Source organism: Lactuca virosa, chromosome 5 (genome assembly GCF_052849685.1).
Source record: "Lactuca virosa cultivar CGN04683 chromosome 5, Lactuca_virosa_CGN04683_v6, whole genome shotgun sequence".
Taxonomy (NCBI): Eukaryota; Viridiplantae; Streptophyta; class Magnoliopsida; order Asterales; family Asteraceae; genus Lactuca; species Lactuca virosa.
In genome coordinates this window covers 372,476,529-372,548,617 of record NC_136430.1, presented here as the reverse complement: position 1 = coordinate 372,548,617, position 72,089 = coordinate 372,476,529, and the positions used below count along the sequence as shown (strand labels likewise).

Genomic DNA, 72,089 nt, shown 5'->3' with positions numbered 1-72,089 from the left:
CAATGTTGTAGGTGTTGGAGCTTGTATTGTGCTTGTTGGGTTCAGAAGAGGATTGTTGGCCTTGATTTGGCCCATCTGGTTGCAGTGGAAACAGATGCGCACTCCCTATGCCCTTTGATTATAGTATCGACTGTAATATCCCTCCTTACCATACTTGTAGCATTTCAAGGCACGGCAGTATCCTTCGTGTGTTTTCCACACTTTCCACACTGAGGACCTCTCTGTCCTCCAAGCCTTGAATCGGTATCCTTGAACTTCTTAGTTGTTGGATGGGACAGAGCTGGAGTCTGCCTCTTTTCCTTTGCTTGAGTTTCCAACTCAATCTCCTGCCTCCTGGCATGGTCTTACATCTCTTCCAGGGTCTTGTATCGATTGCTCGATGCAAACTCTCGAATATCAGTCTTGAGTATGCTTAGGTACCGAGACATCTGCACCGCTTTTGAGGACGAATATTATGGGCAGAATAAGGCCCTTTCTATGAATATCTTGGTGATATCGGTCACCGACTCCATTGTTTGCTTAAGCGACAAGTATTCCTGAGCTAGTTGCTCCCTATATACAAGTGGAACATACTCTTCCTTAAACTTTTCCACAAATTATTCCCACAGTACTGCGATCTTCTCAGCATGTGAATAGTCCTTCGTGAAAAAATTCCACCAGTCTTTCGCCCCATGGCAGAGAAGATTCTGCGTATACCTGAACTTCAGGTTGGCTGAGCAGGCACAAGTAAAGAAGCATCCTTCTACGTCGGAGATCCACCTCTTTATAACGATTGGATCCCTGAAACCTTCAAACTCTGGGGGTTTGGTGTTATTGAACTCCCTATAGGGCATCTCCTTCTCCCTAGGTGAGGTTGCGGCAGCAACGGCTACAGTGGTTGATGCCGTAGCGGTGCTAGCTACGGTGGCATACCATTCGTCAAACATGGCGATTAGTTCGGTCTTGATTGATCTGAACATCTCTGGAATTATTTCTCTTACGGCGGCTGATACGGTTGCTTCTATCCGGTCATGAATGTCAGTGTCACTTGGTCCTTCTGATACGGTTGCTTCTATCCTTCTGATCCAGAACTCGAACCGCTTCACCTCATGATCATTACCATTTTAGAGATATAGACGGGGCTAGAATAATACAAATCTATAAATTATTTCGGGTTGATGATCGATGCTCCCCAACTTCTTAGTAACCTTGTGACTCTTCTTGATTCAAGTATGAACCCTGTACTTCCGGTAGTATGGGCCCTTATACTACTTTCCAAACCTATTTATACTTATTCCAAGAATTATCCCAATGTTTCTAAGTTACTACGCTCTCCAATAGACATGCCTTATCACACAGTGTTCAAGGGTCTAACTACTCTCTTTCCTTAACTTCACTCGGATCTTGCGTCTCTATTGACACCCTATATTACGAATATATGCCCTATCAAGCGTACATTAAACTTCTTAGACTATTCTTCTAGGATTCCTTTCCACTTATCTCTTATGTTAGCCAATGAAGAACTTATGCCAATATTAACTAATTATTGGAAAAATACAGTCGCATGCCTCTAAAATCAAACAGTCTATTGACTAAAAGTTCTGACACTACAACGGTTAGACTCATATGAGAGCTGTGAAATAACGCCAAATCAAGCAATCTAAAACTATTTAATTTTAGGAGCATGCCACCTAATGTAATTATCAAATAATTAATTAATATTAATATAGGTTCTAAGAAACAATTAACAAGCAAATCCCAAGGCGATAAAACATTTAATTTATCAAGCAATTCTAATCTACAATTCCTGAAAAGATCCCTAACCTACATACTAGCATGCATTTCTAACATTTCACATATAAGTAAACATAACCAATATGGATACTGTGGGAATTACTTTCCTTTGTCAGCTTTGGCTGACTGTACACATCACATTCTTTTCTTTTGAATATAGTTCTTTTTCTTAAAAAGATTTGTTAAGATATTTAGATCCGCGGTTTGAGTATGGAATCACGCGAGTGTTCTTCCATTTCTCTCAAACCAGGGATCTGTTTCCAACTTGTAACGTCCCATTTTGCATAGCAAAATTTTCATTTTTATTTATTCAAAATATTCATTTACATCAGATTATTTATTACATTATGTGGAAACATGATAGCGAATGTGCATATGTATAGTCAAACCTTGCCGTTATTATGAACCAATGAAGCCCCTGTGGAACAACCCCAAAACCAGATAAAAATTTTCATTTTTGAAAATAAAATACAACCATAATTTGTTCCCAAAAATTCATTATATCATATTGTTTCAAATATCAGAGTATCAAAATAGATCAATGCGGAAAATGATGGAGAGTGAATGTTGCGTCATCAAGTCGGGACCTTCCCCTTAGTACCGGAAGTACCTGAAATCAGCCAAATAAACTGTAAGAAAAAGTTTAGTGAGTTCCCAAATTATCACATAACATACAACCACCTAATATCATGCAACATACATAAGCTGGCATGGGCTACCCCCATGGTCTTTACCAGGAATGCCATGGGCTAACCCCATGGTCTGATATCCATGTATTGAGGGCTACCCCCATGGTCTTTACCAGAAAAGTCATGTGCTACCCCCATAGTCTGATATCCAGATGCCATGGGCTACCCCCATGGTCTTCACATAAGTGCCACACGCTACCCCCGAGGTCTTCATATAGTCAATGCATAACAATTAACAATCCACATATCAAATAATGGGCCAACGTTGGTGCCTTCGACCCATTAACATAGTGAGAAGACTCGCCTCAGACTGCTGATAAAATACTACTTGAATACTGGTCCGGAAATCTCACACTGAATAAACACGATTTATCCTAATTAGAATTAAATCACATCCCAAGACTTAGGCCCAACTCCTATGTCCAAACTCCTCAAATAAGGCCCAAAAGTCTTTCATCTACGACCTGTAGGTGAACTGAACATCACGGTGTGAGACCACAGATACCGGCACTCCGTGCCTGACTACCACTTCTTTCACATAGATATCCGCTAATTTCTCCGCAGATATAGTCTCAACAATCAGAATAAAATGAGAACTCTTGGTCAGCCTGTCCACAATAACCCAATTAGCATCAACACCCCGCGCCGCATGGGTAAATTTGTGATAAAATCCATGGTGATATCCTTACATTTCCACATGGGGATGGATAACGGCTGAACCTTTTCGTGAGGCCGCTGATGCTCGGCTTTGACCTTCCTGTAGGTCAAACACTGCTCAACAAACCAAGCAACTTCCTGCTTCATGCAGGGACACCAGTAGCTCAATCTCAAGTCTCGATACATCTTTGTGGCCCCCAGATGGATAGAAAACTTGGACTTATGTGCCTCCTCCAAAATATTCTGCCTTACCCCTCCATATGCCGAAACCCAAACCCTACCACACTAAGTCAATAATCCCCGGCTGTCTCTGACAAACAATGAGATATGCCCCCCTAATCTGCTCAGTCTTCCAATTTTCCTTTTTCAATCCTTTTACCTATGCCCATTTGATCATATCCATCAATGGTGAGGTAACCATCATCCACAAGAAAATATATCGGATCGGAGCACTCACCGCCTTATGGCTCAAAGAATCGGCCACCACATCGGCCTTCCCGAGGTGGTACAAAATTTAGCAATCATAATCTTTTACCATGTCTAACCATCTCCTCTGCCGCATATTCAAGTTCGGATGATCCATCAAATACTTCAAACTCTTATGATCAGTGAAAATAGTGCGTCGTACCCCGTACAAGTAATGCCTCTATATCTTGAGGGAAAACACCACCGCCCCCAATTCAAAATCATGATTGGGGTAATTTGCCTCATGAGGCTTCAACTGCCTCGAGGCGTAATCAATCACAAGCCCCCTTTGCATAAGGACAGCTCCCAAACCCGAAATAGAAGTGCCGCAATAAGACACAAAATCATCCAAGCCCTCGGGTAACGCAAGAATCGGGGCCTCGAACAATTTCTGTCTCAAAGTATCGAATGCCAACTGCTGATCAGGACCCCACTGAAAGGTCACATTCTTCTTGGTCAGACGAGTCAATGGCATCGCAATCTTGGAGAAGTCCTGATTAAACCTCCGATAATACTCTGCGAGACCGAAGAAACTTCGGATCCCTGATGCGTTCTTCGGAACCTCCCAACGTATCACAACCTTAATTATTGTCGGGTCCACCACGATACCACCTTGGTTGATGATGTGCCCCAAAAACTACACCTCACGCAACCAAAACTCGCATTTGGAGAACTTGGCAAAAAGCCTCTCCCTCCTCAAGGTCTCCAATACCTCCCGCAAATGCTGCTCATGATGTTCCTTGGTCTTGGAGTAGACCAGGATGTCATCAATAAAAACAATCACAGACCGATCTAGCATCGGTCTGCACACCCGATTCATGAGATCCATGAACGCTGCTGGAGCGTTGGAGAGTCCGGATAGCATCACCACAAACTCGTAATGACCATAATGAGTTCTGAAAGCCGTCTTCTGAATATCCTATTCCCTGATCCTCATCTGGTGATATCCTGACCGAAGATTGATCATGGAAAACCAATATGCACCCTGAAGTTCGTCAAATAAGTCATCGATCCTCGAAAGTGGGTAACGGTTCTTCACCATCAACCTATTCAATTCCCGATAATCAATACACATCATGTGTGACCCATCCTCCTTTTTAACGAACAAGATCGGTGTTCCCCACGGGGAACTAGTCGGACGAATAAAACCACTATCTAGCAGCTTCTGCAGCTACATAGACAATGCCTACATCTCAGGAGGAGCTAGACGATACGACGCCTTGGCTATCGGAGCCGCACAAGGCATCAAATCAATCCGAAACTCAACTTGCCTCTCGGGAGGCACTCCAGACAACTCTTCTGGAAAGACATCGGGAAAATGTCGCACAATCAATACCCTACTCAACTCTGACGTGGTCCCCGCCCTCGACTCCGGAACATAAGTGTTAGGGCGTGTCAAACCCAACAAATAAAGGGGTACAATTGACTCCAAAAACACTGTTACTTTGCACTAAAAACGTAATACAAGGTAAGCAGGGTCGATCCACAGAGACACGGGACAAATGCTTATACCTTTTTGCGCAAGGTACAATATGATCACAAAAGAGGGGGATTTAAATGCAATGATTCAAATAAGAGCTAATTTAATGAGTAAGCAATTGATTAAGTGAAATAAGTTCAAGATTTGTAAGTACTCCAACTCTATGTAAGACAAATTAGCAATGTGATTCCATGGATGACAAGATATTTGTTAAATTCTATCTAAGTTGGTACTTGAAAGTGTTAACAAGCTCTAACACTTCCCATTCACCACAATAATTAACCAAAACAAGCTCTTTGATTAATCCTAACCTTACTAACCTAATCTAAACAAGCTCTTAGAATTAGATTGAAAGGTTGCTTTAAACTTTATGTGAATGTTCCCAACAACACTCAATACTCCTCACAAGCTCGGGAGTGTAAAAGTGTGTGAAAAGATTTACACTAAATTCATTCAATAGAAATCAAATTAGTGCTTGTTACCTAGTCCAATTTACAAAACAATTACGGATTTTGCAATTAGATAACTTGAATGATCTAACCCTAATTCAAATGGCCAATAAGAATCACAATTAGAATCAAACATTCGATTGAGACAAAATCAAATTCACTAGATAGAAAATTGAAAGCAAACATCAAGTCATATGATTGAAATCACAACTAAGAAGTCAAGACATGAAGTTGGAGAAGCTAGGGTTCTAGCCAATCATGGCTAGAACAAGATCACAAATCTAGAAAATGAAATTAAAGTTCTTACAAAATGAAATCAAATGTTCCCAAGTGTTAATCGACTTCAAAATCCTCAAGAAAATCGATTTCTCTGCTCCAAAAGTCGACCCCCTCTTAAAAAAATTGGTTCCCCCCTTTAAAAATGGTGAAAAACTGCTTTAAAACCCGCATTTACGTTTACACGGCCCGCGTAAATTAACACTGTCATTTACACGGCCCGCGTAAACGCAAAAATATACTGTGCAGAAATCTACGTTTACACGGCCCGCGTAAACGCAAGGCTTGCATTTACACGGCCGTGTAAATCTCTGTAAAGCCAAAATCTTCATTTCTTTGATATCTTGCTCCTCGGTGCTCCGCAAGTCCTGAAATTTTGTCCGTAACTTTTATTTACCTCCTCCAACAATATCCTACCTCCAAAAGTCCCTGAAATATCACAAAAGTATTTGAATGAAATTGCCTCATGAAAAATCCCGAAAAACATGCAAAATGCATGAGTTTAAGCCTATATGCAATGTACTTTTATGAAATAAAGCTACAAAATGGGTACATGAAATGCACCTAACAAATCTCCCCAAGCTTAAACCTTTCTTGTCCTTAAGAAAGAACAAGAAAATTTAAACCGGAGAAAATAAAATAAAAGAGAAGAAAAGAAAATCAAAGTTAAATTTTTTTTTTTTTGAAACTTGATGCAAGAAATCAAAACAAACACGAAAAAATATATCCAACCCAATTAACCCTGTTTTGTACCATAGTTGAGAATGTACCTGTCATGCCTTGAGTCAACTTGGATTTAGTCTCAAAATATTATATGATAATAGAAATAAGACTTTGGCCACTCCCTAATACAACTCAACATAATCAAAGATCACAACACTAATTCCCTTTCAATATCATCAAGTTAATTCTTGGAACAAATTATGGTCTTACTCTCGTGAAATTATATGTGACAAAACATGCTCAACCATCTTTGTTTCATAAAATATAACAATGCCCGATTCCAGCTATTTGTTGATCAACAACAATCTTTTTCTGAAAAATCTTTTCTAAAAATTCCCTAATATTTATCCAGATTGGTTACAAACTTCAAACCACTTACACCAGTCAAAGTAATTAACATTCAGTCCAATGTCATAAGTTCAAATCCAAGTCCAAGGGAATCTTTTGACAGCCAAGTATTTTTCCTAAACACAATATTCAATTAAACTATAAACACAATTATATACAAACTTCTTAATTATATTTTTTACAAATAAAGCTCATGGCTTTCTTTGAAATCCGTGTAACGGGCTTCCAACCAACACATCCAAATCAAATGACCTTAGTGTGCTAGATTTAAAGAGATCCCTCGGGTTTACTTGCCCGAACCTCAAAGGCCACAGATTAGCTTTATTTGCTATTATTAAGTTCATGACTTTCTATGGAACCCATGTAACGAATTTTCAACTCAATCAGTCCCAAACAATTTAGCTTTAGGCGATTAGATGTAAAACACCCCTTAGAGTTTACTTGTTCGAATCCCAAAGGTCACAGATTAACTTAATAATAGTTTTTTTTTTTTTTTTAAGTAACACAAATACAAATAACTAAGTTAACACATAACACTCTTATTAATTTATTTATTTATTTGGCCAATTTCTTTATATTTTCGTCCTTGACTTTTCTATTGTGGGACATCTCACGGTCTATTACCGTGAGGACTTCTAAGACATTTTTCAGGAGACTAAAGGTTAACATGCAAAGACCCGTAAGTATAGTTGAAAGCTATGTCCTCAAGCAGGGTATATAAAAGGGAATGAGTATAAAGGACTTTTTAGAGCGCTGGAAGGATAGAGACATTGAAATTTTGCATTTTTTTTTATTTGGCATTAAAGTTCAATTGAGCACTTACTACTCATAAGACCAGTCATATGTCCCAAAGAATTGACTCATACCTGCTGTTATGCTCAAATGTTGACAATCTTCTCACTTTCTGTTTTGCACAAGTAGCTTCGGGAGGTGTGTTCGTGTGCGATTAACTTGCTTTTAGATTTTCAATAAAAAGAGCAAGTCTAATCTCAAGGCACATGACTCATTTACCAGCTCAACTGTTTCGAAAAGATTCGGTTGCTTGGGATTGGATCAATTGTTTTTTTTTTCAAAGAATGCAATGCAAAAATTTGGATGCAAACAAAATGCAAAGAAAATAATAAAAATTAGAATAGAAAGAAAATCTTTTTGGTTTTTGAAAAATTTTCTATGCAGAAAAATGAACAAGAAAATAAAAATTAATGCAATATGTACAAAATTAAGGCAACCTACATGCAACGGAATTTATGCATGGATGGATGCCCCTCCCCAAGCTTAAAATATAGCATCGTCCTCGATGCTTGGAGAGAGGCATAGTCGGCCTATTAAGAGTCGGATGGTGGAGGATGGTAGCTGGGTTGGGAATGGGTCCAAAACAGTCACAGATGCATACCAATTGAATTTTTAAGCAAAATATGAATGACTAAAGATATGGAAAGAATTTACCAAATCGTTCTTGGAGCCTTACAATTATGGTGAGAACCTCCTCTTCATCCTCCCCAAGCTATCCGTGAAGTATTTTTGGAGCCGGAGATTCATTTTCTAGGCATAAAAAATAAGTTTAAAACCATTTGGGACATTAAAAAAAATTGAAATTTACCAAAGACTAAAAAGTTTTAAAAGAAAGGAAACAAATAACCCCGGGTTGCCTCCTGGTTAGCTGCCCTTGTTTTAAGTCGTTGGCTCGACTTGGCCCCTGAATGTGCTTTGTTCTAAGTAGGTGGGCCTTTACAACACATTAACCTTCTCGCCACTTCCTTCAATTGAAAACTTATCTTCTACCTGACTTTTTTTTTAAAGCACCTGCTCACAAAATGCTTGGCATAAACAATTAGTAACACCGTATCCCCGGCAACGGCGCCAATTTGTTAGGGCGTGTCAAACCCAACAAATAAAGGGGTACAATTGACTCCAAAAACACTGTTACTTTGCACTAAAAACGTAATACAAGGTAAGCAGGGTCGATCCACAGAGACACGGGACAAATGCTTATACCTTTTTGCGCAAGGTACAATATGATCACAAAAGAGGGGGATTTAAATGCAATGATTCAAATAAGAGCTAATTTAATGAGTAAGCAATTGATTAAGTGAAATAAGTTCAAGATTTGTAAGTACTCCAACTCTATGCAAGACAAATTAGCAATGTGATTCCATGGATGACAAGATATTTGTTTAATTCTATCTAAGTTGGTACTTGAAAGTGTTAACAAGCTCTAACACTTCCCATTCACCACAATAATTAACCAAAACAAACTCTTTGATTAATCCTAACCTTACTAACCTAATCTAAACAAGCTCTTAGAATTAGATTGAAAGGTTGCTTTAAACTTTATGTGAATGTTCCCAACAACACTCAATACTCCTCACAAGCTCGGGAGTGTAAAAGTGTGTGAAAAGATTTACACTAAATTCATTCAATAGAAATCAAATTAGTGCTTGTTACCTAGTCCAATTTACAAAACAATTACGGATTTTGCAATTAGATAACTTGAATGATCTAACCCTAATTCAAATGGCCAATAAGAATCACAATTAGAATCAAACATTCGATTGAGACAAAATCAAATTCACTAGATAGAAAATTGAAAGCAAACATCAAGTCATATGATTGAAATCACAACTAAGAAGTCAAGACATGAAGTTGGAGAAGCTAGGGTTCTAGCCAATCATGGCTAGAACAAGATCACAAATCTAGAAAATGAAATTAAAGTTCTTACAAAATGAAATCAAATGTTCCCAAGTGTTAATCAACTTCAAAATCCTCAAGAAAATCGCTTTCTCTGCTCCAAAAGTCGACCCCCTCTTAAAAAAATTGGTTCCCCCCTTTAAAAATGGTGAAAAACTGCTTTAAAACCCGCATTTACGTTTACACGGCCCGCGTAAATTACACTGTCATTTACACGGCCCGCGTAAACGCAAAAATATACTGTGCAGAAATCTACGTTTACACGGCCCGCGTAAACGCAAGGCTTGCATTTACACGGCCGTGTAAATCTCTGTAAAGCCAAAATCTTTATTTCTTTGATATCTTGCTCCTCGGTGCTCCGCAAGTCCTGAAATTTTGTCCGTAACTTTTATTTACCTCCTCCAACAATATCCTACCTCCAAAAGTCCCTGAAATATCACAAAAGTATTTGAATGAAATTGCCTCATGAAAAATCCCGAAAAACATGCAAAATGCATGAGTTTAAGCCTATATGCAATGTACTTTTATGAAATAAAGCTACAAAATGGGTACATGAAATGCACCTAACAATAAGCCACAAGCCTGAACAACCCTGCTGAAGAAGCCTCCTAACCCTCACGACCGAACATAGAGCTGGCCCATGCGAGGCTCTCTCACCATGAACGACCAGTTCTCCCCCACTTGGGGTTTGAAACCTCATCAATTGGCGCTCATAATCAATCATGGCTCCATTGGATCCCAACCAATCCATCCCGATGATTACTTTCAACCCACTCAAAGTAATCGGTATCAAGTCGATAGGAAACCTCTCGTCGAACATGTTCAGAATACACCTCCGAAATACCCTCGCAACACTCACAGTGCAGTCATCCTCGATCTCCACCTCAAGAGGGGAATCCAAAGTCCCCAAAGCATCTCGAAACTTCTTGCTCGGCGCAAGAGATACAAATGATCGGGTAGCCCCCAAATCAAAAAGAACATGAGCCATCAATCCATTGACCAAAAAGGTCCCTATACAAGATCATAACAACATAAGTATGATAATAAAACAAATAGGATATAAATAAGTCACATACCAGTCACGACGTTCGGTGCGACTCGAGCCTCCTCTTTGGTCAGCTGAAATGCTCTGCTCTTCACCGCAAGAGCCTCTTCCTTGACCCGACGACCATTGTGACCCTCAATGTGGTGGGCGTAGGAGCCGCCACTGCTCCTCCAGACAACCTCGAGCAATCGGCCTTTTCATGACCGGTTTGGTTGCAGTGAAAACAAATCAAGCCCTTCTTGGGGAACTCCCTACTCATGTGGCCCGGCTGACCACAACAATAACATACCGAACCTGTCACCTGACATGCTCCACTGTGCGGCTTGACACACTTGGCACAATGGCCCCGACCCTGATAGACTCTAGTGGGAGGATCGGAGGTCTTAGGATTTTTAGCCTGACCTACCGCCATCTGAAACAGCTCCAGCTTCCGCTTCGTCCGGAGCTCCAACTCAATTTCCTGTTCTCGGACCTTCTCAACCATATCATTCAGGGTTTTGCAACCTGAAAATCTCACGAACTATCGGATATCATCCCTCAGCATAGCTTGGTACCTCATCTTCTTCATATCCTTATCCACATCGTACTGCGGAACTAACAGTGCCCTCTACCTAAAGCTGGCGGTGATCTCCGCCACAGTCTTCGTGGTCTGGTGAAGGTCCTGGAACTCCCTGACTAACCTCTGCACCTCAATGGCCGGTGCAAAGTCCCGATCAAACCTCCACACAAACTCCTCCCATGTCATCTCAGCCACACACGCCGATCCCACCTTGTGGATAACCTTCTCCCACTAGTCTCGTGCCCGATCCCTCAGCATAAAGGACGCGAATCCCACCTTTTCCGCCTCTTGGCAAAAGCTCGTGCGTTGAGCATTCTCCATGTCTGCAATCCAGCGAAGACTAGCGATGGGGTCCTTAACCCCAAAGAACGCAGACGTTCTGCACACTTGAACTCTCGGAATGAGGGAGTTCGAGTCCCAATCTGACCCGTAGCGATCTCGGCTCGAAAAGACATGAGCCGCTCCTCCATAATCTCCATGATCCCCTCCTTGACGGTACCGAAAATCATCGAGGTAGCGTCAAGGATTCCGCATGTAACCTCAGTTGTGATGAGCTCGCGTAGCCTCTCATCAATCAGCTCTAAGCTAGAGCCTGAACCTGATCCCGAACCTGAACCTCCTCGTGTAATCATCACCATCCTCAACTGAAAATACAACATAAAAAGCAATTGATAAGGAAGTTCGAAGGGATTCCTCCCCACCAGACTCCTTAGAGCTTCCAGGTTCGTCCTTGTTTCAAGTGTATGTCGTGTGCTTTCAGTAGTACGGGCACAATACTACCTTCCTCACCTACCTGTACCTTCCTCAAGGCCATACCTGATACCTCTAATTCACTCAACTACATATAAAACATGACCTACAACATACAACACATACATATATCCTAGACTTTTCTAGGATCTCCCAATCCTCATAGAACCAGGAACCTCAATCAACACCGCAGGTTCCCTATGTATGTAAGTTATACATAAATAGAATCACATAGACTGTCAAATAAAGTTCCTACCCTAAGACCACAACCAAACAAGGAACAAGAAATAAGGAAGAATCCATCATTCTAGGGCTATGCAATCCTAGACGTATACAACTTTGAAAGCATACACTTAGCAAATAATAGTGTCAACATCAATCCCAAGAAATATATTTCTAGTATGGTTAATACATTAAGAAACACTTACTTGAGCTTGGTCAATTTCGGGCATTGCACTCTCCTTTTTACTTATGAAAACCATTTTTAGAAAAAAAAACTTGCTTTTGTTTCTTTTGAAAAGGTTTACCATTTCTTTAGTTTGAGTTCTAACACACCCGAGAGTGTGCCCGAATTCCTCAAACCAAGGCTCTGATACCAACTTGGAACAACCCAAAAACCAAATAAAAATTTTCATTTTTGAAAATAAAATACAACCATAATTTGTTCCCAAAAATTCATTACATCATATTGTTTCAAATACCAGAGTATCAAAATAGATCAATGCGGAAAATGTTGGAGAGTGAATGTTGTGTCATCAAGCAGGGCCCTTCCCCTTAGTACCAGAAGTACCTGAAATCATCCAAATAAATTGTAAGAAAATTAAAGCTTAGTGAGTTCCCAAATTATCACATAACATACAGCCACCTAATACCATGCAACATACATAAGCTGCCATGGTCTACCCCCATGTTCTTTACCAGGAATGCCATGGGCTACCCCCATGGTCTGATATATATATGTGTCATGGGCTACCCCCATGGTCTTTACCTAAAAAGTCATGGGCTACCCCCATAGTTTGATATCCATGTGTCATGCGCTACCCTCATGGTCTTCACATAAGTGCCACAGGCTACCCCTGGGGTCTTCATACAGTCAATGCATAACAATTAACAATCCACATATCAAATAATGGGCTGACATTGGTGCCTTTGACCCATTGACATAGTGAGAAGACTCACTTCAAACTGCTGATAAAATACTGCTCGGCTACTGGTCCGGAGATCTCACACTAAATAAACATGATTTATCCTAATTCGAATTAAATCACATCCCAAGACATAGGCCCAACTTGTAACACCCAATTTTTCAAAACAAATTTTCATTTCAAAACATACTTTCCACCACATAAAAATCACAAAATCATAATAAATCTCTGTATCATCACAAAACATGTCCCAAGATCTCATATAAATAAATCCTCTCTCGTGTGTACGAATCATGCCGGCGCCTTCCCGCAATCCTCACTTGTACCTGAAACACATCACACATCAACTGTAAGCATAAAAGCTTAGTGAGTTCCCCAATATACCACATACAACACATACGCCACTCGAGGCTACAATACGACCCTTCGGTCCGATGTGTCTCAGCGGGACCCTCCAGTCCCGTAGCTCGTTGGACCCTTTGGTCCGGTCATAGCTTGTTGGACCCTTCGGTCCGGTCTGTATCGTTGGACCCTTCGGTCCGGTCTATATCGTTGGACCCTCCGGTTCGGTCTATATCGTTAGACCCTCCGGTCCGGTCTATATCGTTGGACCCTCTGGTCCGGTTTATACAAAACATAGCATACATATAACACAATGCACATACTCTCATACATACACATAGCATAAAAGACCCTCTGGTCTACACATAAATACCACTCTAGGTAATGTATAGTGAGAAGACTCACCTCAGATGTCTCAGATAATATCCCGCCCGTGTATATACTGATCTAGCCTCAGCCTATACACATAACATAATCATCTCAATCAATCACGACTCTCTAGGCTAGACTAGACTCTCACATGTCCTCTAAGAAGGCTAAAAGGCTATTTTACCCTTCAAACAGTCCACAAGTTCCATTGTTGACCAAACACTAAAAGTCAACAAAAGTCAACGGTCAACTCTTGACCAGACTCGCCGAGTGCACAAATATGACTCGGCGAGTTCAGTCGTGAACTCGAGTCCTCTATTCCCCCTCTGACTCACTGAGTCATTCCCCCAACTCGGCAAGTCACTCACTGAGTGATTCACGGGAAACCCTAACCCTACTCGCCGAGTCTGCCCTTGGACTCGGCGAGTTCATGTCATGCACCAACTCAAATGACCTCCTGAGGTCAGATCTGTTCCTCTAATCTATAGATCTGGCCTTCCCAACCACTATAATCACGTAAAGTCTCGATCTTGATGCACAAGCAACATTTATATGACCATATATGATGATTTAGCCCCAAATACCTTAACCCAAGGCCATGACCTCTATTGTTCTTCATAAAGCTTGATGAATAAGGCTCTTTGGACCTCTATGGATCCAGATCCAAAGCCTTATCACCAGAAGGGGCTATTTGGACATCAAATCTAACCAACAAAGGGTCTAAGAAACCCTAAATCCATATGATCATCATAAGAACAGAAGGAGAGTCGAATTACTACCTCAAATGTGAAGATCTTAGCTCCAAATCCACAGAATAGCAACCTCATATGCTTCCTCTTGGCTAGTACCTCCTTCTTCTTGCTAAACAACACTCCCAAGGTCAAGAATGGCTTCCTTTCTCTCTCAAAACGCTCAAGCACTCTAGGGTTTCTCTCTATGGTCTGGTAGCCGCCATTGATGGCCATAAGGGCCTTTAAATAGGTCCCAAACCCAAGAAATTAGGGTTTCATTTAAACAGCGTGGACTCGCCGAGTCCACGTATGGACTCGCCGAGTCCAGTCAGTAATCCAGTCTAACAATGCGCGGCTCTACTCGGCGAGTCTAAGCGCCTACTCGCCGAGTCCCTCTCCAAAACTCAATATAAATTCATAAATTAAGATACCTGGAAATCCGGATGTTACAATTCTCCCCCACTAGAATCAGACTTCGCCCTCGAAGTCTCATTCCACAAACAACTCTGGATGCTGCTCACGCATCTCTAACTCCGGCTCCCAGGTCATCTCGGAACCCTTCCGATGTTGTCACTGCACCTGAACCAATGACACCTCCTTGTTTCTCAAAGTCTTGATCCTTCTATCCAGAATCGCGATTGGCCTCTCAACATAGTTCAGGCTCGCATCCACCTGAATGTCCTCTGATGGAACCACTGCCGACTCATCGGCAATACACTTCCTCAACTGAGACACGTGGAAGGTATCGTGAATCTCTCTCAACTCCGCAGGTAGCTCCAAACGATACGCTACCCTGCCCACCCTGGCATTCACCCTGAAAGGACCAATATACCGAGGCCCCAACTTACCCCTCTTCCTGAATCGGATCACTCCCTTCCAAGGAGATACCTTCAGGAGTACTAAATCACCAACTTGAAACTCGAGCTCCGAGCGACGCCTGTCCGCATAACTCTTCTGGCGACTCTGAGCGGTCCACAACCTCTGTTTGACCTGCTGAATCTGCTCAGTCGTCTGAAGTACTATCTCTATACTACCCATCACACGCTGTCCTACCTCTCCCCAGTAAACGGGAGTCCGACACCTCCTCCCATACAACAGCTCAAAGGGTGGCATACCAATGCTCGAATGATGGCTGTTGTTATAGGAAAACTCAGCCAATGGTAAATACGTGTCCCAACTGGAGATCGACTCAACCCCGACCTCTATCATCTAATGCTCATCGTTGGACCCTTCGGTCCGGTCTATTCAACACACCACCAGGACTCAACTCAACTCAAGAGTTTGGTCCGACCCGTAGTTGGAATCGCTCGTTCCAATGACCCATTCAACTCATAGTTTGTGACCCGCAACCCATGCGTACTTCACTTATCCAATCCCTTCGGATTGGGTGTCCACACTTACTCAGAATATAATGATTCCCAATCATTGAGGAGACCCCGGTCTCACCCCTGGTCCGACCACCAGGCTCCCAAAACTCATGCGTAGGGCTTTTCAAGCCTAAAACCCTCTGGTGTCACACTCTGATCGAGAAGGCTTCCTCATAACAACTTCTCGCTAACTAGTGCGTATTACGACTCCCCATAACATCACCACAACCTCCCACTGACTAGTGAGTACTACGGCTCCCCGTAGCATCACAATGCCCTGCTCTGACTAGTGAGTACTACGGCTCCCCGTAGCATCACGACACCCTCTCTCCGACTGGTGAGTACTACGGCTCCCCGTAGCATCACAACACCCTCTCTCTGACTGGTGAGTACTACGACTCCCCGTAGCATCACAACACCCTCTCTCTAACTAGTGAGTACTACGGCTCCCCATAGCATCACAACAACCTCTGAGTACTACGGCTTCCCGTAGTATCACAACACTCTCTCTCTGACTGGTGAGTACTACGGCTCCCCGTAGCATCACAACACCCTTCCCCAGCAGCTCCTGAAGCTGCGAGGATAACTACTACTTCTCTGGCGGCGCAAGGCGATAAGGCGCCTTGGTGATAGGGGCTGCCCCCGGAACCAACTCGATGCGAAACTCTACTTGCCTCTCGGGAGGCACACCCGACAACTCCTCGGGAAAAACATCCGGGAACTCACGCACTATCAGAACGTCATCCATTGAACTTGGCCTCCCAACGGCCTCTCGTGTGCCCATCACATAGGCTACAAACCCGCTGCAGCCCTGCTGTAAACTCTGTCTCACTCTGGCGGCTGAACAAAACGCCGACCCACATCGGGTACCCTTGCCGTACACCGTGAGTACTCCCCCATTAGGGTCTCGTATCGTCACCAACTGTCGCTCGCAATCTATGACAGCCCCAAATTGGCTCAACCAATCCATGCCCCCCTTATAACACATGCGTCCCCCATCGCTATCGGGACCAGATCTATCGGGAACTCAACACCGAAGATCTCGAGTACACATCCCCGAATCACCTCCGTAGCATACTCCGCCCGCTCGTCAGCTATGGAAACTCGTAGAGGTTGACTCAACGCCTCTCGTCGGCTACTGATGTGTCGACCAAACGCTATTGACACAAATGATCGACTCGCTCCCGAGTCAAATATCACCAAAGCAGGTACAGAACCCACAAAAAGTACCAGCCGCAACATCGGGCGATGCGCGGAACTCCTCCGCTGTCAACTGTAAAGCTCTCCCGTGAGCCCTCAGTGCCTCGACCTTCGTTGGCCGAACCTCGGTAACTCTAGCAGCAGGTGCGGATTCCTCAAATAAATACTCGGTTCTTCCCCGCTTGGGGTTCAAACCATCACTAATTGGTGCACCAACACTCTATCCCCCAGGCTGTCTCCACCAGTAACATCGCACCTAATTCCGCAAGGTGCTACGCAAAGCTCGATGATCTCTCTGACAAGGATCAAACAACTCCAGATACCAGAGTCTCGTATGCAACCTTCAGAACTTACCATCGTGACTGCCTCTAGTCATTCAGGATCTCGCACTATACCCTCACCAGACCTCCCAACTGTCCCGTGTTAACACTAACTCTGGATCTGGAAATAATGAACCATCATACTCCTCATCCTTGACTCCTTGCCCGACGTTCCAATATGCCCCTTATCATAAGAGCAGAAACCACATTTCCACCCCTTATACCTCTCAAAAACAATAGGAGTCACTGCCCTGATATACACTTCTTGATCGCCCAACACTGCAGCTAACACCTGCCCTATTATACTCAAATAGGGTGTATCCTGATCCTTGACCATTTCAGTCTCCACTGTCAACCTGCTCAAGCTATATCACTTCCTCGCGACAGACCTACTGCCGGATACTCTGATTGAAAAGTCACCATCCGTGCGATCCCACAGGGCTCACCCCAACTCAGAATCCGAAATCTCATCACCCCTTACGTCTCCCGTAAGAAAAGGAAATGGCACCACTCGGGTCACGGAAAGTGACATATCTACTATCGGCCGGCTCTCCAGCTCAGACCGTACCCCTCCATAACGCACCGTCCCTACTCATCTCTTAGTCTTGTGACTCCACTGGCATATCACCAACAATCCCTTAGAGCTAACTCGTTTTCCCTATCAAGGGATGCTCCACTAAAACTCGTTCTCCCTGGCCTTCTGGGCCCATACTCCTTCACATCTGACCTTGGACTAGATAATCGCTGCGGAATAACCGGCAAAACCAGAAGCACTCACCGCCACATTTCATGGTACTCGAACCATATCCTCTCTTCTCAACCCGCCTCAAATCATGGTACTCGAACCACGAAATCACCCCTCGATCTGCCACCAATCATGGTACTCGAACCATGACATCACCTCTCGATCTGCTACCATTCATGGTACTCGAACCATGACATCACCTCTCGATCTACCACCAATCATGGTACTCGAACCATGACATCACCTCTCGATCTGCTACCATTCATGGTACTCGAACCATGACATCACCTCTCGATCTGCTACCATTCATGGTACTCGAACCATGACATCAACTCTCGATCTGCCATCAATCATGGTACTCGAACCATGACATCACCTCTCGATCTGCTACCATTCATGGTACTCGAACCATGACATCACCTCTCGATCTGCTACCATTCATGGTACTCGAACCATGACATCACCTCTCGATCTACCACCAATCATGGTACTCGAACCATGACATCACCTCTCGATCTGCTACCATTCATGGTACTCGAACCATGACATCACCTATCTTCAATTCGCTACTCAAAATCCTCCGGATAGCCTTCCGGATCGTCGCGGTCATTTCGTCATAATCATACTGCGAATCTCATCATTGCTAATACCGCTGCCCTCCGGCGTGTGTGGTGTACCAACCATGATGTCTCTGAAACACAACATGAAGATACCAGAGACTCGATCGAGTATACTCGCATTCGATAACTCAACCCTACTTGTTCCTGAGTACCCAATGGATTCTTACTTAGGGTGCGCGCTGCTCTGGTGTCTTCAGTAGTACGGGCCCTATACTACCGTCCACACCGCATCAGCATTCACTCTAAGTCCTCCTCCTTGGATCCCAGATCACAAGTACACTATATCTCACTGGCATAGACTACCCTTCGGTAGACCTCTCAACAACTCCTCACTGCTACCTATTCGCTCTCAAGCATCACATAGCAGCAAAATCATTCCTTGGCTAAGGCATCACAAATCAGGCCACTCTAGTCCTAATATGATTACCTAGCCTACTCTAGCATGCATATCATATCATAACATATCTCATAACACATAATGTAAGGGTATTTTGGGAAATCACCGTTCAGGCGCTGGCTGATCGTACACACTGCTCTGCTCTGCTCTTTCAAAAACTTTTTACTCTTGTGAAAAATTTGCAACTTTTATTTTGAAAATCTCTCAAATCCTCAGTTTGAGTTCAGATACGCCCGAAGGTGCACCCGAATCCCTCAAACCAAGGCTCTGATACCAACTTGTAACACCCAATTTTTCAAAACAATTTTTCATTTCAAAACATACTTTCCACCACATAAAAATCACAAAATCATAATAAATCTCTGTATCATCACAAAACATGTCCCAAGATCTCATATAAATAAATCCTCTCTCGTGTGTACGAATCATGCCGGCGCCTTCCCGCGATCCTCACTAGTACCTGAAACACATCACACATCAACTGTAAGCATAAAAGCTTAGTGAGTTCCCCAATATACCACATACAACACATACGCCACTCGAGGCTACAATACGACCCTCCGGTCCGATGTGTCTCAGCGGGACCCTCCAGTCCCGTAGCTCGTTGGACCCTTTGGTCCGGTCATAGCTCGTTGGACCCTTCGGTCCGGTCTGTATCGTTGGACCCTTCGGTCCGGTCTATATCGTTGGACCCTCCGGTCCGGTCTATATCGTTGGACCCTCCGGTCCGGTCTATATCGTTGGACCCTCCGATCCGGTCTATATCGTTGGACCCTCCGGTCCGGTCTATACAAAACATAGCATACATATAACACAATGCACATACTCTCATACATACACATAGCATAAAAGACCCTCTGGTCTACACATAAATACCACTCTAGGTAATGTATAGTGAGAAGACTCACCTCGGATGTCTCAGATAATATCCCGCCCGTGTATATACTGATCTAGCCTCAGCCTATACACATAACATAATCATCTCAATCAATCACGACTCTCTAGGCTAGACTAGACTCTCACATGTCCTCTAAGAAGGCTAAAAGGCTATTTTACCCTTCAAACAGTCCACAAGTTCCATTGTTGACCAAACACTAAAAGTCAACAAAAGTCAACGGTCAACTCTTGACCAGACTCGCCGAGTGCACAAATGTGACTCGGCGAGTTCAGTCGTGAACTCGAGTCCTCTATTCCCCCTCTGACTCACTGAGTCATTCCCCCAACTCGGCAAGTCACTCACTGAGTGATTCACGGGAAACCCTAACCCTACTCGCCGAGTCTGCCCTTGGACTCGGCGAGTTCATGTCATGTACCAACTCAAATGACCTCCTGAGGTCAGATCTGTTCCTCTAATCTATAGATCTGGCCTTCCCAACCACTATAATCACGTAAAGTCTCGATCTTGATGCACAAGCAACATTTATATGACCATATATGATGATTTAGCCCCAAATACCTTAACCCAAGGCCATGACCTCTATTGTTCTTCATAAAGCTTGATGAATAAGGCTCTTTGGACCTCTATGGATCCAGATCCAAAGCCTTATCACCAGAAGGGGCTATTTGGACATCAAATCTAACCAACAAAGGGTCTAAGAAACCCTAAATCAATATGATCATCATAAGAACAGAAGGAGAGTCGAATTACTACCTCAAATGTGAAGATCTTAGCTCCAAATCCACAGAATAGCAACCTCCTATGCTTCCTCTTTGCTAGTACCTCCTTCTTCTTGCTAAACAACACTCCCAAGGTCAAGAATGGCTTCCTTTCTCTCTCAAAACGCTCAAGCACTCTAGGGTTTCTCTCTATGGTCTGGTAGCCGCCATTGAAGGCCATAAGGGCCTTTAAATAGGTCCCAAACCCAAGAAATTAGGGTTTCATTTAAACAGCGTGGACTCGCCGAGTCCACGTATGGACTCGCCGAGTCCAGTCAGTAATCCAGTCTAACAATGCGCGGCTCTACTCGGCGAGTCTAAGTGCCTACTCGCCGAGTCCCTCTCCAAAACTCAATATAAATTCATAAATTAAGATACCTGGAAATCCGGATGTTACACAACTCCTAAGTCCAAACTGCTGGATTAGGTGTCTAAGCCCATAACTATAATTGGTATGTACTTGACCCGATAGAAGCATGGTCCATTTTGGGTTGCCTTCACCAGAGCAATTTGATAGGAAGGATATTTGAGAAAGAGGTTATTTATGATTTATTAATATATTATAAGAATAATATATTAATTGAGAAATCATATTATTTACTTAGTATTGATCAAGAATTAATTTAGTGATCAAAAGAGACTGATTAAATTAACGGGGACTGATTAAGTCAATCAGTAATACTTATAGATTGGGCTAATGATCCATATTGATTAGGATAGACTAATTCTATGTAGGAATCCATGAAGAGTTAGTCCAAAGGGCTTATCATATGGATTATTGGATTAAAGGCCCAAGGAAATGAATTAGGGTTTACAAGTTAGACCCTAGGAGTTCCACACTATAAAAGTAACCCCTAGACTCCCAAAATCGGCACTTGTGATCATAGATGAAACCCTAGCCGAATTTTGAGCTTCATAACCTCTCTCTCAAAGTCCTCCTCTTGCTTTTGGTGTTTGTGAACCATTTGAGGCATCACACTTGAGGTGCTAAGCTCTTGAAAGGCCAAGTTCTACAAGCTACATAAAATAGGTATTCATCTAACTAGTTTTTATGTTGTATATCTCCAATTGCATGCTAGCTAGGGTATATGCTTTGGATAATATGAAATTGCATGTATAATTAGAGAAAAATTATATCCAAGGCATTAGGGTTGTATGTACACCATAGGAGTATTATAGTACTCAAAACCCATCAGTGGTATCAGAGCCTAGGGTGTTTTCTGTTATATTGATGCATTGGTAATTGTTCAAAGCAAGGAAATCTTTTTTTTGAATCTGCCTGATGACCACGACGTGGTCAAAGTTACCACGACGTGGTCAAAGTTACCACGACGTGATGATTGCTCAGTGGGAAAATTTTCAGTTTTTGGCCAAGTTTTGGATTAGAATCATTACCACAAACTGTTTTGACTACTAAAAAAATCGTTTTTTATGATAAGGTAATGATTATCTTTATCCAAATTAAAAGATAATTGTCAAAATTTTAAGGTAATTACTAGTTGATATGATAAGCTAGTTATTTGTATTATTTGAAATTATCTTGCTATATGAGTTAAATTAGGTCAAATCGGTAAATGATAAACTATATGATAACTTTATTAGCTTAAAATTTGATCTAAATGTTTCTTGAGGAGTTTCATAACTTGCCCTCAAGTTATGGAATTTGAAAAGTCTCATTCATGAAACATTAACACCTTAAGTTATGGAATTCAAAAGGTTTTGAAGAGTTTCAAAACTTTCCCTCAAGTTTTGGAATTTGAAAAGTCTCATTAAATTCTAGAACTTTAGTAATTGAAAGTTTTCAAAAGGTGCAACTCTTGGTTTTGTAACTTAAAAATTAATTGAATAGTTTTAATTTTGAATTTTATATTTACAACCTTGATGTTTTTTGATTGGTTCAAGTTACACTCTTATGGATTTTATTAAATTAACTAAATGTTTAATTAAAAGAGGAAATTAATAAATCCATAATCATATGGTTTATTTTTAATTAAATTAAAAGTCTAATTTATTAATAGATTAAACCACTTAGTATTTTAAAGGTTTAAAATACACCCTTGTACTATATAAAATTAAAAGTCTAATATATTATATATGTATAAGTTAAAAGTCAGTCTTACCGTTAGTATGCCTCATTCACGAAGCTGGTCAATAAGGGGTGTTTAAGGAAGCGGCCTGTAAAATGACCGCCATTGGGTATACACTCTTACCCACCGCACTCTTGACTAGTGGAGGGTTGTTAGCCGAACGGGTAGGATATGACATCCTCATTAAAAGTATAATGAATATTTTAAGTAACTAAATGTTTCATAAATTCTCAAATCTTAGTTACTTAGGAAAAATGTGAATTTGGTGCTAATCCATGAAATTGCACATTGCACCTTATTAGGCGTTAGTGGAGCGTATGTGGTTAATCGACACACTAATATGGGACTAATGTAGGATGGCAATGGATAGCTCGGAGATTATCATAGATCAATGGAACGTGTGTGGTTAACCGACACATTGATTAGGTGATAGATGTCTTCGAGAGTACCAAGCTAATTTGCATGGTTATTCACACCTTGTTTGTGATCCTCGGTATCCCAGTCACAAACTTGATGGACATAATCGAGATTAAACATGCCATTGAAAAGTTTAATGAATCTCAAAGAATCTAGGAATTTCAATTCATTTAAAACCTAATGTTCATTTTCGTTTTTCATGGTGGAAATTGGTAAATCGTCATTTACCTACCTTCAGATATTTTACAATTGGATATCGGCATCCCTCTTCCGAATTGTAGAATATTGTGTTGGGTCCTAGCCTTAATTTTTTATTTGGGTGTTATATTAAGGACTTAAATCAACTAATTCGAAGTTCTCCCTTGTAGATGTCTAATTCTGACAACTATGGTCTTCCTGAATCTTTTGAAAATAGCTTCCCTCATGAAGATGATGTTCCATGCTTCGATCATGAAAATGGAAATCATTCTTCACTTCCTCCACCTCCTCCAATTATTCTCCCTGACCCACATGTTCGTCGACTTGAAAAGTTCAAGATCACTCAAGCCCTATTGGCAAGCAAACATGAAGATGGAAAGCCTGTATGTGCTCACGTCTTGGATATAAAGTTGCATATTGACAGGCTGGGAATGTTGGGTGTCGTGTTCCTAAGGAAGCTGGTTGTTGACTTGGTTCTTCATTTACTTCCTAAGTCATATAGTGAGTTTGTTAAAGACTACTATGTGACAGACCACGACGTGACCCTTATCGATCTTACTTATTTGCTTATTGCTGCTGAATCAGCAATGATTTGGCGCACTGGTAAAGCAAACTTGATTGGAAGATCTACTTCCCAAATTTCCATGGACATTGACAATGGCGACATTGGAAGTCCAAAAGAGCTTTGTCTTCCCAATGGAAAGGGATTGGCCAAGGTCAAACCGTTTGACCAAATGGTAAAGAGAAAGGCTAAGTCTGTGATTGTCCTGTGTACCATTCCAGGAGAGTCTGTTTGTTTCTATTGCCAAGAGAAGGGGCATTGGTTGCGAAGCTGCCCTGACTACCTAAGAGATCTAAGAGATGGTAAAATCAAATTGTATGGTTCTACTTCAGGTAAGTTCACTATCTAACTCTATTAAGTTCCTACTTATAGATTCTTAACAACATGATGTGATAAGATTGCATTTTGATGTTTTGTAGGATCGAAGAAGAGAAAGGAGCTTAAAGGAAGAGTAAGTTAAGTCTGATCGTGAGGAGATGGATTTCGATCGCATGGTTCGATGATCATATTTTTGAGCTGCTACTTAAGAGTTATGATAGATTGCTTAGGAATACATAGCAACATAGTTTTCATTTGTAATTGCATTGTAAGTACAAGTTTTTCCGCACCTTTTATAAATAAAAAAAATTTTGTTTTTATCTTATTTTATGTTTCCTTGCAATGACATTTGTTAAAATTGTTGTGTATATGTGTTTCCATTAATAGCAATGTTGAAAATGGTTTGATTCTTAGCTATATCAATTGTGGTAATGTCGTAATTTTCGAAGTAAGGAAAGATTCTCATCGCCTAAGTTTCAATTGGACAGAAACCTGGAATCATATGACTTGAATCATGTGATGTATGAAAATCTTGATACTTGGGAAATTGGGACTAATTACTTGTTTACATAAGTACGTAAGTCAAGTGAAAGATAAAAGGATCTAGTACACATTGATGTGAACTGGTCAGATCCACCACAAAGAGTGATAAAGGCTCTTCATCATGATTTACTAATGGTTCAGTAAATATGGTTATGCTTACAAGGTTAAGTGTAATTCTGATACATTGAAAAGATTCAAAGTATAGCAGAACGAATAAGAAGAATCAAATTAGGCAGAAAGATAAAAAAGTTCCTCCAATCTGAAAGGAAAGGAGAATACTTTAGTATCATGTTTTATGATCATCCTATTGATTATGGAACCATGTCACATTTGATCCTCTAAGGAAACCTTAGTGCATTTTTATGGCTAAGAAGAGGAATCGTGAATTGTTGAAATGGTTAAATCAAATAGATGAATCATACTTCGTTCTAATATCGAGTCTTAGAGTTATACCCCAAGATTGTGCCTTGAGTGACATAATCTTAAGTAGGTTTATAACACATCATGACATGTGAAGTAGAAATGTTTCTTACTCTTGTACATTTGAAATTGGTAAGTTGTGATGTTTTAGACAAAACAAAGATCAACTAAGACCAATTACATGAAGTGTTGTCTTGATAGGACCTCACACTAACTCTTGAATATTTGTTTGTCAAGGAATGTTTCTTGACAAGAGAATCTTATATGTCAATAGGACAGTGGGAGTCTTAAAGATCTTGAAAAAGGTTTCAAGAACTAATCAAGAATAAACCTATTGTTTATCACTATCACACGAATTGAGGTTGATAACCTATCATGTTGACATATTCTTGTTTTGTGCCTATTCCAGTTAGTTTGACTATGCATGTGAGTTCTGTGAGTTCTCATTTGAATGCATAAGGCAAAGCGCCTTGATCATTGGAAAGTGAATTGATCTGTAGGGGTGAGTTGCTCAACAACATGGAAGCAATGGTAGGACCCTTGTGTTACTAGATGGCAGGAAATTATGATTGAACTAGTTCAATCCATATGAGTTTGGATTTATCACTAACCTTGTCGTGTGATTATGGTTATGACATATTCACATGGATAGGAACATATACACTATTAATCTAAGTGACAAAGGTTTATCTCCATTTCATGAAAATGACTGTGAGGAAACATTTTCACTAAGTAGATTTTAAAGAGTTAGCAGTTGTGTTAATTGCATTCTCAAATTCGATTATGATTACGACATCCCTCTTCATAGTTCGAATTGTGAGAAATGGCAAATGGTTTGAACATTTGGGACTTACTGTTGTAAGTTCTAAAATTGTTTAGACACACAAATGAGTTTTCTACTGAAAGGTGTATGAGCTTGAGAAGCCTAGATAAGGTCTTGTCAAAGCATCTTATATCAGAAATCTAAACTTTGGAAAGAAAGTCAATAAGTATTGATTTCTAGAAGTCCAACTGATTTCTGGGTACATGTCAAAACTAGTGGGAGCATACGTGTTATGCTTGTAAGAATGTAATTATTATGCTAGTGGGAGCATAATTATTACGTTAAGTATTGCGAGTTAGCAATGCTAATTATAGAAAACAAAAGTTTGCAAAGTTGCACAGTTTGAAAAAAAATTGTTTTGCTATAATTAAGGGAGAGGAAATCGTACTTCATTTCAAATCTAAAAGCTTAGATTGAGAATTTAATAGAATTTAGTCATGAACATATATGAATGTTATGATGAAATGATTCAACATAAGGAAATTCTATATATGGAAATGTTATAGCGAGAGACTGGTAAAGTATCATGTCTTTATGTAAGACATTATAAATCGTGTCCCATATGCTTCGGGTATAGGATCGATTACATATGCTATAATATTTGCGTGTTCTGAATTTTCCAAATGCCTAGGGCATTAAGAAGGAAAATGGACCAAAACCGTATATGACCGAAGTTGTTAAACAACTGTTAAGGACAATCCAAGGTTCGCCAAAGATTGGTTGCTTACGGACAGTTGGAAGTATAGTAATGAATGGACCATATTCACATGATTATGAATAGATAGTATTGTCACATGGAAAATATAGAAATGTTTCCATAATGGGAGTTGGATATTAAGAATCTATAGGTAAGTTAGAAACTTTCATGCAAGAAGGATGTTCAAAGGAATGTACTTTGAATATGAGACTTCGTATCTGTGGAATTGTCCTGTAACAATCTCCAGTGGAGTGATTTTTAATATCATTGTCCAAGTCTCTGTGACTTTGGTGCATTGACATTACAAAAAGGATCATTGCATGTTAGTTTAACCTTCCTAACCTTCCAAAGAACCTCAGATCCAACCTTCCTAACCTTTGGAGTCGCTCCAACTCACTAGAGAGGATTCATGGACTCAAAAGTGGACTTCTACAAAACCCTAACCCAACAAACAAAAAGGATAAGCAAGGTGTAAGCTTTTTACCTTCAAAATCTCTCCAAGATGATCTAGATGTAGGATCCAAAAGCTCCTCCCAAGTCCAAGGCTTGAACACCACCTTCTCCTTCTTGCAAACCCACTAAAATGGCCACCAAAATCACCTTTAAGCTCAAAACTCACACTCTCTTGCAAATATAGGGTTTAAGGAGGAAAATAGGCAATGGAGGCTGCTTAGGGTTTGGTCCAAATGACATAAGTGTGTTTAAATAGTGGTTCATGGTCCAAAATTTAGGAAACAAAGTAAAGAAACTAACATGTTCCATTAATACGTGTTACACAAACTAATGCATATTTCATTGGATTTCTAGAAAGAACAAATAGAGAATGGATTACCAACAAAGGTCGATGTAGGGAGGCACAACTCGCTAGGATCTAACAGCTACAAGGAGGCGGTCGTCGGTGAGGGAGAAAGAAAAGTGAAGAACAGCCATTGGGCAATGGCATACAAAGGGCCAGTAGCCCACCCGAAGAAAAAAGGAGAAGTCAATTCGAGGAGGAAGAAGCGCGTGGCCGGTAAAGGAAATATGTGCTTGAGCTTCAACAATCAACATGGAGTTATGTTTTAATTTGTTTGTCTTTTCTTTCTTTTTAACAATGACTACAATTATCAAGTAAATATCTTTTAGTTGGTAAATATTCCAACTAAAGTGTTTTAGCAAAAAAAAAAAAAAAAAAAGAAAACTCTGAAAATATCTCCCTGTGATAAACATGTTTTAAAAGAATGTTACTATAAATATAGTAATTAAATAGTTGAAACTTGTGTTTATTACCAGATCATTTATAACATCACCCGGAGAAAATAGTAGTTGTAATCAGATCATTTATCACGTCAGATGGTAGACCACGTGACATTAATTTAACAAAAGTATTAGATTCTATTTTGTTCTTACCAGGAGTAAATAATTTATTTAAACAAAATGAAAAAAATACATAAGTGTTTTTGGTTAATTGAATGGAACTTCCTTATGGATTGTGCAAACATTATTGAGAAAGCCAATGTTTTAAAAACCGGTTTGAACCAGCCGGTCGAATCGGTTGGACCGGGAATCGGGGAAGAGAGCGGTTTAATTAGCACCGGTTTTATGTCTACTTCTGAACCGGAACGAACCGGCCGGTTTTTATAAAAACCCGGTTGAACCGGTTAAATTGAATAAAAACACATGGATTGATGTAAGACTTATAGTTATGTGTTTTTTTAATGTATTTGGATTGATTTATAAGTTGTTTTATGTGTATTTTTAATATTTAAATTTATGCACGTCAAATTCTTGATTTATGTCTGTATGTAGTATGTATGTGTGTGTAGGAAAATAGAAAAAAATATGAAAATTATAGTTACCGGTTCACCCGGCGGTCGAACCGGTTAAACCGGTCGAACCAAAAACCGGTCGTCATACCGGTTCAACAAAAAAACCAGTTTTTAAAACATTGGAGAAAGCGTATATGAAAAAGTTGGACAAGATCCTTATAAATTGGAAGGTAATACCGTAATAGAGCCCGGCCATCTAAATTTAGTTCTACGTCTAATTAATATTACTATAATAATAATAATACAAGAGATATTTGTTAAAATAATCATATTTAAAGGTGAGATAATAATTATACTTTTAGAATTAATAATTAATATTTCTTTTGAATCAAGATTTATATTGATATAAGGTATAAGACTCATATTACTACACGTATTAAGTATCAAAAACGTTAAAACACAATAAGAAAAAAAAAGATAGAATTCTCATAAAACTCATGTCAAAAAACCTCCACCTCCAGTTACCTACCGCATTGGTGCCGTACCCGAATAGCGAAAAGAAGAAGAAGCAAGAAATTTGGGTCAAAATCCAGATCCATCCGATTTAATTTTGGATACGAATTATAAGGAAAATATAACAAAAATAAATAATATATAATTTAAAGGCACGTATCACTCGATAAGTTTTAATCAATATAATAAGTTAAATATTATTATTGCAAAAATAAATATGGTTGAATAGCAAATGCCTTGTAGAGTACAGTTGTAGTTCTGGGGATTACACACAACCACCAAGGACAAAATAAATCAAATATCATTGATGCAAAAAGATATATTTTTATTGATTCCGAAAAATAATTAAGCAGAAGCTTGCCTCAGGGCCGGTCCAAACGTATATGGGGCCCGAGGCGAAAAGAAAAAAAAAATGCACCTTAAAGACAAATATAATAAGGATTAAAAAAATCATTTATTCTTCACACGTTCAATTAGCAATAACAAACAAGTCAAATTGTTTATCTTTTGAGTTAGTTTGAATTTAAATCAACTTTAGGTCCTAAACATCATTTAGGTAATAATTTTTTATATATTTACACTACATAGCCCAAAATTTTTGGGCCCCTTGGAGACGTAGGCACTGGGCGGTCGCCCGGGTTGCCCACCGTCTGGACCGGCCTTGGCTTGCCTATATATAGTAATTGGAATAAAAAAATATTAAATCTACTGCTTATTAGAAGATGGGTTAAGGTAATGATTTGATTCCTAATTATATGTTTATCAATTTTATTATTTAAAAAAATAAAAAATATTCAGAAAATTACAAGTGAAAAAAAAGATGATCTGCCATTTTTGGAGGGCAAGTAAAAAAATAGAGTAAATTACAGAAATGGTCTCTGTGTTTTGGTCAAATTTGTAATTTTGGTCTGTATGTTTAAAAATTGATAGATTGTATTTCTGTGGTTTATGAATATTGCAGGTTTGGTCATTGCTTCATATAAAAAGACTACCTTACCATTCCTTTTTCTTTTTCATTTTCTTTTAACAATTATTATATATATATATATATATATATATATATATATATATATATATATATATATATATATATTAAAAATGTCCAACATTAAAGTTCCTAAGGGATTGGCAAAAATGGTCCCGTGTTTATGTATGTATTGTCAATTCCGTTTCTTTTTTTACAAATGGGCCTTTTATGTCATTATCTTACAAAGATCCCTTACTTTCTTTTGCTTTCTCGATGCTTCTATCTTCAAATGTCTCCACCGACTCATTTACAGTCACTACCATATCCTCCTCCGGCTTCCAACTGCAACGCCCGTCGAGACCATCGTTGTCGCCATGACTACAATTGATCGGCCACCGCATTCCTCTTCCAATCGGTCAGTGCATCCCTCTTCCAAAATCGGCCTCTCATGACTTCTTCTCCACCGCCTTTGACTACAGACTCTTTTTTTTTCTCTTCATCCCTCTCTCTCTCTGCAATCGATTCGATTTTGCTTCTCTTCTACTTTCGTTTTCCTCTCTTACTCCACTTCTGCTGTAATAGAATCCTTAGAGATATAAAAATGTTGATCACTTCCACTCCTGTCGTCTTGTCTGTGCCCTTTTATTCCAACTCGAATCTCAGGTCTCATCGGTAAGGTAAGGAAGTAACATAGCTTCAAACCTAGGAGCACCGCAATGTCCGCCATTGGTTCTCTTCCACTGACCCACGACCTCTCTTTGATGCATCCGTATTAAAAATTAGGGATTGGAGACCACCGATGATGCCTGTAATCTGTTTCTTTGCTATCACAACATGTATTCACTTATCTTCTTATGAAGTTAGCTCACACATCGATTGAATTCTTAGTTGCAGCTGACTTGGCATGGGTTTGTTGGAGCTGGACCATCGATGGGGCCAGATTATTTGATTTCAGTTTTAGGGCCACAGCAACCACGACAGCAACCTGGTACTCGCCAACCTTTCTTGCTTACCGCTTTTGTTTCTCTCAATTGTTAATGGGCGTTTTTTCATGGGGATTTTCTGTTATTGGAGATTATACTTATGATTTGACGTCAACCAGAAGTGTTCCTGATGTTTTTGTTGTTGGTGGTGAATACGTAATTTCTTTAATTTCAATCTATTTACTTTGAACCTTTCTCCAGTATGAAGGTGAATTCCTACTTGCCTTCAACTTTGAAGGTATGTACTCACAGTTTTGAACAAAATTTTCGAATTAAGCAAGCATCCATGTCAAAACCTAACTTCTACTCCACTTTAGATTTGATTCCTTTCCTTATTTTGATTAAAACAACCAAATGTTGAAAGAATTCACAATCTTTGACTCTGTGTAAACATTTTTTTCTTCTAATCAGACCTATATTGACCTGATGAAGAATCTAGGAAGAAGTAATCAAACAAACCTAGCCAAATCTATCAGTGCTTGGTGATTATGACTATGAATACAAGTCGATCAACTGCTACCAATTACATATGTCTTCCCATTATAATAACACTAATCGGAATTTGAACATTGACTTTAAAATATTACTCCATTTACTATAGACTAGAGTGTAGACAAAATTTTAACATTGACTTTAAAAGATGATTGAATGTTTCAGTGATATTTGTTAAAGCTTTGAGATTAATGTTAACAAGATCTATATGGTTGCCCTAATTAATGCTATAAAGTTCAATTTCCAACTTGATGTTGTCTCACTATCAGAATTTAATATAGATTGAAAGAGGTAGATAGCCCTTTTCATCTCATGGTGTTCCAACTCAATGACTCTTTGCATCCAGTACTTTTTGGTGTGATTATAAAGTTTTAGTTAGGTAATTTAGGATCTTATTAATGGTTATTTTAATATTTGATGTGGCTTCAAAGTTTTTGTTTCGTTTATTGTTAATTTAACCCACCTACTCTTTGCTGGTAATTTTTATCATTGCTTCATTTATCAGATTTACCTTGATAAATTAAAATTTTGTGTCACAAGTAGTTAATCTAAGTTTTAGTTTTACTTTGGTCAATTGTAAATCAGGGTTTTGTACAATAAGGTTTGTTGGGTTAACTACTTTGTTACTACAGATGGTTGACTGATCTTTCTTATACTGCATCATTCTTTCTGATTTAGGGTCATTGTATTTCAATTCACCTTACCAATGAAGATGGTTGCAGTTCTGTTTTGACAACTCAGGCATCTACCAAGGTCAGTCTCATTTACACCACACCTATCTGATTGTATACCTTGTGTTTTCTTTTTATGCTTTTAATGCTCTGTCATGTAAAAAATGCTAAATTTCAACAGGATGAAGAGGTAATTTTGGCTATTTTGCTGTGAAAAATATTTAAGAAGCTAAGATGCCCTTCATTTATATTCTTTTCTTTGTGACACACAATTACTCTACTTTTATAGTTTTTACTTACTTTTTTTTTTTTTTTTTTTTTGCTTAATTTAATTCTTCACTTCATGCCGGTTCAAGTTGATAGGCAATATCGTATTATTGTACCTACCAAAGTACTGCTATGAGATGAATTTTCATTAGTTATTTTCTAGGTTAATCTGATCTTTCACTTACTGTTATGAAAGATCATCTTTCCGTTCATATACTCAACCTTGATATTAATCTCACAGGTGATTTAAGTTTAGGACTTTTTAAAACAGTGGAATTTGGAACTCTATTAATCACTACATCATACTTGCTTTTTACTTAAGCTTGATTTTGATAAGGATGCTGCTATTTATTTGGCTCAATCAAGATGTTTGAATTTGTTAAATATAATTTGAATTATTGATTGACTGATGATCGATTTCAGTAGGGAATAATACCAATGGACAGGAAATCAAAGTTTCTTGAATCAGAGTATGAGATGGTGATTGACGTCTACATATGTTCTCAACTGATGTATTTGTTCCAGCAATCTCAGGTTTTTTTTATGCAAATGTTGATGAAAATTAAAATATATCATTTTTAAGGGACCAATTTTTTTGCTTTTGCCTGTTAATCCTATTGGAAATCTATCAATCCTATCGGTGAATGAAACTCACGCCATTCAGATGACGGAAACCGGTTATCACAGTTATATTTCTATGTTTTAATTGCAAATTTTTTTGTTACTTTTAATTGTAAAAAGAAAGATTTATATAAGTTGGTATGATCTATTATTCATTAAAATTTCCAACCTTTTTCTATGCCTTCTGACAGAAAAATGCATTCATTACGCACGTTCTGAAAGTACCCTTCTGGTTTTTAAGTAAAACAATCACCAATAAGTTAGTTCTTAGAATAATTTTTTATAATAATATGTGATTTTTTAGTTTAAATTTTAATATGTGATTTTTTATAATAATATCTAAGTGTTGACTATTGACTAAAGCTCTTGGGAAAAACCTCGAAAAACTTTTTGATCCTATGATCCTTATCGAAATTTCCTTGAAAATCATTGCTTCAAAAAATTTCGATTGGAAAACGAGATGTTATTTTTCAAAATGTAAGATTTGTTGCCTTTTTATATCTAACTGGAATATACTTATCATTTTCTGGTTTTTTGCAGAATCTACACACATATGACGTTAATTTGACCTTAAAATGCACAAACATACATGATGTTCCTATAAAGAACATGCTCACTCCCAAACAAGAAAACATGTTTTGATTCTTGGCTCAAGCTATCTACCACTATCGGGGACCCATTTGTAACAAATGTGAAAGTTGTCACTAGTCGTTAACCGATAAAAATGACAAACACCAAGTATAATAGAGTTGGTACGTAATATTTATCAATCTAAGATAAAAATACAATATTTCGTATTAAGATGCATAAGAAAAATCAGCAAAACCGTGTGTAACCTATAAAAATAAGTGCACGAAAAGTTAGGTTATTTTGAATAAATAATAACATATTCCAAAAACACACATCTTCCCGATCCCGAAAATATGAATTTTGTAAAAATCCGACTCCATAAGAATTATATATATGATTTTTATAGATGTAAAAATCAACCACGCGTAAAAAGTTGCAACGTAAAAAACTACGAAGAGAAAGATTAACCTTTAGCTAAAGTCACCAAAAGGATAATCGTAGTACTCCTTCGAGATAAGAATTTTGAGACAATAATAAAAACAGAGTCCGTATGAGAGATATATGATTTTTGCAAAATCATTTAAATATGTAAAAATAAAGGCTAAAAATAGAGTCAAAAATAGTCAATGCAACTTAAATGAATGTTTTAGTACTCGGTGATAGCTATACGTTTATATAAAGAACATTGAAAACAGAGCTCGTATGAATAAGTTACGCAATTTACAAAAATCAACATTTTCAGCATGCGCTCATCGCGTGGTGCGCAACACACATGTTTTCTAGAAGGGCGACGCGGACCTACCAGAATCAGACATGTGGCAGCAGCAGACTGGAGTAACGTAGCAAGTGCACGGCGCGCCCTAAGTTGCACGAGGTACTTCCCAAATATTTCAACTCTAAAAGGAGCAGTAGACCTCATTCCTTCCTCACTCACCTTCAACTCTCGACTGATTCCCTCTCTCCCTCAATTTCTTTTAGAAATTTCCTTCCTTTTATTTTTATTAAAATTGTTTAATAATTTCCCTCGAGCCCGAGAAATCCCGAGCCCCTGACCACTTTTCGGAAAGAAGAAAATATAGAATAAAGCACGCTACAAGGGTGAGTTCACGACCCAACTTTTACACGTTTTATGTGTGTGTGTGTGTGTGTGTTGGGGGGGGGGGATACATGTTATAATAGTATGTTATTTTATAATTACTAATTATATAACATTAGTGATATAATTATTCCGTAGTAAAATTAATATAATATTATGCCCGGTAGATACATTCTCTAATGTTTAGGGGTAATATTATTCCTAGTTGTTATGCTGCACAACCGTTAGGATGATATTATACCTGGTAGATACTCTGCCAAAAGTCTATAACAATATTATACTAGTTGCTATGCTGATCGAATCATTAGGGTAACATAGTATCTAGTCGTTACTCTAGCCTTTTCTTTAGGGTAACATAGTATACAGTGTTGGCCCAATCTAAAGAATAGTATTATATTTAGTCATTACTCTAGCCATTTCTGTAGGGTAACATAGTACCTAGAGCTGGCCAAATCTAACGAATACTATTGTACATAATCGTTATGCTAGGCTGTAACGCCGCAAAATCGCGATAGACATTTAAGATATAATATAAGTTTCGTATTAAGAAAAATATGAAAAATCAACCAAATCGTCCGTCAATTGTAAAAATAAATGCGCCAAAACGCGCGCGCACACACACACACACACACACATATATATATATATATATATATATATATATATATATATATATATATATACTAGGTTATAATGTGAATGGACAACTATTGTGCGGAGATGTGGACAATGCTATTATATGAGAATTACTAAAAGTATAGGTTGTTTGCTAATGTGAATACGTTCAAACTTACACAACTATCATCATTTTCATGCATTTTCACTAATTCTTATTTATTTTTTTATTCTCACGTATCGTTTTTTACTCATTTTCATTCTTACAGAATACGATTCAATAAACATTCTAACAAAATTATGACAGAATGAGAATAATAAAAAAAAGTCTATAATAACCTTATAGACGATTGAATTAGTGAGAATGCGTGATTATAACAATAGTTATGTAAGATTGAACGTATTCACATTACCAAACAACATATTTTATGTTTCATTCTCACAGAATAACACTGTCCAAATGTCCGCACAATAGATGTCAATCCACATTTGAACCTAGGTCTCTCTCTCTCTCTCTCTCTCTCTATATATATATATATATATATATATATATATATATATATATATATATATATATATATATATATATATATATATATCGTTAAAAACTTTAAAAAATTAGTCACAACTCACAATACAAATGATAAACAGTAAACTAGTAAACAGAAAAAGACATAAGGTGGTAAATTTATTTTTTTTCCTTTTTAAAAAAAATCATGTGAAAGTATGCTCGGATCAAATCCCGATTCTATGATCCTACCTACGATCTTACGATCTTACATGTGATCCTACACCAAATATGATCCGTATACGATCCAACACGTTTTTTATACCTAGGATTGTACGATCTTACATTGGATTCTACGATTCTACGATCGAGATCGTCATTTTGACAACCTTGAATCATAAGATAAGACAACCTTAATAATAATAATAATAATAATAATAATAATAATAATAAATACCGCAGATACTTTTAATCTTATATTGCATATTTTGTATAAAAATTAACATCGTTATCATTGTATTAACCGGCAAAGATATAATTAATTTAAGACTTATTTCAATGGAGACAGTGGCGAAACCAGCTTGTAGCCAGGGTAGCCTGTGCTACCCCTCAAGTTTTTCCGAGAAATATAATTTTTGTGATGTTCTCATAGTGCTACTACTAGATTACCCATGTGATACTCCTTAGATCTTGTCAATTGCCAAATAAGATGATTAGATGAAGAATCAGATGAGTACGTGTTTTAAACCCACTTTATCCTCTATTTTTTATATTTCCCAATTCTTTTTGGACTTAGATTCCAAATGGGTTTCGGTATTTTTCGTTTTTTTTCACATGATCGATTTCATATGCAACTGTTAATAAGTTTAATTCATTTGGGTAATCCTTATTGCTGGAAATCGGTAAGTGTTCAGGGTTATTTCATTATGCCTTACAAGTGTTTGATGTTATGCCTAAATGACTAGATCTAAACAGATTGGTCTCTTTGATCATAGCTAACAATTTATGTGTAGCTAGTTGGTCTCAGACTTTGAAAGTTAAGTGGCGCCCTTTCTATGATTCTTTGACTCAAAGACACTTTGCAAGGCACTTCTATTCATGATTTACTCATTATATGATGACTATAATGCAGTAAAGTCACGTGTTGTTTCATTGGGTGTCGTTGATTCAATTTTGTTGTGATAGTTTTTATTGTGTATTTCAAATGAATTTTATTGTTTTACTGCTTATATCTAAAATATGATGCAGGTGGACACACCATACATAGACTTTATCCTTTCAAACTGATTTCCTTTTGATCATTGTTGTTTGTTTAGTTGTTAATGTTCATGGAGGAATTTACAAACCTTTTCGAATCAAAAGTTTGTAAAGTTTCTAGAATGCTACAATAAGGACAAGATCCATCATATTTTTGAGTGTTAATGAGACTTCCTTAATATTCCATACATAATTAGCTTGTAACTGGTAATCAACTTGCTTATATTATTTTTAAGGATAACAAGATTTTAGAGTATAGTTTGTAAAGGTGACCAAATAGTTTCACGAATTGGAAAAGATTGGAGCCAAAAAACTGTTTCATTGATTGGGATTGTATGCTTGTTATAAACCTGCTGGATCATATAGATAAAACTACATTTTGAATCAAAGTTTTGCAATTTTTGGTAGGTAACATTCTGTCATTGAGAAACAATTTATGTTGGAGCCAAGATGTAGGTGAAGTATCAAAGGAAAAATTGTTTTCACTTATGACAGATCGATTCATTATTCAAACAGTAATATGAATGTAAGTGAACCTCTTTGGTATTACTCTTTATATGACTAGTGATTTTTTTGTGGTTAATTTGGTATTACTCTTTATATTTTATCGGGAAATTATTTTTGTGCTGCCCCTGTCGAAAATTCCTGGTTCCGCCCCTGAATGGAGAGATAATATTTTGAATATGTTCTTTTTATGTCAAAGTTATTATTGATCGACACTATAGTTTGAATATGTTGTTTTTATATATGTTAATCTTCACCTTCGTAAAGCACTGCATTTGTATATGCGATATTTAAGATATGTCATAAAGGACGTACGTCTTTTTTTCCAAATTTATGATGTGCCAATTTAAGATATAGTGGTAGTTGCAAATATGTGAATCATATTTGACATATTCCTATCAATTATTCAATTAAGAAGTACGTCCTTTTGCCACATTTAAGATATGTCAATTTAATATATTGTGGTAGTTGCAAATCATAAACATTTTGGCACTTTTGGTTCCTCAAAATGAATACTATGTGTGGTTTAGAGTGTTGCTCCAAAAGCTTCAACACTTACTATTTTTGGTCTGCCGTTCAAAATTTTCAATGATAAAACATTGAAAAATTATTATTTTTGTATAGTATAGGGTCCTTTATGTATATTTTTTATACTCTTGTATTATTTAAAGCAATGGAATACATGTAAAACCCTAACGAGTATTTTCACTAATCAACAATTATGTGTGGGTAAATCTTACCAGTTCCAACATCATGGTTTATCTCTTGAAGTATGATTCAAAATTTTATGTGAAGTAATTATGTTAAATATTCTTGAATGTTTTTGTTTGTATGTTTTCTTGTATTCAGTTATGGATTATGTTTAGAAACATTTTAGATTGTTAATGAAATTGATCACTTTGTTAATTTTCTACTAACGTTCTTGGGAACAGTTAATGATTTTTTTTTTGTCTATGAATTCAATTCCATTATAGATTCATACACTATAATTAAAACATTTTGAACGACATGTGTACCCTAAGATCATAACTGCTATAACTTAATGTTGCATATTAGGTTTAATCAATGAACTTCATTTGGTTAAATACAAACATGGAAGATTTTTAGAACGGCTAAACAAAAGGTGTCAATACAATTCATTCTTTATAAGATCATTGCACCATAATTATTGATGATCATAACTTGAATCATAACAATAGATAACCATTGTGTTGGAATGCTTTTTATTATTTGAATTTATTTTTAATACGCTTCATACTAGTTGTAGTAGTTTCTAAAATCAAACCCACTTGCTTTTATTTGTTTTAAGTGACAATCATTCTTGTAATTGAATATCTTTGGTATTTATCATAAAAATTTTAACACTTAGCCACTTTTGGTCACTTTTCACCTTTTTACCACACTAATTTGTGGAATTAGCATTTTTGGTCCCCTAACTTTGAAATTCTCTACTGCTAGTCATAAGGTTTCAAGAGTTTGCCACTTCGTTTTTGATAATTTTCACATTAAGTTTTAAACACTTTATCACCTTTTGTCCCTTTTTAAAATTTTCAAAGTTTTTCCACAAAAGTTTGAATACTTTGCCACTTTTGGTCCTTCTTTAACTTTTTACCACATTAGTTTGTGAAGTTGGAACTTTTAGTCCCTGGACTTTGATATTCTCTACTATCTTTGAGTAACTGCCAGTTTTTGGTCCATAACTAATAGTTATAGTATAACCACAATACTTTAAGCAATTATCGGTTTTGATGTTTTTACATACCTAAATTATATTTGGACCGTTTCAATATTAAGGTACATATACATTAAAAAAAAGCCATACCAACTCCATTTGTTAGTAGACACACACATTCATTAGTGATTAGGCTTAAGGGAGTAGGAGGTGCTAAGCCTCGCCACTACCCTCGCTAGCAACTCGCTACACCACCCCCCAAGTTATGCTAAGAGCCTCACCAAGAACATCTCGCCAAGGAACTAGTGAGATGTGTGTGTGTGTGTGTGTGAGAGAGAGAGAGAGAGAAAGAGAAAGGCTTGCTGTCGATTAGTTCTCAATTCTTTGACTCAATTCCATTTATGATTTGAGGTTTTGGTTTTTGCCGCAATACTTAAAAGGGTTCGCATCTTCTTCTTCTTCATCTTCTTCTTCTTGTTCTTGATTTAAAACACCACCGCACCACCACCGCTTTCCGGGCTTTTTGCAGCGGCAGGATGAAGCTCCACAACTTCTGTCGCCGCTGCGGGTCACTTTGTGGCCTGTTATTCTTTTGCCTGCTCCTTTCGCTCCATTTGGTTGTTCCCATCACTTCTTTCCTATTGATTGCTCAAAACCCCCTATTTTGTTTCAATAACTGTCAGTTTCTATGTTTTAGATTTTAGGTTTAGATCATATGATGTAGTTTAGACCAAACCATTTCATGTTATTTCCTGCAAATATCCCTAAGATTATCTTCAAATCATGATTCCATCTAATGGGTGTGTTAAATATTAGATAATATTGAATAGAATCGAAAGATTGAGATTTATTTTCCATTATGTGAATTTATTTTTTTGGAAAATGGAAAATAGGTTAGAGAAATTGAGAGAAGGTCATGAAGAAGTAGAATCTGTTCAAGAAAAAGATGCGAAACAAAATAAATTTAGTAAAATTTTGAACAAATTTGAAGTTATGTCTTCAAGAAAGATAAACAAAAGGTAATTACTTTACGTGATATTAACTAAATAAAAATATGTTTGTGTAATATTAAAATAAATGTTTGTTTATTAAAATAAAATAATTAAATTAAATTAGAAAAAGAAAAAAAATTGGAGTGCTATGAGTGTTAACATTTCCTACCAAATGTTAAGATTATGTGTTAAATCAAAAAAAAAATGTCACTCAAAAAGCTGAAACATGTCAGTTTTTCTTAGTTCATCTTCTTGTATTCATTTTGTATTTTGTATCCGTACTTACTTCTTAGGCTAAGAGTGGTAACATTTCTAACACCATACTAAAACATGTCAGCTTTTCTTAAAAAACATATATACTTGGATTGTAAAAAAAAAACAAATGGGAAAGAACCACTCAGAGCCATTTGTTTTTAGAAAAAAAAACAAAAACAAATACAAAAAGAAAGGACCAATAGCAGCCTTTCCTTTTTGTTTCTTCTAGCTAACAAGGTAAGGACATTTTCTTAACACCTCTCTAAACACATTTTCTTAACATCTCCGGAAACACATGCTAGGAGGTGGTGTTTGTCTTGTGCTAACAAGACTAACGAGGGTCTTAGCGACCCCTACTTCCTAAAGATGAAAGGAATGACTCCTTTTGCATGAGATATACATGCACAAGTAAACACGAATAAACAAGGACTTTTTTTTTTTTTTTTTTTTTGTATTCGTCTTTATATACGACTTCCTTTTTGTTTTGATTTATATATGTTGTATACTCATTTACACCTATAATTAGTCGATTAAAATTGTACTATAATATTTTTCTTTCTAAATTTTTTTTTGATTATAACCTTTTAAATATTTATCTTATTTTAACTGTTTTATGTAAGGAATAAAAAAATCAAAATAATAGGAAAACACTACCCAAACCGTCCAAACATCTCTCCGGCCGGAGGACGGCACGGGGCAACTTATACAAGTTAATTGCCAGGGTGGATTTCACGTTACTGCACTTTAATCAAATAAACGATACATTTTACCCCCTCCATTATTCACGAACATTAGCTATTGTCCTTTTATTTTATTTTTATTTATGACTTATTCTACTTGGTCCTAAATATTATTTTTAGATGTCTCTTGGTAATAACTTACATTTAGTCCTAATGTATTTTTAATACCTTTTGTATCTATTCCTAGAACATTTTAAATGTACCATAATGATTAGAAACCAATATTTAATACTTTTTATATTTAAATTTATTAAATATCATGAACTAATTATAATTATTAAACGAATTCAAAACTCAAACTATGTAATTAAATAGTTAAACTATTTAATTAAACATACATGACAACGTAACTACTGTAATAGCATAGAGTTTAATTTGGACCACTTTTATCTGACTCTGATTGTTGGCGTAACAAAAGAAAAAGAATCATTGTTTTTTAGGATAAAAAGTTTGTAATTGATTGTTTAAGGACAAAAAGTGAATACGTATAAATAGTTGAGGGGGAATTTTTAAAATTCACCCAAAAAATCAAATTCTGATTCTAAAAGTGGACGGGGCCCTAAACCCAAAGGTGATAGCTGTTTCGTCGTCTGAGGACCGTTAGATATCAGGCACCATTCATTTCCTCCGAAATCATTACCAAAACGTCGGCGACTCCATTGAAGGAAAACCAAAACCTCGCCGTTACGCCTCCACTCCAAAACCCTATTCTTCCAAAATTCGTCTCTCAGTTGACCTGCTAGTCATAAACAATTCAACATGTCCGGTGATGACTTTACAAGCGGCGTTGAAGACGGCTTAAGGCTGTCGAAACGTATATACTTCGGCAAAGACAGATCGGTGGCGCCGCCGAAGCCTATTACGGCGATGGAGAAAGCTTCGAGATTGTTATACCCGGTGTCGCCTATGGTTTACGCGGTGATATCCAATCCAGGGATCGTCGATAACCCTGACGTCCCAAGTTATCAGCCGCACGTGCACGGCAGGTGCGATCCGCCGGCGTTGATTCCGCTTCAGATGAACGGGATCGGTATTGAGGTTGATTGTTATCTAGACACAGCCTTCGTCACGATGACTGGTTCATGGCGAATTCATTGTGTTATGGGGAGTGCCAAGTGTGATTGTCGTCTCGCTGTTCCGATGGGATTAGAGGTACTCCATGAAATTTCAAATTTATTCTCATTTACAGACTCATAAAAGAAGGCACTACTTTTTGTGCTTGAAATTGTTATTTGCATATATAGCTCTACCCTATAATTCGAAAAAATAAGTTGTCGGAATGTTAGAGTCAAATATTTCGGACAATGTTACTAAGAAATTAGGAAGAACATAGCATGTGATTTCTCACCTTCCATGTTTTTTATACATGAAAAGAACCCCTATAGTTTCACCATATTTAACATGAATACTTCGTATCTCTAGCCTTATGAACCCGTAAAAACTCTCTACATCTATCAGTTAAGCTCATATGGTATCTCCGGTATCCTTTTTATTCTGAAAACCTTGGAACAAGACATGCAATTTAAAGGAGTAACAAGATGCTATAGTTAAAGAAATGAATTGGGATTTTTATTTTGGAGTTTATCTGTTGTCCTAAAGTAATTTAAGCATCATTTGGCTAACAGGGTTCAATTCTAGGTGTAGAGGTTGAAGTAACCAACAAATCATATAAAACACAGCTAGTTGTCATGGATGAAAAGGGGGAAACACAAACTTTAGCCAAACCTGAGGATGGAGGCTTTCTGAAACCTGACATTTTTACCATAACAATACCACAGGTTATAATCTGCAACTACCTCATGATTTTCTTATCATTGTAAAAGTCAAACTTAGTCTGACTTCCATGAATCTTGTCCAGGTTGATGGTGGTTCAAATCTTTCATTCAAAGTAAAATGGTCCCAGAAACTAAGCTATAAAAATAGGGATTTCAAATTGGAAGTTCCTTTCAGTTTCCCAGAGTATGTAACTCCTGCTGGAAAGAAACTCTCAAAAAAAGAAAAAATACAACTGAATGTCAACATCGGCTTGGGTACAGAAGTTGTGTGTAAGACAAACAGTCATCCATTAAAGGTGTAACTTTCATCAACCTTCATTCTTCATAATTTATCACTATTCTCATAATAACCAAGTGATAAACTTTGCTTCATTTCAGGAGAAAAAACGTGAAGTAGGGAAACTAGCATTTTTATATGAAGCAGATGTTCTTTCTTGGTCAAGGAATGATTTTGAGTTCACATACTCAGTAAGATTCTTCAACACTTACTTTGAGATAAATCATAAGAGCTTAAAAATATCATTTTTTTTTATGTTTTAGGTTCCTACAAGTAGTGCATTTGGTGGTGTCTTTTTGCAATCTCCATCATCACTCAGTGTTGACCAAAAGGAGATGTTTTCTTTGTACTTATTTCCAGGACCTGATCACAGCAAAAAGGTTTCTTTTAACATTTAAGTTACAAAAACGGATTCATTTTATTTAAATATGCTAATTCTTTCTGTTTTCACATGATAGGCTATGAAGAAGGAAGTGCTATTTGTTGTGGATATAAGTGGAAGTATGAAGGGAAGGACAATTGAGGCTACAAAAACTGCAGTTGTTACAGCATTATCAAAACTGGATCAAAAGGACTCATTTAGTATAATGGCATTTAATGATCAGACTTTTTTATATTCATCAACTTTGGAGTTGGCAACTAAGGAAGCTCTTGACAATGCAAATGAGTGGATTGGGATGAATTTTATTCCAGGTGGTGGGACAAATATGTCAATTGCTCTTGATAAGGTTATTTTCTTTTTGAATTTTAACTAAAAAGATATTTCAGTTTTCATGTAACATAACTAGAAAAAAGGTACTTTTTTGTTTATTGTGGTTTTATTTTGTCAGGCTGTAGAGATGTTATCTGGAAGCAAACAATCTGTTCCTATTATTTTCTTTATAACAGATGGAGCTGTGGAAAATGAGAGAACAATTTGTGAAGTTATGATGAAGAAACTAAGAAATGAAGGATCAGATTTGTGTCCACGCATATATACGTTTGGTATAGGTAATGATTTTTTTTTTTTTTTCAATAGGTGTTTTTTTAATCTTTTTTCTAATAACAAAACTTTGGTATAGGTAATGATTTTTTTTTCAATAGGTGTTTTTTTAATCTTTTTTCTAATAACAAAACTTTGGTATAGGTAATGATTTTTTTTTTTTTCAATAGGTGTTTTTTTAATCTTTTTTGATCTCATGTTATCATATAAAGTTGTTATCTTAAATGATGACTTATTTTGATAAGAAATAAAGTTAGCCTCATTTAAAAAATTGAAGGTATGATATATTCATCTTTTAAAAGTTTTGTTATTAGGAACTAGGAAGAATATTTATATTCTAAAAATTAATTTATAGTAATGTACTTTCAATTTAATAACATTATTTTTGTTATGAAAATAGGGAAATCTACAGAAAAGTCCTTATGTTTTGATGACATTAACGATTTAGTCCTTAGTTTTTTTACTCTATTAAGTCCCAAAAACCGGCAATTGTTTGCATTTTGACCCTTTTACTAGGTAAACCTGTCACCAATAGAATATGATGACTTTTTCGCAAATAAATCAAAATATAATTTTTAAAAAAAAATATTATTTTTAATTTTTTAATATTATCTTATTATCTATTTATAATCTTAATGTAATGATTTTTGTGAAACACAATATAGTTATCTTACTATTATGTTATTGTATTTCTCTGCTATTATCTACAATATTCTTTTTAAAATAAACATAAAAATCTAAAAATCGCAAAAAAAATGATCTTTAGAAAAAAAAAACCTTTGTTAAACAAATGATATTAAGGTTGTTAAAATCACGATTTTGATCGTATGATTGTATGATCACCTAGGTAAAATGATCCCTATTAGAGATGTGTTGTCTTTTATGTTTTAAAGTATTTATTTTTCATGTTTTAAAGTATTTATTATTAATTGAATGGTAAACTGATAGACAAAATTATATTTTTTTTGTTCTAAAATGCTTTTGGTAGGATCTTACAATCATGATTTTTCAAAGCGGAAAAACAATCCCATATAAAAGAAAGAAAATACCTCAAGATTAATGTAAGATAATACAGTTTGTTAGACTAAAATATTATAAAAACGGTTATTTTTAGAAGAAAAAAAATATTTTTATAATAGATATTCTTTGTTTGACAAAGAAAATACCATAAGATTTATGTAAGATGATACAATCCGTTACAGAAATATTATAAAAATAATTATTTTTAGAAGAAGATAAAACTATCTTCATAATAAATATTATCTGTCAGACAATGAAAATACGATAATATTAATGTAAGATAATACAATCCGTTAGACAGAAATATTATAAAAACTGTTTTTATAATATTTCTGTCTAACGGAAAACTGTTTTTATTAGTTTTATCTTTAGAAAAAAAATTATTTTCATAATAGATTTTATCTGTCAGACAAAGAAAATACTCCGTTAGACAGAACAGAAAAAATATATACTGAGAATAAGATATTATTAAAAAATAAAAAATATATATTTTAAAAAAGATCCTTATATTTTGAATTATTTGCGAAAAAATCCACATATTTTGTTGGTGACTGGTTTACCAGGTAAAATGGTCAAAATGCAAACAATTGCCAGTTTTTGGGGCTTAATTGTCTAAAAAAAAAAGATAAGGACTAAATCGTTAATGAGGTCAAAACATAAGGACTTTTCAATAGATTTTCATTGAAAATATTATGACACATTTTACAAATTTTAACATCATGAAATAAACCATATTTTAAAAAGTTAATCCTTATGAAAATATGTCATGTTTTAGAATTTAATGTAAAAACATACTTACATTTTAAAATTCTGTTGTCAGAAATGTAGTAATAGTTATTAAAGCATTCAAATTAACAATTCTAATTAAAAAAAAAAAAGATAAATTACCTTATTATTATTATTATATTTAATTGTAGGTTCATTCTGCAATCAGTACTTCTTGCGAATGCTTGCAATGATTGGCAGAGGCCATTATGCGTTTGCATCTGATGCAGGTAATCTTTATTTCTTCAACATAAAGAAAAACATTTATGCAAAAAAATTCACAAATTGGAAGAATATTACTCAGTTACTGATATATTTTTTTTTCTTTTTTATCGCTTAATATCATTTAATCAGATTTGATTGAAGCTCAAATGGAAGCTTTGTTTTCTAGAGCTGCATCTACAGTGTTATTAAACATTGCAATCGATGGTCTAGATGATCTTGATTCTCTTGAGGTATAATTTCACACAATATCTTTTTATTTCACTTTATTCAATTAGAAAAAAATCTTATTTTAGTTTCTATATTTTTTTTCAGGTTTATCCTTCAGTTATTCCAGACATTCGTTCTGAAGGGCCTTTGATCATATTTGGGCATTACAGAGGTGGATTTCCAGACATGCTAAAAGTCAAAGGACTTTTTACAGATATCAGTTCCTTCACTGTTGACCTAAAGGTCCAAAGGTCAAAGGACATACCCCTTGACAAGGTATAGCTCTTCTTAAAAAAGTACATAAAATACAGGGTTAATAACATAAAAACCCTAAAGTTTTCAGGTTTTTATTGGTTTTGCCCAAAGTTGATTTTTATGTTCGTTTTTATCCACATTTTCCAAAAAATGTTCGGTTTTACCCTTTTATCGGTGATGACAGTTTTTTCAGGTTACCATTATATTAACTTCGCAAAAAAACCTTTAAGTTTACAGTTTTTTACGTTTTTACCCTTAAGTTTATAATTTTTTTACGCTTCTACCTTAAGTATTTTTTTTCATATTATACGTATTCATGTAGAAAAATTGTATTTATACACGAAAAAAATGTTTGATTAAATATTGTATTTTTTTTAATGTTTTATATATATATATATATATATATATATATATATATATATATATATGATATTTAATTTAACATTTTTATTGTATATAAATACGATTTTTCTGCATGAATAAGTATAATATGAAAAAAAAATACTTAAGGTAAAAGCGTAAAAAATTATAAACTTAAGGGTAAAAATGTAAAAAACTTTAAACTGAAGGGTTTTTTTTTGCAAAGTTAATATAATGGTAACCTGAAAAAACTGTCATCACTGGTAAAAGGGTAAAACCGAACATTTTTTGGAAAATATGAGGGTAAAAACGGACATAAAGTTCAACTTTGGGCAAAACTGACAAAAACCTGAAAACTTGAGGGTTTTTATGACATTAACCCTAAATTATATAATTATATAATATTATAATTTAATGTTTACTACTAGATTCTGGCAAAGCAACAAGTTGAACAATACACAACACAAGCATGGTTTTCACAAGATAAAAAGCTCGAGGAGAAGGTCAGTAGTAACATCAATTAAATCTTGTATTTAAATTTTAAACACATAACATCTAATCATATTATATTATTATATTAAAAAAAAATATAGGTAGCAAAAATCAGCATGCAGACAGGTGTTGTGAGCGAACATACACGAATGGTCTTGTTAGAAACAGTCCAAGAAAAGCACGCCACGTCATCCAGCGTCAAACACGTAACCATTTATTACCTTAACTTTCGCAAAAAAACAAAAAAGGAATTAAGAATTAAATTTGTGAAAAATACAAATTGTTACAGGGAAAGGCGCAGAAAACGGAAGTGGTGGAAAAAACGGAAATAATAAAAATGTTGCAGCATTTGGGAGTGGGGTATGGGGATTTGGTGGCGACGAATGAGAACACGCCACCTGGCTATGAACCGAAGTTACCAGATCAAGCGGAAATGCTTGTGAGAGCAGCGGGAAACTGCTGTGTGAATCTATGTGGGAAGTGCTGTTGTTTGTGCTGCATTAATGTTTGTTCAAAGATGAATGATCAATGTGCGATTGTTGTGACACAGTTGTGTGGTGCATTGGCGTTTTTAGGGTGCTTTGCGTGTTGTGAGCTGTGTTGTGGAGGTGATTGATGTGTGGGTGTGTATGTCATAGATATATGTAAAGATGTGTGTGTGTGTGTGTGGGGTTCTATATTTTAAAGCATATTGTGATGGAAATAATTGTTATTATGGTTTGTTACATTAAAGTTATTGAATTCTAACATGGTATATTTAAGGTGTTTAGTCGTTGGCATAGATATTGTGTATTTATGTGATTGTTATTTTTGGTACAACAATTATTTTCTAATTTTTTTTTTAAATGTTAAAGAAACGTAAAATATGGTTGCTTAGATCATTTGGTATACACTAATTAGCTGATTATCCAGAACAATCTTATAATAGATACTTCAGACAAACAAAAACCCTCATTCAACTAATTAAACGAAAACAAAACCAAGCATCGTGCTCCGATTCAACATCTACTTCCTCTTCTTCTTTGGAAAAAAATTGAATTTTATTTGTGACGTGAATCACTAAATGTTGCATGAAATATTCATGTTAACCTTTAAATATATTATCCTTAAACCCAGTCTACTGGATTTTATTTATGAAAGTTGTAAAAAAGTTCCATTAGTAACATGCTAAGGGTTGTTTTGCATGAAACTTATAAACATATTTAATAACTAAATTTTCTCTAATTTTTATATTTTTTGGTCTTTTTGTCGAGCACTTCTAGCCTTCTTCTTTTAGGTATGATCTTAAGTTTAAGATGTATAATTTCTTCTTTATTTAGTTTTGTTTCCTTGCAGTTTTTTGTCATCAAGTAAAAATTGTGCATTAACAAAAATTTGCTTGCTTTAACTTTCTCCGTATTAAATTTTATAAAAATTTCAATTGATCAGCTTTTGAGTGATCAGTTTTAGGGCCAGGGTGCTATTAACATTAAGGTACATACATTTTTGTTCATTGATTACTTTTGCTTACAACATAAGTTTTTTTCACACTACTAATAGAAACTATATTTGCTATCACAATTCACACATATCACATCTTATTATGATTTGTATTACATAGCATGTGCCACTTATGCTCCTGCTAACTTTTTCTTTAATCAATTAGTAGTCTAAGTATAGAATGTCAAAGAAGAAAAAAGACAGGTAGTTATTTAAAAGGTAGGAAAACGGATTCTTCATCAATTAATGATGATGATAATGATAATGATAATGATATACAACTGTATCATATTTCAAATCATTTCATACATCAAAAAGTTGCATTTGCTAGATCATTAAGTTACTCCTTCCTTATATTAATATTAGAAGTATAATATTATGTTGGAAAAAAATGTTTAATTGAAAATAATCACCAAAGTTAAGGGGTTGATTGGTGCATAATTGAAAATTATTGTTTAATTTCCGGTTACAATTCATATTTCAGAACGATATTAAATATAATATCGGTTACGAATTGTGTTTTAATGACGATTTAATTGTCTTGTCGGTTATGGTTTGTTGTATAATACAATATCTCTACAACCATTTTAGACACACCAAAAAATGCAACCAACCGCTCTTTTATTCTAGTTCATCTTCTTCGTTTTCTTGGTGGGTTGGAGTGGTCTAGAAGAGCCACCACCAGCTGTTGTATACTGGGAAACAAACACCCGATGACAGATATATTTGTTTTAAGAACACTGTGTAACATAAGCCTCATCATTTTTTGTTTTTTTTTTGTTTATTTCCATACATTTCTGTAATATAATTCCTACATATTACAAGTTCAAACTGTCCAAAAAATCAAAATGAGTATTTTCTAGGAGTTTTTGGGGTATTCGGTTTTTGATTTGTGTTATTAATGTTTCTCAAAAATAGCTATAAAAACATGCTTTAGAATGGCCATATCCAAAATTACAATGATATCCACCTTTAGGGTCTTGCCCTGACTCCTTAAGCTTCATGGCTTCATATCTTAGTAGAGTCACCATTCGAATCACATTGCAAAATATTACCCTTTTATCCTCTCCAACTAACACTACCAGAGGTTATGTATATAATGTATAAATATGACGTCCTTACAAATTTTGTCCAATTATCCCGTTGCAGCAGGCAAACAACCCATTACTTATTATAGCAAAAATATCATCAACTTACAACCCTATTCTTTTATAATTTGCGCTCATCTTTACCTTAAGTGTAACACTAGTTCCAGGTATATATATATATATTTCTTTTGTGTTCTTAGCAATCAAGACTTCAATATGAGATTTTAGGTGTCCACGACGTGGTGGTGAAGAACCACGACGTGGAATCACCCGGCGAGAACCCATATCATTTTGGACACCTCGATGTGGCATGGTCTAGGCCACAACGTGGTGGCGACCAACATGCAAACCCTAATTTTTCGGGTTTAAGCCCTATTTAAGGGATGTGATGGCTAGAGTTTGCTTACCCTCAGCCTCCATCACATCCTTTTGACCTAAACCAAACACTAGCCTCTATGTGTGACATTCCGAGCTTTTGTGGTGCTTTATGGTGCCTTTGTAACACCCTGTTTCGAGTTATTTCACAATTCGGGGCCGTGACCTGAAGATCAAGTATCGTAAGGCTTCGGGCTTTGGGGAAGAGAGGTTTAGGCCCATTTAGATGTGGTGATGTAGATATGTGATCCAATAGTTCGGTTTATGCTTTAGAGTCAAAGGGTAAAATGGGAAAGTAGTGTTCCAGACATCTTTTATGAATTATGGATTTTAGTTCGATGTGTTTTAAGTCAAAAGTAGTTATGTAGGATTGTTGAGCTCTTCAATACCTTTCCGTGGATATAAAGATCGTCGAAATCGGAGTTGAAACGAAGAAGTTATGACCGTTTGAAGTTTGGATGGTTTTGGGTTAAGTTGAGTACGCTAGGAATACAGGGGGGAGTACGCTGGGTGTACTAGGGCATCCTGAGTACGGTGGGCGTAACAGGAGTACGTTGGGCGTATGCAATCAGTTACTAAACCCTATTTCGTGGTTTGAGCCCTATTTAAGCTCATTAACTCCCCCAAAACCTCTCCAACACCCTCCCATGAAACCCTAACCCTAGTTTGAGCCTGGTGAGCTAAAAGAAGGTGCTTTTGAGTGCTTTGGAGTGTGAATGGTGCACCTTGGAGAAGAAGGAACTCTATGGAGAAGTGCTGGTTGCAATGGAGCTTGTAGATCCAAACTTTGTTCACCTTGATCTCTCTTCTAGAGGTATAAAGTTTGAATCTTGATGATGCATTTGTTAGATCTAGCTAGTTTTGGATGATTATGAGCTTTTGGTCATTTTAGTGCATAAAGTTTAGATCTGGAAAGTTTCTGACCTTTTTATGGATAAAGTTGGAAACTTTATCCATCTAAACATCATTGTGATTCAGATCTGAAGGTTGGAGACTCGGACTTAATGGATTAAGTTAAAAAGATTCACTTTTGGTCCCTTTGATACTTAAAGGCTAGATCTTGGTGGTTTGAACCATTCTAATGGATAAAGTTGGAAACATTATCCATTATGGAGCTTTTAGGATCCATACACATGTGATCTTGATCCTTCTATTCCATCCATGAAAGTGTCATGATGTCTTAATGGATTAATAAGTTAAGGTTTTGGCTTTTGGACCTTTTCTAGACATGGAAAGTCATACAGGTGGAAACTTTATGACTTAGAATGATGTTGTGGGACTAAATCTACGTGTTGGATGAAAGGGATTAAGAGGTTAAGAACTTAATGGAAAAGTGCCTTTTGGCCGAGTACGCTGAGCGTACCTTTTGGTACGTTGCGCGTACTTGTGAGGAGTCCCGTCCATGGATGGTGAGTACGCCATGCATACGAGCTGAGTACACTGGGCGTACTCAACCTGAAGTTTGACTTGTTGAATTTGACTTCCGTTGACCGTTGACTTTTTGACCGAGTTTGACCTTGTGTCAAACTTGAGGGTTTTGGGCTATTAATTAAGATTTTATCTGGTTCTGGTATTAGTGGATTTGCGGGTGCAAGCAGTGCAGAGAAGGGATAGTGTCGTAGTATTCAAGGTTCTTCGATTCACATGAGTTTCCTCCCTGTGCTGGTGAGTCGAAGGCACCAATGCCGACTCACCAAATTGTGTATGTAGGATGCTAGCTGTATTTGTGAGTCTTGCATGTTTGTATGAGCATGTGTGGTAATATATAGATATGTGTGCTGGCCAGCCGGGTCTTGCTTGTTGTTATTGTGATATGTGATATTGTGTACTGAAACTGCTGATAGTCTCTAGGGTTGCTAATAACCTACCGGGTGTGCTGTTGCCCACTAAGACTGTTGATAGTCTCTAGGGTTGCTGATAACCCGCTGGGCGTGCTGTTTGCCCACTGGGACTGCTAATAGTCTCTAGGGTTGCTGATAACCCATAGTTGTTTATTTGTGTTGTGCTGTGTGTGGTATTTTGGGGGAACTCATTAAGCTTTGTGCTTACGATTTGTGGTTTAAATGTTTCAGGTTTTCTTATAATAAAAGAGGGGCACGACTCGATTGCATCACATCAATGCGGACTTGTTTACATGATAACTTTTAAATGATACTCTGATAAATGTTTTAAGATATTGTAGTTGTGATTTGAATAAACACTTAAAGTTTTAATTGAAAAAATTGGGTTGAAATTTGGGGCGTTACAAGTTGGTATCAGAGCCATGGTTTGAGGGATTCAGGCATACTCTCGGGTGTGCTTGAACTCAAACTGAGGAGTTGGTAAAAATTTTTATAAGAAATTGATTTTATAAGAAAGTTTTTAAAATAAAAAGGGGTGTGATGTGTGCAATCAGCTGAGCACAAGTAAGTATTTCCTAAAATACTCATGTATGTTATATGATTGATTTTTGATGTGAGTATATGAGAATTGAATGCTAGATTAGGGCTAAGGATCTGCTCAGTGTTGCATGATAGGATGCATGATTAGGATATATGCCTTTATGCATGTTGTGTGAGCTGGTAGTGATGCAAGCTAGTGATTAGAGATCTTCAAGAACTTATGAGGTAGGACTTCCTGTTATGTGATGCTTTTAGTGCTAGATGCTCGAATGTTTCTTGCTTTGTTCTTTGTAGGACTCATATTGATGTAAGTTAGCTATCGCATAAATATGTTAAGTTATATGCAGTGAGGGTTAAACATTCTTAAAGTGGTTGACTTGGCCTTGTTGCACAAATCTCATTTGAGTCTAACCGTTTTAGGGTCGAGTCTTTTAGTAGAAGGATTATCTAAGCTTTGTTGCATGTAATTGTATTCGTGAAGTAGTTAACTGACATTAGTAGAGGTCCTTCAGTAGCTGATGGCAAGGTGAGGTGGTAATCCTAAGAGATCCTAGGAAGCACTTTAGTGCAAGTGATGAGTTGTTTAGCAAATTTTGGAGGGTATCATTATGAGGAAGTGACTTAGAGGACTCGGGATGATTCTAAGGAAAGTACGAATAGGTGTGGAAGGTAGTAGTGGGCCCATACTGCTGGAAGCATAGGATCCTTACTCGAATCAAGGAAAGTCCCGAAAATTCTATGGAGTTGTTTGAGGGTAGGAACATGGTTTGGAACCATGAATCTATTGTAGCCTTCTGGGTATTATCAGCTTTCCAGTTATGGTTGTCTAGGAAGAAGACGGGTCGGGTGATTGTTTGGGTCTTAGTGGCAATGTCAATTAGGGTTGAATGGTGCAGATCTAGATGAGCAGTTGATTTTGAGGTCTTTTGGGGCCCTACTTGAGGTAGTGTCAGTCTGAGTCGTGGAACTTAATGAGGGAGCGGTTGGGATGAGCAGCTTGAGGATTGCAATCTTGAGATTGAGTGATCGGTCGGTGGCTTATGATGTCATTTTCTATGAAAAGGATTATGTTCTTAAAAATTTTCATGTGCTGAAAGAGAGTCATTTTCGTGGAGACTGTACAAGATGAGGACCACATGTATTCTTTCCTTGGGTTCAGTTAGAGCGTGTTCTGACAGGTTGTCCCGGATGACCAAGAAAAGTGAATCGGGAACAACAAATTTAATTGTGTCTCGACTATGAGAATGATGCCTCATGTTGCATGATTGCGTCTTGCGATGGAGTGAAGGTCAGGGAATCAGAGGCAAATTTTGTGGTAGTCCAATTGTTCTTAGATATAGAATCGATGCTACGAATGGGCTATTAGAATTATTTCTTGTGCATTTGCATGAGATTCTTGATGATAGGGACGGTTAGGTCTGGGAAGTTTTCGAGGTCTCCATATGAGATTCAGAATGTCTTTGCATTGCTGGATCTTTATCTAGGAGATTATCTTGCGTTGTGTTATACATTCCAAGATTCAGGGATGGTATGTATCTAGTTGAGTTGGTTTGAGTGCGGTTTGTTTGTAACGTGAGTTGGTGATGGTTCAAAACCAAGTGGGGGAGAACTGGGCATGTTACTTGAAAGATCATCGATCAGTTTGAGTTCGCGGTTTCAAAAAATGGGTTATAGGGATTTGCAGTCCGGATATGCGAGGCTTTGGTTTAAGATGTGGTTAAGACGGGGTGTAAAGCAAGTTAACCTTTTTTGTATGAGCTCAGAAATGCACGAGTAGTTTTAGCAGGAGGAAGTTGTTGGTCAGGGAGCTCGTTGTAGTAAGTGGTTCTTTCAGGTTCGCTGATGTTTAGGTCATGAGCCATTTGGGTCGCTTGGGTTTTATATCGGTTTTTGGAGGATTCGTCAGCAGGGTATAGATTGCTACCTATAGTCTGAGATATGTAGTGGTTGATTTGTCAATCAACTTCAGGGTTGGGTATATGTAGTTCTGCATGAGTTTAGTTCAGTGGAAACTTCAGATTATCGGGTTGTTGTCAGTACATTCTCGATCGCTGGTTGTTCTCGTTCATCGTTAATGGGTAGGGATGCTTCGAAGGTTTTGAGTTGTATAATTGGAGGTCAATGATCGTGATAACTAATCGTCACGTTCTATTATGGTATATCATGGCTTCTGGGTATGTTGCCCTAATTTACTGGATTGTGGAATTATGGTCTATAGCAGACTCGAGTTTGTTTTGGTAGTAGGAAGAACATTGAAGTGATTATCTATCTGTTCAAATTATGGGTCTTTTGGGTTCCTTGTTATCAGTTGGGATAGTAGATGGATGCAGAATTGTATCAAGGGAAGGTACTTTGGATACAACAATCATTGTCGAGAGTAGTAAAGTGCTTCATCTGGTTTGGGGTGTGAGCACCTGATATCGTTTGATCATGGGATATTAGTCCCGTAAGCTCAATGTGGTGGTGATTGGGTAGGAATATCGTGGGATGGCTAGGTAATCTAGTGATTATGAAGTTATCAGAATGTAGATGAATTTAAGTGAGGGATGGTCACTTGGGGCTGCCGGGGACAGTTCCAAGTGTGAGATACTTTAGAACTTGTGCCATTGATTAGAGTTTTGGATCGGTATACCTGGAGGGAGCGCCAGGGTTCCTTGAGGATGGGAAGAATCCAAGATAGGTTAGGATTGCGAGTGTGGATCAGACTACCGTTTGGCCGGCGGGGCCTTGAACGGCTAATCGGGTGGTGAGGATAAGATATTGTTTGATTAAGGATTAAATGGGAAGGACAGTCAACATGGTATCATCCTAAGTCAACTAGAGAACCAGTTCCGGTTGCGAGAAGGTCCAGGGTTAAGCAAGGAATAGTGTTCTTTGGTTAGTGACAAGAATCAGAGCAAATGATATGGATTCATGGCTAGGTCCAGGTTGAGGGTTGTGTTAGGACCTCTCCGCCTGTTCTTGTCTGATAAAGGCTTTGGGGTCTGAAGTGCGATCCGAACACTTAAGAGAGCCCGGTAGAATGGGGTTTTGACTCGCATAGTTTTCGGTTAGTGTGCAGTTACAGGGGGGGGGTGTAAGAATGCAGAGCTACCATAGCATTCCCCAAGTTAGTGTGCAATTGTGGGGGTGATGTAAGACTGTGGAGCAACCATAGCATTCCCCAAGTCAGTGTGCAGTTGTGGGAGTGATGTAAGACTGCGGAGCAGCCGTATCATTTACTATGTTAGCGTACGATTGTTGGAGTGATGTAAGATTGCGGAGCAGCTGTAACATTCTCTAGGATGATTTAGATCATCATAGGGATGGGTGAAGGGTTGCCAGTGGGCCTCAAAAATTGTAATACTTGGGAAATCGTAGGCTGGGTTGAGGCCAAATGAGATGTGAGCATTCGATTCGGTTTGTAGCCATCAATGGGGTTAAGCGGACTTGGTGATCGTTCGATCATGGGTTGGTTGAGTTGTCCTTCATTGGGAGTGAACGGCTGCTGGAGTCGTTTTGGCGGATAGACCAAGACCACCTGTACCTGTTCTGTTTTTGAGTATGGAGCTGATTTTGTTTTCGATGAGGATTTTTCGGTACCTGTAAGTGGTTGGGGCGTATATGTTTTGGGTATCCGTAAATTTGTTCAGGACGGATAGGTTTGTGCGGTTCGGGTTGTGAAGTTAACTCTTTTTGGAACAATTTGAAATGGTTCCGTCTATCTGGGAGTTAGACATCGATCAGGATTTCTAGTTTCAGGCGTAGCGGTTGGATGCTCGTGGGCTTAGAGAAAAGTTGAGGTTCATTCTTCTTTATGGCTTGTGATTTCCGCTATTTTGGGTTCGATAGTAGTAAGGGTGGGTGGTTATCGGAGCGAGGTGAATTTTCCAGTCATCTTCGTGATTCAAGGAGTTCAGTTAGGATTGTTTTGTTCGACAGAGGAGATAGTAAGGAACGATTTCAAGGAAGAAATCTAATTTAAATGGGGGAGAGTTGTAACACCCTGTTTCGATTCGTTTCACAATTTGGGGCCGTGACCCGAAGATCAAGTATCATAAGGCTTCGGGCTTTGGGGAAGAGAGGTTTAGGACCATTTGGATGTGGGTGATGTAGATATGTGATCCAATAGTTCAGTTTGTGCTTTGGAGTCAAAGGGTAAAATGGGAAAGTAATGTTTCAGACTTCTTTTATGAATTATGGATTTTAGTTTGATGTGTTTTAAGTCAAAATTAGATAGGCTTGTAGAGCTCCTCAATACCTTTTTGTGGATATAAAGATCGTCGAAATCGGAGTTGAAACGAAGAAGTTATGACCGTTTGATGTTTGGACGGTTTTGGGTTAAGCTGAGTACGCTGGGCGTACTAGGGCATCCTGAGTACGCTGGGCGTAACAAGAGTACATTGGGCGTACGCAATCAGTGCCCAAACCCTATTTTCATGGTTTGAGCCATATTTAAGCTCCTTAACTCCTCCAAAACCTCTCCATTCTCAGCCTCCACCTCTCCAACACCCTCCCATGAAACACTAACCCTAGTTTGAGCCTGGTGAGCTAAAAGAAGTTGTTTTTGAGTGCTTTGTAGTATGCATGGTGCACCTTGGAGAAAAACGAACTATTTAGAGAAGTGTTGGTTGCACTGGAGCTTGTAGATTCAGACTTTTTTTACCTTGATCTCTGTTCTAGAGGTATAAAGTTTGAATCTTGATGATGCATTTGTTAGATCTAGCTATTTTTGGATGATTATGAGCTTTTGGTCATTTTAGTGCATAAAGTTTAGATCTTGAAAGTTTGTGACCTTTTTATGGATAAAGTTGGAAACTTTATCCATCTAAACATCATTATGATTCAGATATGAGGGTTGGAGACTCGGACTTAATGGATTAAGTTGAAAAAGATGCATTGTTGGTCCTTTGATTGTTGTATAGGTGGCTCGTAGCACTAGTCTTTGTTTCGTGTGAGCTGTGTTGAATGTCAGCTAGCATGCAATGTGAGTTTTCCTATTATATTTTTTACTGCAGTATGTATCCTTTGTGTGTAGGATGTTGATATGATGTAGTGATCTGTTAGATTAGTAGATGTGTTATGATTACTTGTGTCTACTAGTTATTATTGTTTGTTTGCATATGTCGACATATTGCGGTTGGGTTGAGGCGGTCGTGCTCTATGCTGTAGGCCAAGATACCCAGACGGTCTAGTTGATACTATATGCCCAAGGAGAGCGGTCCAGCCCCGTGATGTAAGCTCATGAGAGAGGTTCAGGTGTACTATAGGCCTTGCGAGGCGGTCCAGTCAGATTGAAGGCTTATGTGTGCATGCATTGTATGTGTATTGTTGTGTGGGGGTATTTTGGGGAACTCACTAAGCTTTGGCTTACATTTGTGGAGATAAATGTTTTAGGTGCTTCAGAGGATCGGGGGAAGGGAAAGGCTTAACTGTACACCTCATCCAATGGTTGGCATGTTTACGAGAGGTACTATGTTTTGATACTCTGATTTTATAATATGGTTGTGAAACAATATTTTGATGACCTATGTTTTATGGAAAAATGGTTATTCCTTTTTTTAAAAATGAAAAATTTTAGTATGGTTTTTGGGATGTTTCATTAAGACTGTGGAGTGGAAGATGCCAAGCAGCTCATCGGACTCACCAAGATCTCCGAACACCGCCCCTGGCGAGGGGCCTCACTAAGGAAGCCTCTTCGATTCACTAGCGAGATGATAGAGAGATTGGGGAAAGGGTGGAAAGAGAGTGTGTGTGTGGGGGTGAGTGTGATTGACTTTTTTATTTTAGTCTTCTTTTTCTTTTTCCTTCTAAAATTAATACCAAGCTCATCACCACTACCTAACATCATGATACATAAAAAATAATGTGGTAGCATAGCATACACACCACCAATCTCTTTAATCTAATAGATTTTGAAAAACATAACCATTTTCGTGCCTCACGTTATAACCAAAAACTATACTAATTTTTCAAAAATACCATACATTTTACAAAGGCCCTCTACAAATTTGAGTTTTCATTTTTTATATCAGTCCACAGAGGAGGCTTTCGAAATGACTTATAGTCATTTCGCATAACATTTTCTGCGGATTGATCAATTTTTCTGCCAATAATATTTTTTCTACCCACGAGCTCAATAAACCATATATTTAAGCAAGATAAAACATAAAAAGTTTAACTAAAAAATGTTTAACAGAGAGTTTATTTATTTTATTGGTATTTGGTTTTGTGTCTGAAAATTAATGTTTCATCTTAGTAGATTACTTAATTTATTGTATTTGGTTTTTTGTTGAAAATTAATGTTAATATTTGTTTAGTAAGTTAAGCTAAAATGTAGAAAAGATAAATTACAAAGTTAAGAAAAAATCAAATAGTAAAATTTAATTAACGTCTAAATTGAGTTGGCAATGCAACATTCCCAAAAAAAAAGATATCGAGCCTGTGCTTGAAACTAATAGCCACATCTTTAGGTCACTGTTGCAATTTTAAAGAAATATCGAATGCAATTTTTTCAAAATACATGTAAAAGAATACTCCACAGTGTCCTAAAGTCCCCTGATGCGACAGATTTTCAGTGACAACAAAGTGCAATGCATCCTCCCTTCCCTCAATAGCCGCATGATCCCAGGAGAAACTCTCATCTAGAATTTAGGCAATATTACTATCGAAAATTTGCGAATTTTCCTTGGTCTTTGAACTTGACGAATTAACTGTTCGATGTATAACTGTCGCATATAGTGACAATCCACGTCGGAATATATAGCTCGCCCAAAGACTAAAACAAAAAAAAAAAACAAAACAACCAAATTAAAAAAGTACTAAAACCTATAATAACCTGCTGAACAAGCTACCAAGCTAGTCTACCAAACCCCACAACAAAATGGGCCCAATCATCATCCCAATTAATAGAAATGATGTTGCTAAATTAACACCCCTTAAACACCCTATGCAACAATGTTTCATAAAACCGCATGTTGAATATTGCAGGAAAAATATTATTAAAAATATATAATAATAATAATAATAATAAAATTAGCGAAAAAATAATAAATATCACGGAATTCAACCACCGATTTCCTTGCCAACCATACATGCAGTCCTATAACGCGTCTCCCGAAATACTCGGATAAAGCTTAAGACGAGTATAAATCGACTAATGATGGGTGAATACAAGTGTCGGGAAGGTGTCATCTAAAGACACGTACATGTCCAACAATAGTACATGATGGTCTGTGATTTCATAATCATCATCACCATATGGTTTCTAAGTGGTATGTTATACAATTTTTTAGGTTTACACTTTTTGTAACGCCCCGTTTCCGGTACGCATTTAATCTATTAAAGTATTCATTTTGTAAGAGCTACTCGACGAGTTGGTAGCCCTAACTCGTCGAGTAGATGCCAACTTGGTCGCGGGGTTTAAGCGGTCTACTCGACGAGTAGGTCCATCAGGAGGAAACCCTAATCTTTAGGGTTTGCACCCTATTTAAACATCATATCTGGCCTCCACCCGAGCCTCTATCACCTCCAAACCCTAATCCACCTTGAGTAATTTTGAGCTAGTTCTTGCCATTTTGAGTGTTATTTGTGCCTTTTGAAGCTTGTGGAAGAAGAAGAAGATAGAGGGCTCAAAGGGGAAGAAGTAGATCCAGGAGCTACACTCCATTTACTGCATTTTCTGGTAATCAAGTCCCTAACTTGATCTTTCTTCTCTTAGATCTATTTGTTTGCATTTTATGAAGATTTGGTTCAAGAACCTTAGCCTTGGGATTGGGACGTCCTAAGTGATGTACATCTCAAATCTGGGGTCTAGGAAGGGTTCCATGGCATAAAGGTGCAAACTTTATGACCATGGAGACCCCATGCAAGCTTATATGCAAGAACATGGCCTTTTTAGCCCTAAAAGACCATGCATGGGAGGAAAGCCCGAGACTTTACGTGTTCCACAAATGATAAGAGTCTAGATCTAGTGTATTGTGCCTTGGTTTAGGGTATGTCTTAAAGAAGTTAGGGTTGGGTTAAACCCATTAGGAAGGGTTAAGAACGGGTAAAGTTGGAAACTTTACCCTTAAGAGTGTGTTTCCAGTAGGTAGATGAAGTCTGGAACATAGATCTGAATGGTAGGAGCTTAATCCATTGAGATGGCTCAATCAGACATGGGAACTCAACGAGTCCAGGGAAGGACTCGACGAGTTGAAGTGGGTTGTCCCGATTATTATGACATCAGGAAGTCGACGAGTCTGTTAAGGAACTCGTCGAGTTGACTTAGTTGACCACGGGTTAAGCATTCTTGGACTCTCCGAGTTGGGAGATAACTCGACGAGTTGGGTTGACTGGGAGTTGAATTTGACTTTGACATTGACTTTGACTTTGACCATGGGTAAAATAGTCATTTTACCCTAAGGAGGATTAGCAGATTCTGATTAAGTGTTACTATGGAATTGATAGCCAGAGAGTCACCGGAGCAGCAGACAGGGGTTCCTCACTCGAGTTTTCAGCAGTCAGTTTTGCGAGGTGAGTTTCCTTCAGTAGGAATGGGTCTACGACACCAAGGCCGGCCCGTATATGTGATATGTTAGTAGCTGAGTGTGGGCGGGGCCCGAATCTCGTAGCAGCCTAGAGTGGGCGGGGCCCGATTCTCATAGTATTATTTGAGTATAGATATGTGATTGTTTGGTAGATATACTTGATGTCTGTGTGATACTTGTATGCATGTTAGTAGTGGAGTGTGGGCGGGGCCCGAGTCTCCTAGACAACGGAGTGTGGGTGGGGCCCGAATCTCCTAGACAGCAAAGTGTGGGTGGGACCCGAATCTCCATGAGAGTGGGCGGGGCCCGTATCTCCTAGTTGCATGATATTTGTATGGTATGTGGTAGTTTGGAGAGCTCACTAAGCTTCATGCTTACAGTTTTCAGTTTTGGTTTCAGGTACTTCCACTAGCAAGGGGAAGGGCTCGGGATGATCGCATGACACACACCACAGTTTCAGCCTGGGATGTTTAGACTCTGATATTTTCTCATATGATTTTGATACAATATTTTGACACGATGTTTTGAGATACACGATTTATGGTTTTCTCTATGATGATGGATGACTTATGGTTTTATTATAAATGATTTTAAAAAGAAAATTTTGGCCTGTATTTTTTGGATGTTTCACTTTTTCTTTGGTGTCGACTCTACCTAAAGTTAGCAAAATGTATAACAAGAATAAATATAACAATAAAAGACATATTTATCGTAAAAAATATAATATAGATTAATACATGGCCATGAGAAGAGTTGTTTCACTTTGATGACAACTTCACCCGATTCGGTCGGACCTTCAAGATGATAAGGTTGGTACGATTATCTAGGGTTGGTTGTGACAATTGAATGAAAAACGTCACCAACCGCCGTTAGAAATAGTAGAATCAAACGATTGTAATAAATAAAGGATGTAAAATTTATTTAGTATTAATATATTATAAGATTGCGTCCTTACATATTCGTAAATATGGCTAGTTAGACCAAAATTATAGAAATCGAGTGTGCAAAAAGTCAGACTTCATATGAAAGAGATATGAATTTTATAAAATATAAAAATCAACCGAGCATAAAAACTTGCAACATAAAAAATTACAGAAAGATTGGTTAAGTATTAGCTAAAGTCATAAAAATGAGAATCATAGTAATCATTGTAGTAATCATTGAGATAAGATTTTTGAAGCAAAGAATGCCAAAGATGGAGCTCGTATGGAGGAGCTATGATTTTTATAAAATCATTTTAGAATACTCATTCCTTACAAAGTATCAACAAAAAAAAAGTTGGAATCGACTAAAACAACCTAAAGGAAAGTAGTAGTACTCATCGAGACCATCGTGTAGGTATATAAAACGTCGAAAATGGAACTCGCACGCAAGAGTTATATAATTTATAAAATTTATAAATAATTACACACGTCATTAACGCCATGCTCGACACACACTCTGGCGCCAAATTCACAAAGATACGACTGACATGGCCCGACATAAGAGAGATACGTGACCGTGTTTAGGGGGAGCCACTGCCCACACGTGCGACGTGCACCCTTATAAATCATGCAGCCCCCCAGACTTGCTATAAATAGCAGGTCGGGGTCAGTCCATTTCTCACACCCTTCAAATCTCTCTCTCTCTCTCTCTCTCTCTCTCGATTCTCAATTCTCGACCTCCCGATTGACCTCGAGTACCGACGCGAAGCTCCTAATCCTATAAAAAACATGCTACTAGGGTGAGTTTACGGCCCCACTTTTATATTTTCAAAAGTTTTCCGTGGGGACTACATGCTAGTTAATAAATTATCAATTTCTAAAATTATCGTTAGATATTATATCATAATTTATTATGCAACGTTGTTATACTCGAATCATTAGGATAATATTATGCTTGGTAGTCATTCTGCCCAAATGTCATGGATAATATTATGTCTAGTTATTATTCTGCACAAATATTTAGGATAATATTATACCTGGTAGTTACTCTGCATAAATCTTTAAGATAATATTTGGCCTAGCCGTTACTATGGCCAAATCTCTCAAATAAACATTGTATCTAGGCAGTACTCTGCCTGAATATCTATTCAAATCAAACTAATATACCTATATTGTAAAATATAATTATATAAGCAAGGAAACATAATCAAAAGTATACTATAAGGCTAATCAAAACAGATGTTAATGGGACAATTAACTATTCATCCGTTAGCTAATTAAACTTTAGCTAATCCCCGACCTATAATCGTTAAATCTTAAGTGAGCAAGAAATGTATGCATAGATCTGTACGGGATTGACACCCCCGCCTGCGGTTGCTAGCTACAACCCTGGCAATGATAACTCTCTAATCTAGTATGACGTCCGATGAAGCGTCGTGCGTGGCAATTTCTAGTCAAAAGCTCGATTATGGGAATTCATTATAACATTGTTCCGTCAGCCTTAATTAATTAAACTACCTAGAGGGAAATGCCTTGAAGTAGGAATAATATACATCTAGTAAGGAAAATACTTCAAAGGAAAATAAACATAAGTGATAAATGTATCAAAATTCCTTTAAAAGAGTATCATAACAAGTATCCCAAAAATACTTAGAATTATACAAAGGTATATAAGAGTATTTTCAGAACATAAAAACCTGTGAGCTCATCAACATTGTGTTGACGTTTTAAATTGCATGTATTCTCAGGGAAGTGAGAGTCGGAAGTGGCTATGTCATTGGAGATCTATACAAGGGATCGATTTGTAGTGTCATTGGTTTGTCGACGTTTAGTTTATAGTTTGTAACCGCCATGCTCGTACCAATTTAAAGACAATGTAATATATTATATTATTAATAAAAGTAATTTTGTATTATATTCTGTGTACTATTCAATGTATTCAATATCTGTGATTCCTATTAAAACATCGTGCAACCCGACGATTCCGCCGCCGACCGAGGGTGTGACATTGGCGATGACACATAGTTATTGGTTTGAAAAACTTGAATAAGTGTGGTATGATCATCTACAAAAGCATCATGAAAAGGAATTTTCAACTAGATTACTGAAATTGTCCAACTACGATATACCATAATTTTCAATATTTTGTTGCGATTTTATTTGGCGGATCAGTTACTCAATTCCACTAATTTTTTTTTTCCATTTTTTAATCCATCAAGAACATTTTCATTAATCCCGATTGACTACTGAAGTCTTGTGATGAATACATGTCAGATGTCTCGGATGACAAGTGATAGGAGCTACATGAGGATGGTGTAGTCGTGGATGAAGAAACATGTCACACCCCCAAACCGGAATGGCGGAAACGTTCGGGGGTGGAGGACGTCATGTTTAGTATCATAAGACATGCATCATAGTAATCAAAGTAATAAACAACCATTTCATTAGAAAGAAAGTGTTTACAAAGTATGTGATTCACAAAAGATAGATTACAAAAGTAATTGACAAAACAAGACATGAAGCTACTATGCTCCATCTTCTGAATTCCAGCGTGCGAACCTGTCTACTATTTTCCTGAGAATACAAGTTATTTTGAAAGCGTAGATCAGCATTTAATCTGCTGAGTTCATAAGTATTTAGATGTTGTATTAGTAAGTTGAAAGCTCTTTTTATAAAAGTTCGCCTGTTCCTCAGAAGATCCTATATCTTCTGATGTGTTGAAAGATAAGTATAAATGACTCTACAATCCTTTCTATGTATACTAAATGAATATAAGTTATATTGAATACAGATCAAACAAACAATCGATTGTGGGAATCTGCCCTAAACCCACAACCAAACAAGGAACAGGGAATGAGGCGGAAGTCACACATTCCATTGTTTGTTGGATCTTTACTGAATATAACTCTTCTGCATTCCTTTGGTATTCACGGAGTTAATTGTAATAGTTCCTTTATGTTAATGAAAACATCTTGTAGGAAAACCCTCATTTCTTTATGAATAAAAATGGTAATCACAATAGTTCTTTCTACAGTCACTTAGATTATACTTGTTATATATAGACTAATATCAAGCAGATAGTTAATTATATATGACACTGATGTGTAAACTAAGGTATTACAAAATTAACCACTTAAGGTCCTTTAATTTGTATTGGTTTAATAAAATGGATTAAACCTTTCACTGTTAAGTTTCTAGTTTAGTTTACTCAATGTTCTATCTGAAAGTATGTTTTTGTATAGAAAACGATGTATTGAAATTGTATACTATGACCTGACCTATACCTGGTACTCCTTATGATTTCTTGGTGTATACGGAATATATATATATATATATATATATATATATATATATATATATATATATAGTTAAGTTTGAATAGATAGTAGACTGGGTGCATCTACTCTAAGCCCACAACCAAACAAGGAACATGAAATGAAGCGGAAAACACACATTCTACTATCTGTTGAACTCAATTAATATATATCCTTGATGTATCTACCGAGAAATCATAAAGTTAGCATCATAAGTCACCTTCTAACTGAATGTTCATGTTATGAATAAGGTATGAGGCGTTGTTCTAATATTTGGACAATTACTAGAAGTAATGAAATCCCGTACTCTTAACGCGTCACTCGAAACTACTGTGAGTTTTGTATATATTCATGTGTTTTATTTATTATTGTCTGGTACTTTGTAGATGTACCTTTATAAATAATTCTTGTATCATACTCGTGTTTACTAACCCCAGTACGTTGTATTTGTACCTTTATTAGTAACCACTTAGTAAACTGTAGGTGTCATACTTCAAGTTCTCTAACCCTGGTACGTTGAATTTGTACCGTTATCATTGAAACTCGGTATAACGTAGGTGTCATACTTCAAGTTCGCTAACCCTGGTATGTTGAATTTGTACCGTTATCATTGAAACTCGGTATAACGTAGGTGTCATACTTCAAGTTCGTTAACCTTGGTACGTTGAATTTGTATCGTTATCATTGAAACTCGGTATAACGTATTACTCTGTTCCATAGAATGTTTCTACTGTATTGGTTATAGTATGTTCTTCTCTGCACTAGTTATAGAATGAACTCTCTGTACTTGTTATAGAATGAACTCTCTGTACTTGTTATAGTATGACTCTGTGTACTTGTTATAGAATGAACTCTCTGTACTTGTTATAGAATGACCCTTTGTACTTGTTGTAATATGGACTCTCTGTACTTGTTATAGAATGACCCTTTGTAATTGTTATAGAATGAACTGAACCCCTAAACTATACCTATTATAGTTTACTAGTATGTTTATTTGAATTGTTATTTCCTTGAAATAAGACTTGTTTATCTACCAAGTTATGATGATTCTATTAAAACAGAGTTTTATAAATCAATAAATAACATAACTTTAATAGTGTTTTTGAAATGGTTTGATCACTTATAAAGGACATAAGCAATCTTTTGAAAGATATTTATAACAAATAATTACACAATTGTCATTGTGTTCAACTTGTATTCCTCCCCTTAAAAGCATTTAAAATGAATTAAAAGATTGATTATAGGGGTATGAGCTCACCTTAGATGGGTGATTCAAACGAATGTGTGCGTAAGGATGAGAAGTTCCACGAGTGAAGTCCCGAGACACAACAAGTCCTAAATGACATATATTGACATGAATATAGTGTTTATAAGCAACTATATGAAAGGAAATACCTTCCGGGACTAGGAAAACACTTTGACTAAGTGTTGGAATCACATGTGATTCATCTAAGGGGTGTTTAAGGTCACTATTAAGTGTTTACGGCCAAGGGAGTTTACGGTCGTAAACTCATGGTCAAACATACATAAGATGGTGTTTGAAGGCTAGGGAAATTTGAGAGACCATTGCTCTACACAAGGATGAGAAAGACCAAGTTATTGGAGTGTGTTGAGGTGTTTACGGCCACACCATAAACCCTTATGGCCGTAAACACTCTAAAGGGTGTCTTATTGGGTCTTCAAGGTAAGGTGTTTCAAGGGATCAAGTGTTCTAATGGTTAGAAAAGGCCTAGATGTGTTTAAGGTCCAAGACTTGGCCATAATTAGAGTTTACGGCCAAGGGTGTTTACTCTTGGGACGTAAACTCACACAGATGATGAGTTTGGTGATGTTTCAAGGTCTTACAAAGTACATGGGAGTGTTTTAGCCTCAAATCCAAGCCTTAGGAAGAGTTTAAGGCTCAAATGGAACCTTTATAGGGCTTTACGGCCAAGGGAGATTGTTTGGCCGTAAACTCCTTTTGGTCTTACATTCTTGATGATTTCAAGGTTCTAAGTATGAATCTTAACTAGATATCAACTATAGGGAAGAATCACTTGCGTTTTGAAGATCTAGGATGAAGAACTCGATGATACTTGAGAGCATTTGGGGAGTTTTCGTCCAAGGAAAGGAAAGAATGAGAAAAATGGCTAAGTGTCTTATATATAAGGGTGAGTTTACGGCCAGGCCATAAACTCTATGGCCGTAAACTCCATTTTGGTGGTGTTAAGACTTGAATGTTGCACAGTGTCTCTAGCAGGTACATTCTAACATTCATTCCTTGAATGTATTGGGCTTAAAACACTCAAATAGACTCCAAACAGTGCAAGAAGATAGCAGGAGTGAGTCTGACTTAAGGTTGATTGGCTTGACTTATAAAGCAAAAATTTTCGGGTTGTCACAAAACATCACTCCTATATTTCTTTCGAGCGAGAGGTGCATGAGGACGATGTTGTCAGGCTTGAGGTTGTAACATCCAAACTTTTATAAAACAAATACTATGTTTTTAAATTTTTTTCTATAATTAAGCCATATTTATCAAAATATGGTCCTAAAAAATTTCATTAAAAATAATTTGAATTAATTTATATAAGACATATACTGGGCATACAAATGATACCGAAAAAATCAAAGTAAGTAGTGAACAAATATACATTACAAAAGCTATGTCCACTTTATATCCTTTAAGAGTTCACTGCTATCAGTACATACACAATCTTCTAATACTTCATATCTGAACTTAGAATACATCACATTTAAACAAAACATATGTAAGACAATAATCTCTCATGAGTAATATGGGTTTAGACCCAAAATATTTACAACATTTGATAAAAATATTACATTCATAAACTTTAAACAATTTAATAAATTATGAAATGCATGTACTCACACAATGCAAAGTTATAGATTCCGTCCTATTTCATTGTTCATTTTCATTACATTTTGGGATGTTCTACCCTTTTATATCTTAGGTTCGATGCGGACCCGGTCACATTACATGATCTCAGGTACGAGGCACATTAAGAGAACAAATCATCCTAGTGTGGCCCTATTACCTGAGACTCCTACTTCAAGATGGGAGGTACTCTCCTAGCAGAGTCTCATTAGTCCCCTTGCAGACCCTTGAGCTAGCCGTCTTTTACATATCTTTAATATTACTATGCAATTCGTTCAACATGCGTGATCACACTTTTATTTTCAAGACTCAATCACACACAATGCCATACTTTTAAAATAAATCATAACAATTTGCATAGTAGAAAAAATTTCTCATATCAAACATATACATTTTCAAACATAACTCATAAATCATTGATCATACTTTTATCCTTTCAATTCATTTCAAAATATTTATCATTCAATCTCTACTTCACTCTTTATAAAGAGTTCAACAAAATCAATTATGCATATCATATCTTTCAAATCATTTAACATATCATATACCACACTCTTATAATTTGAAAACCACATAAGTGTATCCTATACTTACTCTTGTAAAGAGTACCTTAAAATGCGCTTCTTAATTCATGTATTCCTAGCTAAAAAGCTCCATAAAAATCACCTCATTAGTTAGTGAAAAGTAACTACCCCATGGTTTCCAACCTTCACTTGATGTACTTGCTCATTCTTTTTTCAAATCATATTTAAACAATATATTAAGCTCTTAATAACATGACTTGTTATATACAAATCTTAACTCCAATATGTATTCAAAATGATAATTCACTTGATCACATAAACATTTCATTTCAAACTTCGCGAGCAAAACTATTTAAGCTTCTCACTTATCTCATCCATATGTATTAATTCATTAAGATATCAAACTGATTTCATATATCTCATCAAATCATTCCTAAGTATTCATATACTTATCTTTGTGTTAATTTCAATACTTCATCAAAATCAGTTATATTCCACGAATAACTTGTCTATACATCTTAATCCATTAAGACATAAACTTAATTTCCATTAAAACCTATTCAAGCTTGCTAGAGAGGATTTTATTACCTTTTAATCCAAGGGATAGAGGTTTGGTTCTTGATTCCTTGAAATTGCTTAACTAATCTTCAATTGTTGGAGTAAAGAGCTCTAAAATCTCCCTAAGAGGTTGTCTTTTGGAGTGGGAATGAGAGTGAAAAGTGTTTGTCTAAAAATGAACCTTTTTCCCCTTTCTTTTAAAGATTGACATAGTTACATGATCATGTAACACGGTCGTCTAATGAGTTACATGATCGTGTAACTTCACAAAGGACCCAAAATAGCATCGTACACAATCATGTAAGTGATTACATGATCATATAATCCTTCCTGATGGCCTATAATAACATCACAATTTCTTTATTTCTTATTTACATACTTTGGGAGGCTTAAATGATCGTGTCATGCATTTACACGATCAAGTGATGTCCTCTACTACATATTTGGGCAATCTACTATACATCATATACTTTAACGACCCATAACTTCCTCATAGAAACTAAGATTTTGACGAATTTTATATCCACATAACCATATCAAAGTAAACAACAACTTTCTTACAACAAGTTCCCACATAAAAGTTTTACATTTTTAGTTATGATGAAATAAGTCCAAGAAAATACATATTTTTAGTCCAAAACACTTCACCACTTCATTATTTGATCTTACCCTTCTACATATTCATACAAAATACATATTATAATGCTTATTCAATTTTTAGGAACATTACAGAGGTCCATCTTTGGGTGGAGGTTGCTACTAGGGTGGAGAAGTAATTAAGATGCCCTCCATAAAATGAGTATAATGTATAAATACTAGGTTTCATGCTCCACCAATGCTGCTTCCATATATATATATATATATATATATATATATATATATATATATATATATATATATATATATATGTGTGTGTGTGTGTGTGTGTGTGTGTGTGTTGTGATATATGTTCATGCTTAACGCCATCAATGGTGGTTTCACTTGAGTTAAGCCTTAGAATCACTGAAAAGAAAGAGCCGAAGTTAGTCGTCGTCCAAGAGGGGGTCCCGGAACGAGACTCTGATGGTCTAGTCAGTAATGGGATGAGAGAATTAGGGTTCTGCTAGAGATAGAGAAAGAGGCGATCCCCTCTTCTAGAGAAGAAGGACGTCTTTTATACCTGTCTTCGAGGGAGTATGTCCCCAACAATACTTTTTATATTGTCTGGACAGTCAGGATGTGGAGGCATCCGATTGGTGGATCATGCACCACTATTTGTCATCTGCTATTGGTGTAGAATCACAGAAGAGCAATGCTCTGAATGCTACACTTGTCTCTCTAGGGAGTGGTTGGTATTGTTTTGGCCTGTTATAGACTGACGCCAATTGTTCTGAGTTGGACTTTGGCGTTAAAACGTCGGGGCCTAAGTACGAGGCAGCGAGGGCGATGGCCCGAGCCTCGAACTTGAGCTGAGTAGCGACCATTAGCTATGCCGTCCTTTAGATAACCGTCCCGTTATCGTTGACGTATTCGTAGATGGATACGTTAACAAGTCCACTAGGCTAGTAAACGTCAGCGTTAGCTTGGGGTACCTGGGTTGTTCTAGCTTAGATCTAGACACGTGTTTGGTGGAGATGGATATGATGTCTGTTGGTGTGACAGAGCCGTTCTTTATAGAAGGTTTTTACTACGGTAACCATTCTTTGTATTTAAAATTCCCTTTTATTAGGGCGGTTCTGTTCTTCATATCTCCTACGCTTTAACTGTCTAGACAACAATCTGTGTTTACTCTTCTCCTACCATTTTCTGTACGAGATCTACAATGACATCCATGTAATCTGGAAGCGACCCGACACCGGAAGAGTTCGAGTCTCTCCAGTTCCGGTTTGGGTTTATGCCTAAGCACGGAGTGTAATTTCTGAAGAAAGGGGCCAATGAGGAAGGTTGGAGTCCCTGTGTCAATTTTCGAAGTGGGACTTTGACTGCTAATATCAGATTTCTTTGATGAGGTTATGCGCGATTATGGATTCTCTGTGGATGACCTTACTCCTAATGATGCTAATAAGATTGTTGGGGTCAAGTTGGCTTGTCGATCCTGTTGGGTTTTGAGCATTCTAACACTCCTATGGTGTACATGCAACCCTATAAACCTTGGATCTATGTTTTCTCTATTATACATGCAAATATTAACTATTCCAAGGTTTCATCCTAACTAGCATATTATGAAGCACCTATACTACAAAGTTCTAGTTAGATGACATACCTTTTGATGTAGCTTGATGTCTTCAAGCTTTAAGAGCTTAGCCCCAATAGTGTGGAAGCCTCAAATGGAATCACAAATCACCAAAACACCTTGGAAGAACTTGAGAGAATATGTATGCACACTAAAATC

At 37.0% G+C, this 72,089-nt stretch overlaps 2 protein-coding genes and 1 long non-coding RNA gene across 11 annotated transcripts; all 3 read left to right on the top strand.

Moving 5' to 3' along the window:
* The first annotated feature begins 30,338 nt into the window (after positions 1 to 30,338).
* On the top strand, positions 30,339 to 33,909 carry LOC145111676 (uncharacterized). 9 transcript variants are annotated; one of them, XM_079047935.1, is made up of 6 exons: positions 30,339 to 30,895; positions 30,976 to 31,075; positions 31,272 to 31,308; positions 32,241 to 32,315; positions 32,927 to 33,034; positions 33,662 to 33,909. In XM_079047935.1, exons 3-6 carry the CDS (start codon positions 31,273 to 31,275, stop codon positions 33,761 to 33,763), a joined length of 321 nt encoding a protein of 106 aa, XP_078904061.1. In that variant the 5' UTR covers positions 30,339 to 30,895; positions 30,976 to 31,075; position 31,272; the 3' UTR covers positions 33,764 to 33,909. The 9 variants fall into 9 exon arrangements, 5 of the variants coding, with proteins under 5 accessions (XP_078904061.1, XP_078904060.1, XP_078904062.1 ...); XR_013710341.1 differs by lacking the exon at positions 31,272 to 31,308 and having other exon boundaries at positions 30,339 to 30,502; positions 30,982 to 31,075; positions 32,924 to 33,034; XR_013710343.1 differs by lacking the exon at positions 31,272 to 31,308.
* A 2,531-nt stretch (positions 33,910 to 36,440) lies between these two features.
* LOC145117272 (uncharacterized) lies at positions 36,441 to 38,584 on the top strand. The gene is made up of 3 exons (XR_013712589.1): positions 36,441 to 36,643; positions 37,576 to 37,693; positions 38,415 to 38,584. It is a non-coding gene; the product is annotated as an uncharacterized LOC145117272 (long non-coding RNA).
* A 3,316-nt stretch (positions 38,585 to 41,900) lies between these two features.
* LOC145117271 (uncharacterized) lies at positions 41,901 to 48,469 on the top strand. Its single transcript, XM_079053578.1, has 13 exons — positions 41,901 to 42,482; positions 42,956 to 43,108; positions 43,189 to 43,401; positions 43,484 to 43,573; positions 43,646 to 43,762; positions 43,841 to 44,110; positions 44,213 to 44,372; positions 46,302 to 46,379; positions 46,504 to 46,604; positions 46,687 to 46,857; positions 47,625 to 47,699; positions 47,790 to 47,894; positions 47,978 to 48,469. The coding sequence occupies exons 1-13, from the start codon at positions 42,090 to 42,092 to the stop codon at positions 48,302 to 48,304; spliced, it is 2,253 nt and encodes a 750-aa protein (XP_078909704.1). The 5' UTR covers positions 41,901 to 42,089; the 3' UTR covers positions 48,305 to 48,469.
* The last annotated feature ends 23,620 nt before the right edge of the window (positions 48,470 to 72,089 follow it).

Coding starts and splice junctions, on each gene's coding strand:
- LOC145111676 (XM_079047934.1), top strand. CDS start 31,273: ATGAAGGTGAATTCCTACTTGCCTTCAACTTTGAAG. Junction 32,316..32,926: donor CAACTCAGGCATCTACCAAG/GTCAGTCTCATT, acceptor CGATTTCAGTAG/GGAATAATACCAATGGACAG. Junction 33,035..33,661: donor ATTTGTTCCAGCAATCTCAG/GTTTTTTTTATG, acceptor GGTTTTTTGCAG/AATCTACACACATATGACGT.
- LOC145117271 (XM_079053578.1), top strand. CDS start 42,090: ATGTCCGGTGATGACTTTACAAGCGGCGTTGAAGACGGCTTAAGGCTG. Junction 43,402..43,483: donor CAAACAGTCATCCATTAAAG/GTGTAACTTTCA, acceptor GCTTCATTTCAG/GAGAAAAAACGTGAAGTAGG. Junction 46,605..46,686: donor ATGATCTTGATTCTCTTGAG/GTATAATTTCAC, acceptor ATTTTTTTTCAG/GTTTATCCTTCAGTTATTCC.